We start from the raw sequence: 72,089 nt of genomic DNA, 5'->3' as shown, positions 1-72,089 counted from the left end.
GACCTTGAAAATTCTGAATGAAAATGACATCCAGTACATGCTGTTAAACTGTCAATGACAGAAGAGAATAAAGACATTTTCAGACATCCTAAGATCTCAAAACTTTTACCTCTCACACACGTGTATAGGGAATGCACGCAAGGATGCGTGCCACCAAAAGGAGGGCACAAATCAGAAAAAGGAATGCACAGGACACAGAAAACAGGAAATCTGACATACATGGCAAAGGGAATCACCAGGGTGGTGATATGCACCAGATAGAGAGGACACCTCGCCCAGGCTGGACAGGGGCCGGGGCTCCACAGCTGTACCCACCTTCCCCTCACAGTGAACCGACAGGCGCAGTGAAAGCCAATGGAACCACCGCATTTACTGATGAGAGCCACAGGGGCCTCGTGTATGGCTGAGACCATAAAGATGTTATGCTCCAAACACAAATAAATGGCTTAAACAGAAGCTTCATGACTCTCTTTGAAGTATTATCTTAGCAAGAGCATTGTTTCCTAAAATAAAAAAATCTCCCTGAATTCTAGGAAAATAAAAATCTGCCTGAATTCTAGGAATTCTGTATAGCCTTACATACTTCCATATACAGACATACCTGAAGCTGCTAACAGCAGCAGCCTTAGGGCAGGTGGGTTGTGGTTCCCTGGGAAAAAGATAAGGAGACTGACTTTTCACCACTCACCCTTTTTTTTTTTTTTTTTACTTTTGCACTGCAAATAGTAATTGTTCAAAAATGAATTAAAATATATTCCCTAATTTAAAAAAGAATGGAATTTAAAAAGATCTGAGCATCATACATAGTGAGGATAAGTTTTATGAAACCTAAAGATATAAAACTAATACACATATATTAATGTTTGCTATAAATGTATTTAAGGGGTTATGATGGAAAATATTTCTTATTGTAGGTTGCAATGAAGTTTGAAAGCGGTAAACCAAGTACTCCTGTAACTGTGAAAAACTGCTTTCCTGCAATACTCACTGAGCATCCACTGGGTCCTGGGCACTCCCAGATCTAAGATGCGTGCGCACTAGTGGGTGGCCGTATGCGCAGAATCAGAACACACTCCTGTGGTTTCAGTGCTCCAGGTGCAGTTTCCCTTCCTCTGTAACTGCATCGTCAGGGAGAGGCTCTGGCTTCGTATGAGCACGCCACTACGGGGAAACTTTGAAAAAATAAAGATGACAAAACATCACTGTTACAACATTTTTTAATTTTAATGAATATCATTCTAAGACAAAAATACTATTAGTAATACCATAGGTTTATTCCAATATCTTAAAATATCTTCTGTAACATTCCACTCAGACGGTAGAAAACCACAAAGTTCTTCCCTAAGGAAGGGTGCAAATGGAATGTAATATTGCTTTACTGTACTATATAGAATACAAATTGTGAAGACAAGGAAATTCAATGATTCTATTTTTTCCTAGATCATTTTTGCTGAAGAACTGCTCATTTCACATCCCGGGAGCAGCTTGTTGAGATGTGCCACCACCATGTACGAGCAGTGCACCTTCACCAGCTAGCACAATGAATGTGACACTGCCTACAGCCATCCTGGGGGATATCTAAAAGGACATTTGTCAGCATCACATGCCACTCACATAATTACTTTTGGCAAAATCCTCCAACTTAATTTTTAAATAGCTAAAATATCATCAAGGTACCCATATGGGCACGTACCTGGAACTATAAACATATCTGTCCACAAATGTTCAGTTTTATACCAACGGCACCCTGGGACAGTCAAGGGCACAATCACATTTTTAAAAATCAAGAGTAAGCAGTATACACAAAAGGCCATTTGCACAAGGTAGAGAATCCTGTTTCTTGGTAGGAGACAGAAAAGAACTGGCTAAAGAAATAGGTTCGTGGATGGTACAGTCTAGAATTTTATTCCAAGTATCAATCTTGAAGACATAGCTATACATATTCCAACATAGAGTCTAACAGTTGACATGAGTAGTTTTTTTATACAAGTTTTTAAAAATAACCTACCAAAAAACCAAAATCATATTTCCTTTGTTAGCCACCTTAATAATCATTTTTATCCCTGAATGACTTTACTTCAAGTTTGGTTAGTGTAATCATGAAACTGTGTAGCCTAATGGTCTAGGGAAAATTTTCTGGTTGCAAGACAATGTCTTGGTATGGAGCCATTATTAAACTCTGAGTGAACCCTGAATTAAATATAGAAATTTGTGAATGATGATATATTTCTAAAAATGTGAAAAGCAGGAGTTTTAAGGCAGATGGTAACTCCAAGAAGAGTCACTCAAGTACCAAAATGGCACCCTGGAAATAGCTCATAGCAAAACCTAATTTTCTATTAGGTTCATCAGATGAGTAAAACTACTCAGCCAGTAGAGAACAGATGTGGGCTGCATAGGTAGGCTGCACCAAGGCACTTGTCCTCTTACAGATGCACAGGAGGAAAATGACTTTTGGTGCCAGGTGGCTTGTACTTATCCCCAGCAAGACAGTCTAGTTCCTTTAACCCCATTTTGTGCCTGGGAGAAGGTAGTGAAAACATTTCCATAAGAGGTAAAGACTACAAAGAAGCTACAGGCTCACTGTGGAAAGGTGAGAAAATGTCATGGTAGAGCTGTTGACTTTAACAGCTTTTTTTACTGGAGGACTGTTTGTCGTATACACACCACAGAAAAATTGCCCCCATCTCCCTGAAAAAGGTCATGCAGAAGAATCAGATTCCCAGTAGAAGAGAAAGTATACATCCAAAGTAGGCAAAAATATGGTTTTAAAAAAGAAAACATGAAAAATATTTTCACTATGAAATGCCTTGATTTGCATGTGACTTAGTACTTATATTAACCAGATCCATTTGCTCTGATAAATCTCTATTATGTTTTAGAATATCCATTTTTAAAAAATATCTGTTTTTCAGCCAGAACATAAAACTTGTATTTGTGCATCCACATGTAAGCTATCCCGCTTGGTATTAAAACCTCGAAGACAAAATACTAAAAGATCAATGAAATAATTTTTAAAAATCTCCAGTCACAGACTAACAATATCTTTCTTCAAGTTTTCTGGGCTACATTACTGACATGTATTAATGCAATCTGGATTTTCAGATATAAATACCAGTCAATGGTTGGTTGTCAAAACTTAAAAGCCATAGGCTTGGGAGGACTTTCAGAGTACTGACTCTTAAATCATAAGTAAAATTATTCTTTGAACTGGACCATAGTAAATGGAATGCCCTAACTTTTCTTAGTTCAAACTCTGCAGGTTGACTGTAACATTCATCATCAGCCCCTTTTGTGTGCTTTAGGCAGACAGACGCACTTTGTGGTCTATACTTTATAAGAGAGCAGGTAACTCTAGCACAGAAGAAACTATATAACGCAGAACAGGGGAGGACTTCAGTGGCACTATTCCATTTTTATTGATCCGGACGGTTGCTTTCAGCCCTGCATTGAGGCCTCCTTGTATGTCACCGACCATCGCACAGTCCCCGAGCTGTACTCTGAGATCGCAGCAGTGGTGGAATATGGACGGTGCTGGCTTCTCTCTCTGCTCTCCACCTATGACAACAGGACTGACAGGCACAAGCTTCGGACTTCTCTCTCTGGGTCTGTCTGTCCCCCGTTCATCAACAAAAGTAGGGGCAGCTCCTTTCGAAGATGAGTGAGCATGGTTTTGACATCTTCTGCTAGTGTCATAGGCTGTAAATATGTGGATTTCCACAGGAAATAACATAAGTCCAACATCTTTCATTCTGGTTATGAAGACATGAAAATAAAACTTGTGTTTAGTAAAGCATTTTAAATTTCTGACAACCATTATTTATTCTTCCCAGAAAAAAATAACACTAGTTCATCTAGCCTTTTCTCATCCACTAAATCCAGTTCACATTTTGAAGACCTATATCGACCATCACATAAAATGGAACGCAATTCTGTACCTTTAAGAACCAGTTTGCCGATTTTCCCGCGGGGGCCCCAAGACCGTCGCGGGCGGCCTCGGGCGGCGGCCGCGCGTCGCGAGCTCCGGGGTTGCGGGCCGGCCGGGCCGCTGATGCCCTCAGGCCGGGGCCGGCCGCGGCGTCCGCTCGGACGGGGACGGGCGGCGCTGCGGCGCCGGGCCGGGCGCGCAGGCGGGCGCTCGCGGGGACCGTCCGGCAGCGGGAGCGGCGCCGCGCGGGCCGGGGCGGGGCGGCCGGACGCCGGGAGCCTCGCGGGGCGCTGGCCGCGCACGGAGGCCGCCGCACCCCGACCGCCCGGGCGCCTCGGATGCCCCACGCCTTTTTAGGCGGTTTTCTCCTCATTTCGTTTTTTCTTTGGGGGTGATCGTGGAGGATTCCCCACTCTAAACTGTGTGATCTTTGTGGGCAGGCCCTGTTCGTGTTGTGTTTCATAAATCCCAGCGCCTTACACGATGCTTATGCTCTTAAATAAGCAGGCTCCAGAAACATCCCGTTTATGGGGTCGTACTAATGAAAACAAGTATTGACTTGAAGCACTAACTAGCAGAATTAACATTGTCTTCTGAGTGCGGTGGAACGTGTGGCCTTAATTCCTCATACCTGTTGCCCTTACTCCACCTTGGTGGTCTTTGACTCTTACACATTTTGAGCGTTCGCATACCTTTTAGTTGGGACATACCCTTTACTGTTATTGAAAACTTCTATATGAAAGACTTAGTTTTCTTCTCCTCCTCCACCCCTTGGAATTTAAAGGCACAAAAATGTTTGTATCTTAGGTAAATATAAATGAGCATTTCCCTTCCCCACCTCCCCAATTTTACCATAACCCGTGCCTCGTTTGGGAGCAGAAATGGCCACTCTTCAGTCTTAAGTTTCCATCTGCCCCTTGGAGTAAGACTTACAAGTCTCCGGAGTCAGACTGATGATGGGATTCAAAATAATAGCTGCCTTTTATTGAATTCTGATTGTGTTAAATCAGTGGTTCCCAAAATTATCTGCACATTAGAATCACCCAGAGATCTTTAAAAAGAATTACAAAGGGGCTGGGCGCGGTGGCTCATGCCTGTAATCCTAGCACTCTGGGAGGCCAAGGCAGGAGGATTGCTCGAGGTCAGGAGTTCGAGACCAGCCTGAACAAGAGTGAGACCCCCGTCTCTACTAAAAGTAGAAAGAAATTATCTGGCCAACTAAAAAAATATATATAGAAAAAATTATCCCAGCATGGTGGCACATGCCTGTAGTCCCAGCTACTCGGGAGGCTGAGGCAGAAGGATCGCTTGAGTCCAGGAGTTTGAGGTTGCTGTGAGCCAGGCTAATGCCACGGCACTCACTCTAGCCCGGGCAACAGAGTGAGACTCTGTCTCAAAAAAAAAAAAAAAGAAAGAAAGAATTACAAAGCCCAAGCCACACCACAGACCAACTAAATCACAATATAGAGAGTAGCAGTGTTTTTTGAAGCTCTCCCAGTGGTTCTAATGTGCAGACAAGTTGGAGCGCTGTGGTAAATACGTGGCATGTGTTATTTCATTTTATCTTCCCCAAAATTCTATGAAGCAGATCCTGTTATTGCCCTTTTCACACATGAGGAAACTGAAGCTGAGAGAAACGAGGTAAACTGTGGGGTTGCACAGCATCTTAGTGGTGGGGCTGGGATTTGAACTCAGGCTTGCTGTCCCTTAACTTTTGCATTTGCTTTTCTCACTGGATCCCCCAATAAATGGTCCTTCTTAACTTTTACTGCACCCATTCTTTTAACAAAACTAGGAAGAAAGGGGGATGTTGTGCTGCTGTCATGCTAATTCCTTATATCCTAAGAGGCCCTGGCAGACCAGTGCTATTGGATTTCAGAATGCCAGAAGCACAGGAAGTCTCTTACTCAAAACATGGTTCCCTTGCAGGTTACATAAATTCAGTTCATCAGCTGTTTATTGAATGTTTATTCTTTAAAAGATAATATACTTTGAAAGTCAAATTGGGTTTGCTGCCTGACTAACCCCCATAACTAATCTTTTCACTTATCTTTCTTAGTCTGGGTTGCTGTATCTATAAAATGGGGATGGAGCTTGCCCCGCCTGCTTCTTAAAAACAGTGCTGCACATATCAGTGCTTTGAAAGCCATCTGTGTAATAGTCTATAAATGTAAGGTGCTGGTATCTCAGTGACACAAGTGGAATATTTTTCTGCACTTCAAAAATGACATCTTGATGGGGTGGGAGTGTGTACAACAGTCAGAACAAGAGGTCAGTCGTGAAGACATATTTAAACAGGGCTAGAGGAGTGAGTATCACCTGCCTGAGGGGCCAGGAGAGGAGGCTGGGAGAAGAGGCTAACAGGAAGCAGGCGAGGGAGACAGCCTTTGCCTGTTCAAGTCTTCTGTGTAGGGGGATTGACATTTGGGAAGATCATTTTTAATGTGACTGTGAAATAATCCCATTCCTCTCATTCCAGCCTTCTCAGGCCAGTCAAGTTCTGACTGTCCTTCAACCCAGAGTCCCCTGTTCAGTCCTTGCCTCTGAGCCTGAAGAGGAAGATGGAAAGAAGCTATGGGGGGAGGGGAAATGCTTCCCTCCATCTCCAGCCTTCCCTTCAGTGAGGAGCCTTGGGAAGGACCCCTCTTAAATGCCTCATGTCCTTTGAAAGACCTAAAATTGTCACAGGGCATCAAGTTTTGGTGGAACATTTTGGAGATCTTATTAGAGCCCTTTGACACTGGTGAATTTTAAGCCTTTCTGTTGGTCATGAAAGCCAAGGTTGGACCCACTTCCCTGTCTGGCTGAGCTAATTCATTTGACTAATACAGATGAAGAGAGTATTTTTGCCCAGGAGTTCTCTTTTCAGATATCAAGAAGTGGGACTCAAGATTCTTTATGAGGAGAGATAGGCTCTTTTAACAGGAATAATCACTAGATAAACCCTATCACAATTTTGTTCTAGAGCAATTCTAATCTCAGATTTAGGATTTGTGACAACCTCCAAATGTAGCTATTCTACTAGGTTCCCATGGTCAATTTCTTATTCTGCCTTAAGGTGTCCCTTCCCCCCATCTGGTCTTACTGGCTCCTGTGTGCCTGTTATTCCCAACTACATGTTCTTTCTAGGCCTGTTTTTTCTTTTGAATTCCTGCACTAGGTCCCCTGTCAAATATACTATGTTAAGAAAGAGACTCATTTTCCTCCCTAAGTGTTCTCTCTTCTGTGCTCAGATACATTAGTGTCTTCCATCCGGTTCCCTGAGCAAGGAACTCCAGAATAATGTTTGACCTCCTACCAGTACAAATCTGTTCACGTAACTGCCTGCATTTACAATTTCTTATTTCCTCATTGTCAATAAGAAAAAGTCTAAATTCCTCATCCTCTTGTGTGTTGGCTCCAACCTTTATTTCTAGCTACGTCCCAAACAACTCTATGCTATTTCTTCTCTCTAGACTGTCATCTTTCTTTAAGGCCCAACTCAGGTGTTACCCCTGTGGAACCATCTGTACAAATAAAGAGTCACTATCCTCTGTACCTTTTTATAGTTAACCACATTAGATTTTTGATGAGTATTAGTATGGTATATCTTTTTATTATTTACTTTTCATTTATTTATGACTTTATGTTAAAAGTAGGTTTCTTATGGGCAGCACATAGTTGAATCTTTCTTTTTCATCCAAACTGAAAATCTGTCTTCTCAGTGGGTTGTTCAGACAATTTAAATATTTTTTTTTTTTTTTTTTTTTTTTTTGAGACAGAGTCTCACTCTGTTGCCCAGGCTAGAGTGAGTGCTGTGGCGTCAGCCTAGCTCACAGCAACCTCAAACTCTTGGGCTTAAGTGATCCTACTGCCTCAGCCTCCCCAGTAGCTGGGACTACAGGCATGCGCCACCATACCCGGCTAATTTTTTCTATATATATTTTTTTTAGTTGGCCAGATAATTTCTTTCTATTTTTAGTAGAGACGGGGTCTTGCTCTTGCTCATGCTGGTCTCGAACTCCTGACCTTGAGCTATTCACCCGCCTCGGCCTCCCAGAGCGCTAGGATTACAGGCGTGAGCCACTGCACCGGCCAAACATTCTTAAGGATGCAGAACAAAGGACACACTAACGGATTTCAATATGCTGTTAGCAAATGACCATGTCAGTTCACCCCCCTCTGAGCGGCTCTGCAGATCGCATGGTATGGGGGGTAAACAGGAGTTAGAGAAAAACAGTTTTCCATCAAAGTTTGTATAAACTCCTTGATTATTTTTTTTAAATCCTAACTTTTCCTCTATAAAGTGTTCTCTAATTTGATGGTGTTACATGTTATCTGAAGTTCATGTTCGTTGGAGAAGGCTTGCCACTTTCTCATTCTGCAAAAAAAGCTATTATCCTCTAATTTTTATTGAACCTGAACTTTATATAAACACACACTCACTGCACTTTTTTAGTTGCCAGTAGAGACCAGATCAATCTGTAATACTGTAAACCGCTAATAGATGATGTGTACGTCAAACAGAAAAGGGACAGGATGGGGAAGCAGACTGCTTCCCTAACCGCCTGAGCATTTTCCTTTTAATGCACACACATTCTTGCACACGATTCACAAAACTGCTAGGCTGCTTAAAGTGTTCTGTTTAATAGATCAGTGTTAACTATCAGTATTTTTTTAAATTTTCTGCTTTTAAAATTTTCCCATTGTAACGAGGGGGTTAAATGGGTGGGTGAAGTAGGTTTTAATAATACTTTAAATAATATTTAAAAGTATTATAAATCCAGTATGAAAAACCTGGAAATCACAGCAAAGGCCTCCAAGAAAGCACTCACCATCACTCAAATCCCTCCCACTACTGACCTCCAGCACTACTTGACCTTCTCCAAGACCCCTCCAGCTTCCTGGTCTTTGCCTGGACCTCCTCCCAGGTTCCAAAGCTTGGCCTAAGTCTTGCAGGGCAGAAAGAAACGAAGCGACCCTTCTTCTCTTCCGTCCTGCAAAACACACAGCCCTACACGGAGCCCCTAACAGGATCGGTACAAGGGCACGACCTGTGAGCTTGAAACGCCCGCAGCCTCCCACGCGGGATCTGTGACTGTGCGCACTAACGACAGCAAAGGGGCGCTTCTGCAAAACTAATTCAACAGATAAAACCGGCAACAGACTTCGCCCCAGAGAGTGGTGTCCTCATTTCAGTCTTCCCAAGTGCAAACTCAATACAACAAAATACAAAAGGAAGCCGGTAAGTGCCCTGCGGCGGGACGCAGTCACATTTGCAGGAGAGAATCCTGGGGAATAATGCGTCGCGACGCGGGTAGCTGCTCAGGGAAAAGGGGCCCTCAGACGACAGGGGCAGCGTGAAGCCAGGACCTGGCAGAGGGGGGGATCCGCAGCCAGGCCCCTCGCGGGCAGCAGCGAAGGTCTCGGAGGACGGTCCGGCCTCGCCCACCGTTTGACCCCGGCGTCACGATGGGAACTGCGGCCCCCGGCCTGCCACAGGCCCGCACGCGCGGGGTTTAGGGTCCACTCAGTAAAGGGCCCGGAGAGCGGCAAGCTCTACTCCAAAGCGCACCGCGCTGCAGAAACCGTCGCCGTCGGTTAACGTCTGGTTTTTAAAGGTTTGGCCAAGCAGCTGGGCTCCCACAGCACGCTATTTTAGAGAGGCGACCCACCCTCGGCCCGCCCTCGAGGGGGACCGAAAGCAGGACGCCGCCTTAGACCTACCGAGCCTGTGCCCGGTAACCCGGGAACCCCCCTCTTGGCCGCGCTCCCGGAGGCGGGTCTGGGGAGCCAGGGCGCGGCCGAGGTGGCAGGGGCGGGCCCGGGAGCAGGCGACCCCACCCTGCCCGGCCAGAGTTGCCGGGCCCCGGACCTCGGTGCCCCCCGCCGACTTCCTGGGTCACAGCCCCGAGGCGCGCCGCCCTCCTCCGTCGCGGGCCCACCCCGGGCCGTGGGCGTCCCCTCCGCCCGCGCGCCTCGCGGGTCCGGCCGGCGGCTCTTCGTGCGGGTGGCCAGGGCGCCGCGCTCCTCCTCCCGGCGCACGGCGCGGCGGAGCGGACCCCGGCCCGGAGGGTGGGCGCGGGGGGTGGGGGCGCCTCCGCGCGCTCGGGCCGGCGCCGGCGAGTGGGAGCCGCGCGGGGAGATCCTCGCTGCTGTCGCTGATCCCTGCCGGCGAAGTGCGCTCGGCGGGGCTTGGCTGTGCGCAGCTCTTGGTCTAGCATCTTCTGAGAAGCCAGCCAGTCAGGGTTAGTACCCCAAATCCGCAACTGAGGAGACTGGGAGACGTAAAACTGATGCCCTCGTGTTTCCATCGTATATTCAATCGATAGAGGCTGAACAACCCTAATCCAAAAATCTGAAATCCGAAATGCTTCAAAAGCCAAAACTTTCTAAGCACATTAATTGAAGCCAGTGCCAGAAAAAAAAAAAATCAACAATAGAATAAAATAAAATAAGGAACCCTCGCTGCTCACCAGAATTTGCACTAGGTGTTGCGGGGGATATAAGAACGTAAAATTCACCGTCCCTGACTGTGGAAGTTTGCAATCTAGTTGGGATTCAAACAAGCAGGACGTACTAGTGGAACTTTACATGGGGACACAGGACTTAACAGATCAGGACACCAGAATGAATGGCTCAGAGCAGAACAGGACTGCTTACCCAGCAAACGGGGCAGCCTGTAGGCGCTGTGTGGTCTTCCCAGAAGAGGGCAGACTTGAGCACGACCGTCATGAATGGATAGACCCGAGTGGACAGAAAGAAGGCTCGAAGGCAGGTGTGCCAGGCGCTCTCCAGAGTCGGCAAGTACGTGGTTTTACCGCAGCCGAGGATTCACCGGGCCAGAGACAGGAGGAGTTGGAAAGGTGGGCGGGGATGTCCACGAAGGATGCTGAACAAGGGTTGGTGAATCTGGATTCCTCCATCCAGTAAATGTGGAGTCATCAAAGGCCTTGGGGAAAGGAGTAGTGATCAAAGCAGGTTCTATGGAAGAAGAAGCTCATTTGGTCTCAGCAGATGGATGGGAGGAGACGTGTTTGGGAGGCAGCCGTGGCTCTAACTTGGGAAGGCACGCCTTACCTTGTGCTTGGTCTTCAGAAATCTGGGGCCTGGCCTCTCTGTCCACCTCAAGGGTCTGCCGACCCCCAGTGGCCTGCATATATGATGTTTTTCCTTTCTGACTGCGTAGTCTCTCCTGACATCAAGCTGCTCTAGAGACAGAGTGAACAGATGTGACCAGAGATTGATAAGAGTTTCCCAGGGAATAAGACTTACAAACTACTCCATAGGATTTCCCCAGCTTTGGCTCCTGACCTATTGCTGTCAGTTTTTCTTCTAAATCCAGGCTTGAGGGTAAGATGTTATGTTTCTAGATGAGAGCTCAGGGGCCTACCTCTGAGCCCCGTCTCTGGGTTATAAAGCCACTTGTCCTCACCATGAATTGCTAATGGAATATCGAGTTGCAATTGGACAGTTTGTTTAAAGGGAACAAATATTTCTTATCTACTCTGAAAAATGGAAGAACCACAGAACATTTCAACTTCTATCATCTGTCCCATTGCATATTTAAACAAAATTTTTATTTTGAAATATTCATAGACTCACGGAGAATGTAAAGATAGCACAGAGATGTCCTGTGTATCCTTCATCTGGTTTCCCCCAAAGGTTACATCTTACATAACTATACTATAATATCAAAACCAGAACACTGACATTGTTTTACAGAGTGTGTGTAGTCCTCTATCATTTTATCACATATATAGATTCATGCAGCCACCACCACAATCCAGATACAGAGCTGTTCCATCACTACAAAGATCTTCATGCCCTTCCTCTATAGTTACACCCTTTACCCTCTCCTCCACCATCTCTAACCCCTGGTGACCACTAATCCATTTTCCATCCCTATAATTTTGTCATTTTGAAAAATTTATATATAGTCTGTGACCTTTGGAGATTGGTATTTTTCACTCATCATAACACCCTTGAGGTCTATCTAAGTCACTGTGCACATCAATAGTTTGTCCTTTTATGTTGCTGAATACTATTCCCTGGTAGGGATGTACCAGTTTGTCTAACCATTCTTCAACTGCAGGACATTTTGCTTGTTTCTAGTTTTTGGCTATTATGAATAAAATTGCTGTAAATAACTCCATGCAGATTTTTATATGGACATAAATTTTCTTTCCTCGAGGATAAATGCCTAAGAGTACAATTGCTAGGTAATATGTGTGTTAGATTTTTAAGAAACTGCCAAACTTTTTCAAAGTGGCTGTACTATTGGACATTCCTACCAGCAGTATATGGGAGATTCACTTTGCCTGCATCCTCACCAGCATTTGGCATTGTCACTATTTTTTATTTTAAATGTTCTGGTAGGTATGTAGTGATACCTCATTGTAGTTTTAATTTCCATTTCCTTGATAGCTTAGTGGTGTTGATCACCTTTTCATGTGCTTATTTTCCATCCCCAGATAGCCTCCTCAGTGAAATATCTCTTCATGTCTTTTGCCTGTTTTTGAATTGGATTGTTTTTCACTGTTGGGTTTTGAGAGTTCTTTAGATATTCCAGATATTACTCATTTGTCAGGATACGTAGTTTGTAAATATTTTCTCCTAGTCTTAGCTTGTCTTTTTGTTGTTTTAACAGGATCTTTGAAACAGCAAAAGTTTCTAATTTTTTTTTTCTTGTAGGAGTATCCTTTTTGCTGTCATATTTGAGAACACTTCTTCGTTGTCTTAACAGGATCTTTGAAACAGCAAAAGTTTCTAATTTTTTTTTCTTGTAGGAGTATCCATTTTGCTGTCATATTTGAGAACACTTCAAGCCCTACGTCCTGAAGATTTTTCTGTTTTCTAACCTAAGTTTTGGAGTTTTACATGTAGATCTATGATCTATTTAGAGTTAAATTCTATATAAGGTGTAAGATTTAGATGTAGGGTTTTTTTTTTTTTTTTGCCTGTCTATATCCAGTTTCTCCAGCACAATTTGTTGAAAAACCATCCTTCCTCTGTTAAATTGTTTTTGTAACTTTGTCAAACATCAGTTGGCTGCACCTGTGTGAGGGTATTTCTGTGTTATTTTGTTGCATTCATCTAAGTGTCTTTCTCTCTGCTAATATCACATAGTTTTGATTACTGTCACAATTTAATAAGTCTTGAAATCTGGTAGAGAGACTCCTCCCACTTTTTAAAAGAAGAGAGATACTTTTTCGACATTGTTTAAGCTACTCTAGTTCCTTTGCCTTTCCATATAAACTTTAGAATCATCTTGTGTATAACTCCAGCAATGTTGCTGGGATTCTGACAGGAATTACACTAAACTTTTACATCAGTGTGGGGAAAGTTAACATCTTTACTATGTTGTGTCTTCCAATCCATGTACGTGGTGTATATATCCACTTATTTAGATCTTCTTTGACGTCTTTCATCGGCATTTTGTAATTCTGCCTCCAAATCTTGTACAAGATTTTTTAGATTTACACTAAAGTATTTCTATTTTTTTAGCAACTGTAAATGGTATTTATTGCATTTTAAATTTTGATGTCCATGTGCTTACTGCTAGTATATAAAATACGATTGGTTTTTGCATGTACTTTATTTTTATCCAGTATTTTAGCCCCCAAATTAGTATTATTAGTTTTATGTAATCATCAGTGCTTAGTTACCCAAATGTTTATCACTGTCTTTGTTCCCCATTCTTTGAGTCAACTCCCTATTCTCTTTTCTTCTGAAAAAAAATCTTTTAAAAATTCTATCAGTAGTCCTTTTCTTATAAACTTTCTATTTATTTAAAAAAGATTTTCTTTTGCCTTTAGCCTTGAGTTTACCTGTGTAGAAAATCCCAAATTGCATTTCTCTCCAACTTTGATATTATTCCATCATCTTTTGACCTCTGGTGGTGTTTTTCTTAAGTCTGTTGTGTGACAGTTTAAGTAGGTTCTTTTTCTCTGGTTGCCATTAAGATCTGTTTCTATGGCGTGCTTTTTTGTTTTCACCATGATGTGTCTCAGCGGAGATTTCATTCATTTATTTATTCTATTAGTAACTCATTTCTGCTTCCTGAACCTGAGGTTTCTTACCTTTCCTCGAGTCTAGATACGTCAGCCATTTTATCATCAGATATTTCTTCTCTCCCATTCTGTTCTCTTCTTCTGCAACTTCCATTAAACTTTACATTGGACCTCTTCGTTTTATTGTTCTAGTCTCTTACCCTCCCTTCTGCTTACTAGGCCTCCTTCTGAGTAAATTCCTCAGAGCTATCCTTCAATTATGTTGTGTCTAATACACAGTTTAACTCATCCATTTGAATCTTTTTTATAGGTCATATATTAACATGATCCAAAATCTGAAGAATGGGTACAGGGTTTCCATTTGGGAAGATTAAAGTTCTGGAGATGGATGATGGTGATGATTGCACAATGCAAATATACTTAATGCCCCTGAACTCTACACTTAAAAATGGTTAAAAATCGTAATTTTCTTATCCCTATTCCAGCACAATAAAAAAATCTGAATAAACAATGAATGTATCCCACTCCTGTCCTCACCCACATTCCTTCCCCATCCATGCTCTGTAGATAACCACTTTTATTAGATTCTTCAGTATCCTTTTAGTGTTAATAATGCAAATTACAGCCTAGTCAAATATATGGTCTCATTTCCTCCACCTCTTTCAGTTTTTCACATTTTTTCATCTGATATTGTATCCTGAATCCTTTCCAAACTAATACAGTGCATCTTTATCTTTTTTTATAGCCAACAACATTCCATTGTGTTTGATAGTTTATTTAGTGGGTCCACTTTTATTTGTTATTTGGGTTTTATAAAATTGTGCTGGTTACTTTTTTTTTTTCCTAGTTCACCTTGTCTGTAGCCCTTAAAAGAGTTCTGGCTTTATAATGGTGAATTATTTACACTCTTTACCTCATCGAAGCCCCAAAGGGAAGTGTGCTATGTGGGTTTTTAATTTCCTTTTAGTTCCCTCTGGTCACTGGAGATTGCAATTTCTTTACCATGAGCTGATTTTTATTAATATCATAGCTTTACTCAGCCATTTCTAGGTGTTCTGTATTATGTGAAATACACATTTGTGTGTGTGCCCACTGGGGCACAGAGCAAGGCCCGGAAGACCACGGAGTTAGTCATACCTTTCTAATCAGAGGCAAATATTTCTTCACCTCTCTGGACATCAGTTTCCTCTTCTGTAAAATGGACATAAGGTGATGAGAGAATTATATGGATAAAGGATATAAAATGCTTAGTATAGGGTCGAATATATTAAACACTTAACAAATCACATTTTTACTTTTTAGTAATTTCTACAAAATCATACTTCCTAGGAGGGTTTAACAGTGTATCTATTTTTAAAAAGTGGCAGTAAGACTGAGTGCAGCAGTAGGCCAATTTTCAATTTATTTACATATACACTCAATTATTGTTACCTAGTGGTACATAGATAGTAACAGTACCAAGCTCTGACCACATTTAATTATGAACACAGGCCGGGCACGGTGGCTCACACCTGTAATCCTAGCACTTTGGGAGTCCAAGACGGGTGGATCGCTCGAGGTCAGGAGTTCAAGACCGGCCTGAGCAAGAGTAAGACCCCGTCTCTACTAAAAATAGAAAGAGATGATCTGGCCAACTAAAAATATATGTAGAAAAAAGTAGCAGGGCATGGTGGCGCATGCCTGTGGTCCCAGCTACTTGGGAGGCTGAGGCAGGAGGATCGCTTACGCCCAGGAGTTTGAGGTTGCTGTGAGCTAGGCTGACACCACGGCATTCACTCTAGCCAGGCAACAGAGTGAAACTCTGTCTCAAAAAAAAAAAAAAAAACCAAACTTATGAACACAATATTTTTAAAAAGATGATGAAATAAAGATTATCATATGAAATAAGGTGTTGCTGTGAAGAATAATCTAAAAAAAGAGTTTTGAAGTTAGAGACGATATTTTTGGTACAGAACTCTCTTACCATCAGGACTATCTAAACACAGAAAAAGCAGACTCAAAAGAGCTGGTCACTTTAATAAACTGAAGGACTACTTATCAGAACAGAAAGGATTCCTGTACTGGCAAAAGTCGGAAGGCAATGGTGAAATAGGAGGAAAAAGCTATCTGAGTAACTGATTTATGACACTAATTTAAAAATCCCAATGAATACTACACATTCAAGGAAAAGACAAAAGGAAAACACCCATAAAAACTTTTAAAATAGGTTAGAGACACTGAAAACCGAATTTGGGAAATCTTTTCTCAGCAGATTAAAATTGAATAACATGAGATTATGTCCCATGCCTGGTTCCATTCTAAACCAACCACACCATCATCAAAATCTCTCTCCATGTGCTTACCTTGTGATTACTCTGTTATTTTTCTCCCTTTCATTACAGACTTTCATTCCAAGGTAAACCCAAATGTTAAAATAATACTCAAAAAGTCACAGAAAAGTCAGAATTAAGTTTTATTTCACATTGATAGAAACCGTGAAAAACATTACATTTTCCCACGTTACAGCATAACATTTCAACGGAATATTTCTTGCCATAAATAAGATCTTGCCGATTTATGTAACTGAAACAAGTTTATGTACTTCAAGGTAAAGCAAAATGACTTAGTAAATGATTGTTTAAAATTTTTAAATCCAGACATAAACATATGGCTTCATTATTAACATCCTATATAGTCCATTACTAAATTATTTCCATTATCAGGTAGCACCCATTTATAAAGATGCATTCTTAACATTGTTTTGGTCAATTAGAATACAGCAGAAAAATTAACAGTTCAGAAATATGGAGCATACATTTTTGCTACATACTAAACTGCATGGTAATTACATCATACATATAAGGTTCTGACTAACCTTTATTACTCACAAATTTGTTTTCAAATAATTTTTACCAGTAACCTAGAAATTTGGACTATTTAAAATCAAATGATTGCTATTTTTATATTCACACAAAAAACTAATTTTAAAAGAAATATTACTGACTAAAGTGAAAATTTCAAATAAGTCCATTGGCAGATAAAAATAAAGCAAATTTTTTTAATGGATTGCTCATTTTCATTTTTAAATTATCATTTGTTATTTTCACTAAACATCCTACAATGCATGATTGCTCATTTTCTACAGCAGTTGATTTCAAACGTATGTACAAAATAAGTAATCTTAAACTCCGTGCTATAAGGAGATCAAATCATCTTTTTTTTTTTTTTTTGTTGAGACAGAGTCTCGCTCTGTTGCCCGGGTTGGAGTGAGTGCCGTGGCGTCAGCCTAGCTCACAGCAACCTCAAACTCCTGGGCTTAAGCAATCCTCCTGCCTCAGCTTCCCAAGTAGCTGGGACTACAGGCATGCGCCACCATGCCCAGCTAATTTTTTCTATATATATTTTTAGTTGGCCAGATCATCTCTTTCTATTTTTAGTAGAGACAGGGTCTCACTCTTGCTCAGGCTGGTCTCAAACTCCTGACCTCCAGCGATCCACCCGCCTCAGCCTCCCAAGTGCTAGAATTACAGGCATGAGCCACCGCACCCGGCAAAATCATCTTAAAAATCAGTTTTTAAGATCAGTCTTAAATACTGCAGAACACACAGAATATAATTATTCTTTCAGTTGCTTACAGAAAAAATAAAACCACAGAATTATTCCTATTACTGGGATTGAATTATCTATTAACTAAATAGGTTTAAATTTGGAATAAGGTATAGCTATTTGAAATAAGTAGTGCAGAAAGTTTTAAGTAATGTCTGGTTTCTTTATAAAGTATAGATTTTAATACCTTATATCTGTGATTCAGAATGTGAGATTACAGCATGTATCGACAGTAGATGTCTATGGCAGGGAGGCAATATTTGGTCTGCTATGAAGTACAATAAAGAAAGAAACATTTCTTTTTCTTGAGAGGAGAAAAGAATATTAAATAGAAATAATATTAAGGAAAAGAAAAGCCTGGTCCCAAAATAAAAGGGCCACTGATTGAAGAGAGCCATATTACTCTTCACTGACATTAAAAAGCATCATCCCTATTATTAGGGATAATGTAATACCACCTCATTCTTACTGTGTATTACAATCATTAAGTATATGGGAATACACATATAAAAATGCAGACACTGCATGGTGACTAAGCAATTTTGGAATTAATCCATAGACTAAGTCACAGCACACATAAATCATTTATATCTTAATTGCTTGTTTATACCTGAACAAATTTTCATTAAACATACTAGTAGTTTTCAAATGATGTAATAAAAAATCTGGCTGTAGTATTTTTTACTTTGCTGAATTACATTTGAGAAAGAAGAAGCTGGCTGCTTCACCTTAATACTAGTAATATTTTGGATCATATTATAAGAATACATGTATAGAAATTTAAAAGATCATAAATTTCCCATGAGGAGACATTATTTAGTCTGTGTCACTGGCATGTATTTGCAAAACATTTTAACACTGCAAACATTAGAAGTTTGGAGATTGGGCACGGGAAAAGGTTTATACTCTATTACAATGATGCTGGTGTACTTCTACCAAGGCCTCTTAGTGATGTCAATCGATTGGAGGTAGGAGCTGGTCAATGAATTGCTTGACATCCATCATTTCCTGTTTAGAATAAAGTGGCTTAGTAAACAGTTATATAAATCAGAAATTAGATTCCCACTAAAATGCCACTAACCAAATCCATGGTATACACAGGGAAGGTGAAACCGTATTTTTAATACTACAATTAAATAAAGACATTTAAAAAGAAATGAGTCAGAGAAATCTCAGAACACTTCCTATGATGACATTATTATTATACATTGAAATGATATCTTCCATCTACTCTCTAGTTCCATGGAAATGGTCTGCATTTTCCTATACTTAAAACACTGGGACACAGGGAGATTTAGAAGTGACAGAACCTATACCAAGAAGTCTCAGTAAATGTACAACTGACAACTAAATACCAGTGAAAAAGCCTAGCTTTTATCATTCCCTCATTCAAATGAAACACTAAATCTCTAGCATAAAGGATTGTGCGTTTTTTATAAGGAATAACATCCAAGCAACCATTTGAGAGAGCGTGTACCTAAAATGTACCTGGAAATGTATGAACATTAATATCCCAAAGATCTATCATAGAAGAAACTTTCTCCTAGAAGCCTCCTGCACTTGGCTCAGTTTTCTCACCTCCCTGAAACCCACTTTCTGTTATCAGCTCTTGTATTTCAAGGCTTTCGCCTCACAGTTCCAAAACTCAGGAATGCGGCCAGCCTTCGACCTTGTAGTTCAGTGACTCAGAAAAGAGCCACAGCACGAAAGTGTTCTATTGCACAACACTCGGAAGTCCTCAACAGTTTCCTGTGACACCACCTCCTGCCGTCCTCTCTCCTCACATTCTGTTCCTGCTCACTCAGTCCAGTGCCTCCAGTATGACTACACAAAGACTCGTGTACAGAGCCTTTAGGAAGCTCTGTTAAAAGCCTAGACTTCGCCACTATGCAATTTAGCCATGTAACAAAAAAACACTTGTACCCCTTAAAATCTATTTAAATTAAAAAAACAAATTTTTTTAAAAGAGACTTCCTACTCTTCTCCCGCTTTATCAAAATCCTTTCAAAAGGTCTATACACACTACCTCTACTTCTTCCTTTCCCTATCCACTTCACAGTCCACTACAGTTTGGCACTACCTCCCCAAACATCGAGGTTATGGGTGGCTTAACATTCAATAGTTTCTTCCTGGCCTATTTCTCCTTACTCCTTCTCCAAAACACATGACATTGCTCCTTCCCACTCTGAAATTCTCTCCTCCCATGCTCTCAACACCTAACTTCTCTCCTTCTTAGTCTAAATCTTAATGTATCCCCAAAGTTCTATCCTTCAGGTTTTTTTCTCATGATGTTCTCCCAAGGTAATGTTTTATTTCTTAGAGACATGGTCCCGCTATGTTGCCCAGGCTGGATTTGAACTCCCAGGCTTAAGTGATCCTCTCGTTTCAGCCTCCTGTGCCAACATTAGTAATTATTCCAAATCTCCACTTATACGCTTAAGCTTCAGACAAGTATTGCCAACATCCTATTTTGATATCATGGGGGTATGTCAATCTCAATACATTACTAAACTCAGTATTATCTCCTTCCTTTGCTCCAGAACCATTCCTTGTACCTAATTATGATAGCATCCTCTTACTCATCTGAGCTAGAAATCCGAGACCACTTTGATACTTCCTTCTTTCCTACCCCATAGAATTAATCTCTAAATCCTACTCAATTCTGCCTCACCTGTCTCCAGAATATAGATCAGACCACCTATTACTTGGATCAAGAAAATCAATGGCTTCCTGTTGCCTAGAGAACAAGGCCTCATCAGCACAACATAAAAGCTCTCTACGATCGATTCTCTGCTCCCTGTGTCTTCTGTACTGTGACACTCGGCTTTTTGTAAGACTCCAGGCAAACTGGACAGCTTGCTTTCCTGTCCAGCACCCTTGCTGTCCAAATTCCACCATCCTTCAAAATCTAGCTCTTTCATCATGATCTCATTGCCTCCTAAGATAAAATTAATTTCACTCTTCTCAGTTTTCCAGGGCACTTTTTGAAAACTTCTAGTATCTATCACATTCTGCTTTCCATACAGTTACTTGGATATGCATCTTTCTCCCCTATTACATTTTTTTTTTTTTTTTTTTGAGACAGAGTCTCACTTTGTTGCCTGGGCTAGAGTGAGTGCCGTGGCGACAGCCTAGCTCACAGCAACCTCAAACTCCTCGGCTGAAGCGATGCTACTGGCTCAGCCTCCCGAGTAGCTGGGACTACAGGTGTGCGTCACCATGCCCGGCTAATTTTTTCTATATATATATTTTCAGTTGTCCAGATAATTTATTTCTATTTTTAGTAGAGACGGGGTCTTGCTCAGGCTGGTCTCGAACTCCCGACCTCGAGCGATCCACCCGCCTCGGCCTCCCAGAAAGCTAGGATTACAGGCGTGAGCCACCGCGCCCAGCCTTACATTTTAATTTTAATTAATTTATCTTAAATTTTAACAAAAGGGAATGTTTATTATTTATCTTTAAATTATGTACAGTGCTTATATGTAACAGGCAATCAGATTTTTTTTTTTTTTTTTTGAGACAGAGTCTCGCTCTGTTGCCCAGGCTAGAGTGAGTGCCGTGGCGTCAGCCTAGCTCACAGCAACCTCAAACTCCTGGGCTTAAGCGATCCTCCTGCCTCAGCCTCCTGAGTAGATGGGACTACAGTACAGGCATGCACCACCATGCCCGTCTAATTTTTCTACATATATTTTTAGCTGTCCATATAATTTCTTTCTATTTTTAGTAGAGACGGGGTCTCACTCTTGCTCAGGCTGGTCTCAAACTCCTGACCTCAAACAATCCGCCCGCCTCGGCCTCTCAGAGTGCTAGGATTACAGGTGTGAGCCACTGCACCCGGCCCTAATCAGCAGATATTTAAATTAAATAGAATAAACTTTTATCTAATGACCTATTAATCTATGATTCAATATGAATTCATTAATTAACTACTCTAAATCCCCAAGCAGTCAAATGTGGTTTATCTTGAACATATCACATGAAAGAAGCTATGACTATGGCTATGATCAGTGCTTCCAGACACCCACCTGGTGAGATGAATTGTGCATCATGCCTTGATAGGTTTTAAAGGTTACATTAGCTGGATTTACCAATGTTTTTAGTTTTTCAGCAGTAAGAGAACCAAACGTCATGGGAACTAAAGGGTCGGAATCTCCATGGCACTGGAGAATAGAAATATCTCTGTTAGCGCCACTGATAGGACCCTGCAAAAAAAAACAACAACAAAATAGTATTATTTACTCAAATGTATAGAGCATAATGCCGGTCTTTCATTCATTCATTTATGAGAGAGGGTCTTGCTCTGTTGCCTGAGCTACAGTGCAGTGGCATCACCATGGCTCGCTAGAACCTCAAACTCCTAGGCTCAAACAATCCTCCAGCCTCAGCCTTTGAAGTAGGTACGAATACAGGCACCCACCCCTGTGTCTGGCTAATTTTTTATTTTTTTATTTTTTTGTAGAGACAAGGAGTCTCACTGTGTTGCGCAGGTGGGTCTCAAACTCCTAGCCTCACGCGATCCTACCCCCTTGGCCTCCCAAAGTGCTGGGATTACAAGCATGAGCCAACACACCTGGCCTAAATTATTTCTATGTGTTAAAAATAAAAATTCTAGAAGAAAATGTTGGAAAAACTCATAGACATCAGTCTAGGCAAAGAATTTATGAAGAAGACCCCAAAAGCAATCACAGCAACAACAAAAATAAATAAATGAGACCTGATCAAATTAAAAAGCTTCTGCACAGCCAAGGAAACAATCAATAGGGCAAATAGAAAACCCACAGAATGGGAGAAACCATCTGCATGCTATACATCTGACAAAGGGCTAAGAACCAGAATCTACAAAGAACTCAAGTAAATCAGCAAGAAAAAAACCAACAACCCCATTAAAAAGTGGGCAAAAGACATGAACAGAAACTTTTCAAAAGAAGACAGACTAATGGCCAACAAACATGAAAAACTGCTGAGTGTCTCTAAATCATCAGGGAAATGCAAATCAAACGACAATGAGATATCACCTAACTACAGTGAGAATGGCTTTTATCAAAAAATTCCAAAACAACAAATGCTGGTGTGGATGCAGAGGGATAGGAACACTTATACACTGTTGGTGGGACTGCAAACTAGTACAACCTCTATGGAAAGTAACATGGAGACACCTCAAAGAACTAAAAGTGACCTACCATTTGATCCAGCAATCCCACTACTGGGTATTTACCCAAAGGAAAAAAAGGACATTTCATAAAAAAGACACCTGCACCCATTCACAATTGCAAAGATGTGGAAACAACCCAAGTGCCCATCAATACATGAGTGGATTAGTAAAATATGGTATATGTATACCATGGAGTACTAGTCAGCCATAAAAAAAAAACAAAATGGTGAACTAGTACCTCTTATATTAACCTGGATGGAACTGGAGACCATTCTTCTAAGTGAAGTATCACAAGAATAGAAAAACAAACACTACTGTCCTCACCATTAAATTGGAACTAATCGAACAACACTTATGTGCACATATGGAAATAACATTCACTGGAAATCAAGTCGGGGGGGAGGAGGGGAAGGATAAATTCACACCTAACGGGTGTATAATGTACACTATCTGGGTGATGGGCACACTTATAACTTTGACTCAAACTGTACAAAAGCAATTTATGCAACCAAAACATCTGTGCCCCCATAATACTGTGAAATAAAGTAAAATAAAATAAAATAAAGGAGAAAAAAATAGTCCTAATTTTCTTATCTATCCTAAAATGTATCGAACCCTGCAAACATTAGGTTTATGACAGTAAGGCTTACTTCTTATTCCATACTATGTAATCCACAATAAAGAGAATAATGCACAGATAAAACCTAGTAACACATCACAAAAGTCTAAGGACATGCCCCTAAGCCTAGCACCTTGGGAGGCTGAGGCGGGAGGATCGCTTGAGGCCAGGATTTTGAGGTTAAAGTGAGCTACGATGACGTCACTGCACTCTAGCCCAGGCCACACAGCAAGATTCTATATCAAAAAACACCTCAGGAAATTCTTTTTAAAAAAGGATGACTGATGTAAACTATGAGCTTTGGGGGGTTATGATGTATCAGTGTAGCTTCACCAATCACAGCCAATGCGCGACGGGGCCGGGGGATGTGGAAAGTGGAGAGGCTGTCTGTCCCTGTGTGGGGACGGGGTCCATGCGAGCTCTGTATTTTCTGCTCAGTATTGTTGTGAAACTAAAGCCGCTCTAAAAAATAAAGTTTATTGATTTAAAAAAAAAAGGTGACCCTCTCCACAACATTATCTGCTGCCTCCTAGCTCAGCACGCTCATGTTACGCGCACCAGGGAGGCTACCTGGAACGAAGCCTGAAGTGGAAGCCAGCAGCTGAGTGCAGTCACGCCCGCCAGCTTCTGCTGGGTGGTCAGGGCAGTATATAAAGACAAAGCTCCTCCCTGAAAAGACAAGCAGGGAAAGTCAGTGGAACACACACAACAGCAACTCACGAGATTTCTTGTTGTTAATAATATCCATTAAAAAAAATCAAACTCGGTGGGTGATGAAAGCCAAAGCAGGCAAACAGTAGAAATACATACACGCACCACGTGTCCTAAAGGACATGGTTCTTCACACCAAAGAACACATACGCACCGATCCCCCATGGGTAGAGACATAGTTCACAGCACAGTAAACTGCTGCAGTTACAATGCGCCTTAGGAATATTCTGAATTTATAGTTATTTTCTCTTCTGCAAAGTTTTAGGCCTAAAATCCAACATCATCTTAAATTGGCATTATTTTCTAAAACAGGAATTCAAGACAATAAGGACTTTAGAGTATCTGCCTTCCCAGCTCACAACACCCCGCATTCTGGGAGCTACACTCCTGCCAGCCACCCAGATGTCCCATCACTGTGACTGTGCCATGGGTCACTGCACCACATGGGGACATGAGATTCATTCTCACCCCAGACAGTGATGCTCTTTCTCCCAGCATGCGGACTTGGGATTCAGTGACTGCTGGTCTTTTTGTGTGGCTGGAACTGTAACAGGTAAACTCAAGAGAGGGAAAACCTATGGGCTGCAATAGCCGAGAGGACCCACTGTCGATGGAGAGGCAACCAAGGCAGAGAAACAGAGACAAAAGCTGGAAAGACAGTCCTGCCGGCTTTCCAAGTCCTAGCTAGTTTCTGAGGCCTTGCTTCATTTTCATTCTCATTTTCCTTGATATGATGCTCTAGACAGCTTAATCCTTCTTGCATAAGGTAATAGGAGTTGGTTTCTGTACACTATAATAAATGAACATCAAATATACAGACTCCCATATGCACTTCCTGTTTTGAATCAATCATTAGATTTTTTGTCCCTATGTTTACATCACAGTGTGTATTACAATGTACATTACCCATAAATTTCAACAAACACCACCTCAATAACACCTTTGTTTACTGTATTGTATCAACATATCTTCCGATTGAATTCTATTTTCTACATGATCCCAGAATTCTGACATTTCCCTAATGAAGGTAGTCTGAACACAAAGTAGTTGATTTAGAAGATTTAGAGATTAGGAGCTAGAGCATTCTGGAGATGGGTCCACAGCAAACGTGATATGGTGCAGTACAGAGAGAAGGTAATTGTGAAGAAGCTGTGTCTGTGGAGAAAGTACAGAAGGAAGGAGAAAAAGTACAGACAGGCAAACAGATGCCAAAAATAAATACGACATATTTATATCTAAAACCCATTTTACATGACAAAGATGGGAACACACTCTCTTGTCTTCTACCTTTCTGTTCCTACCAGTAGTTTCCTCCTAGGACAGGGGACTTACCCTGTGTTAGTAGAATTCTGCTTAACTGAAAATATGTTAACTTAGAAACCTAATTACATATGTGTTACGATTATTTTGAGAAAATATATTCCAGACACCTGGAATATATTTACATGCAGGCTACTGCTAAAAAGACAGAAAACTACAAAGCATAAGAGTGTATGAAGTAGCAATTAATTAGTTCCAGTCCATTCAAATGTAATCCAGCATTAAAGGTAAGTGTAACAGTCAAGACCTTATAACATCTTCCATTTTCTATGGAAAACTCCTCCACAGAAAGAGGACTGAAACCACAGACTTCTAGATAAATATGCTGATGGTACTGACATACCACCCAAACTTTATCTTACCTGAGAAAATCCTCCCAAAATAATTCTGTTAGAAGGAATCCCATTCTTCACTTCTTGATCTATCAAAGCCTTTACTAAAAACAACATGAAAGTTAATCAGCAATACTTTCAAAGTTAAGCCCACTGATACAATTTATAGCAAGAAAAAATTAATAATAGAAAAGCACAGACAATATTTAAGGTAGAAATGAGCCAAACACTTGGAGTATTCCACTGCAATACAAAATTGGAATGTATTTGCATTATTGAATTTCTCAGATTTTGCAGGTGTTGCTTAAACCAAAACTTCAAATTTCTTGTCAAATACGTTGTATTGTTTCTTTCATCAAGAGATGGATTTTTAAAAATATATGGTTATTACCCACCTTTGGCTCATCTATGGTACTATAGGCATTTGCACCTAAAAGTTGTCATTTTAAAACTGTATGTAGTTAAGTGTTTAGAACTGTTCATTCTATTAAAAAAAATCACAGCATTAATTTTTCCTATAGCCAATAAATCATGGGGAAAAAATTTCAAATTAGTACTTTCGTTTCTACAAAATATTTTGACACATATCATATAAAAATTTTTCTTTATAATCAGTCCTGTGTTTTTGGAATAAATGTGCCTTTTACAAATTTATCTCCTTTAATTTTTTTACATATGTGCAGAGTTTCGTTTTTAAGATCAAAATTTACAACTTCATATTACCTTTTTTGATCGAAAAATCAAAAACCTGCTTTTATTAAAACACTACAAAAAACCAAATGCCCAAATTAAGGTTATTTTTGTTTTATGCAAAGTTTAGTTCTTAGTTATAACCAGTATGAAAAGCAAGGGGTACTCCTCTAACTAGGGCACGGGACAGCGCAGAAGCATAAGGGGTTTATTCAGGGGAGACTGCAGGGCCCTGGCAGGAGAGAAGGCTCAGGAGGAGCAGAAAGCCCAGCGCTGCCAGGGAGAGGAGGGCGGCTGCGGCGGGGCCTGAGCTGCCAGCCAGGGAGCGCTGGGGCCCATCCTCCCTCGGTTTCACACAGTTTTACTCTCCACGGTTAACCAACCTTAACCAACCGGCTAAGCTAAAGATGTTTGCACAAACTACAATGACAGCATCCAATCGTGGAGTAGGGGGTTCTAATTCCAGTCACCTTCTACCCGCGGGCTAGGGCGCCACGCACTCCTGACAACCTCCTGAGCACGCTCGCCTGTGTCCCGCAGCACATCCTCTCGGTCCTTTCTTTCCACTCTGGGTCTGACCCTGACTCTCCCCAATAATTCATCACTTCAGAGCGGAAAGAAATGAGCACTTCATAGGCCACCTCTATGCTCAGGACAGATTATTCCCTTCTGGGGCTCCCAGGCCTGCCTGTCTTCTCCACAGGGTCCGCCCTCCCTATCTTCCACCGGGTCACTCACGCCCGTACTATTATTTTTGTCATCTATTATTTTTAGACAAAATCCTAGCTGTAGGATTCTAGCTTTGATCTACGTTTTGATGATCCATTCCTAAATATCAATGTCTTTTGAATGTATTTTCCCTGTATCAAAGATTTTAATAGTTTTTTTAAAGACAGATTAAAAGGATCTCGCTGGTTTTGGGTTTTAACGTATTTTAGAAAATTTCAAACAAATGTAAAAGTAGAAAGAGCCACGTGATGACTCCCATGCACACATTAGCTCAATTCTGCAATTACCAACTCACAGCCAGGCCTGTCTCAGCAGTGCCCGCACACAGCCAGGAGTCACCACCCAGATCATCCTCAAGTCAACCCCAGCCATCACATGGTTCGATTAGTAAATATTTCAGTACATACATGCAAATGAAAAGGATGCTTCAGTGCATTTTTAGAAATCTAGATAGATATCTAGATAACTTACTAGATATCTCCCAGTAAGTCACTGTTTTTTGTTTTTTTAATTTTTTTCTGACAATTTTTTTTTTAAGAGACCAGGTCTTACTATGTTGTCCAGGCTGGACTTGAACTCCTGCGTAACCCTCCTGCCTCAGCCTCCCAAGTAGCTGGGACTACAGGCACGAGCCACTATGCCTGGCTCTAAGTTAGTGTTATGTTTTCACCCACAAAATAAATGACATTACCATGTTCACAAAGGAGAAGGAACTATTAACTACAGACCAGGCTTTGCAGATTGTGCAAAGTAGAGCTAACACTTCATGGGGGTGTTCGATGGGGTGATTTATAAGAAACACCTAGCTTGTAAGCTAAGTAAGTGCTCAATCAGTGTATTTATTATTGTTACCACACTAAAACTAACCATGCATTAATAATATTTTCATTGTTTATTATCATTGTATCATTATTTTCATTGTTATTTCAAGTCTTCTTAAAAAAGACCCTGGCCACAACTATTAAACATTCCACTTGCTTATGTAAATGAAAGCAATGTTTTGTTTTTTTTTTTTTTTTTTTTTTTTGAGACAGGATCTCACTCTGTCACCCAGGCTAGAGTGCCATGGCATCAGCCTAGCTCACAGCAACCTCAAACTCCTGGGCTCAAGCAATCCTCCCACCTCAGCCTCTCAGACTGCTAGGATTACAGGCATGAGCTGCCGCACCAGTCCAAAGCAAAATTATTATGTATCTGACGGAGGTGAGGCTCGGTCCCCGTCTACCTCACCTCCACTAACCATAGTCAAGTGAGTCTACATGGACATCGTGGCAAACAAGTTAGAGTGTGATCAGAAAGGAAGGAGACAGCAGTAGCTCCTGAGATGAGATAAATGTGTAATATTTAATCAGTATCAATATGACCGCTGAATCTACTAACAACATTTAAGAATGCTTTTGTCTTTATGGGACTTTTCTGTACTTACTACTTTCTGCTGCATGTTTAATTCCAGGTTCATCCTCCTGTGAATCTGGGGAAAGCCCAATAATATCAAACCTGGAAAATAAGGCAAAATCTTAAAAGAACCATTGGATTCTAAGAAAATTTATTCTTGGTAAGTATATTTTACTAAATTCATGGTAGTTTGGATAAAAAGGGTGGCTAGCTAGAGATACTCTCTAGAATGTGGAATTCAAATTAAAATGTCTACAGAAGCCCAACAATTGACTTAAATATGTGATCTGACATTCTGTATGTTCCTTTCACTCCAACTAATACTAATTCTAAGTTAAAAAGTCACAGTACCAAATCATTTTAGGGTAAGAACAACCTAAGAAGTTACCTAGTCTAATCTTACACTCCAGCAGGAATCTCAGCCCACAATCCTGAAAAGTTTGTAATAAATTCCAGCTATTCTTTTCTTCTATTGCATCTGAAGCCAATCCAATGGAACAGTTAACTTTTCTTTGTCATGTCACTATTACATGTACTACCTCATGCCTAATGAACACAGGCATTGAAACTGATTTTTATCCATATTCTACAAAACATTTTCATCATGCATTGTAGATACGTCAGTCCAGAAACAAAGGGAAACCTTCCTTTGGCCCTTTCTAACTCTCTATCAGGTTATATGCTTACATTATGGTCTCTGGCAGTATTAGGGAGAAACTGTGGTTCTAGGATAAAGATTTTACAGTTAGGGAAGATGAAAGAACCAAAGGCCAAGGTGGGCGGAAACTTGTAAAAATTGCCCAGGAATCTGAAGTGGGTAAAAAGGAAAGTGCATGGGTGGGTTAGGGATGGATGTGAAAAGCAGAAGGGACAAGAAGACAAAAGAATGGAAGCTTTAATGAGGTCTAAGAACAAACAGGGTGGGAACAGGGAAGCAAACTCAAAGGGTGAACAATTGTTATGCTTAGTAGGTTTGAATTCAGTGACTTCAGAAGTGGGGCAGTTCCAGATGACAAAGCGGCAGGCATGGCTGTGGATGCCTAAAGTTGAGAGAACGAAAAAGTCCCTGGTGCCTGGGGAAGACGAGGTCAAGGAAGTAACAAGCCAGTCAGGGTTGTGAAAGAGCCATTTACACTGGATCCTGCAGTCACCCAAAAGATAAAACAGTGGCAGGAGCTGGAGTGGAAAGGAAAATATCAGTCAGGTGTCAACGTCATCATTTTTTAAGAGACCGAATGGCAGGGAGCTGAAAGAGCAGTGGGAGAAGTCACAGTCTGGAAGTAGCACATAGGAACAAAAAACTGACTCTAATTCCTGCCCATAAAGTACACAGGGAATGTGAGAGTATCTCGAGGGCGGTGAGAGGGAAGGGATTTCCTTAAAAACTAGCCAGCTCTCCAAGAAAGCAAGGAATTGGCAAGGTGAAGAGGCTGCGGCTTAACAGGAGCGTATGCTGCAGGGATCACCCAAATGTCCGGTGACTGAAATCAACACGGGTTTATCAAGCAGTGGAGACACTTTCCCATATTCCTTCTATTCACTCATTCTCTATTTCTCTACCTCTGTGTACAGCTCCTTAAATTTACTCTCAGATCTAAAGTATAAAAACTTAAATAAGTAAAAGTTAAAGCTAATTATGTACCTTTGCAATTTAAAAATAACTAACAACTGCTGTAAAATAAAAGCACTTCTGATAAAAGATTAAGTAATATAAAGTTCCTACTGAACAAGCAAATTCTTACTTACCAAGAAGGCATAGCCATATTCATATTTAATGTAACAGGCTTAACTGGCCTACATGAGAAAGAGAAAACAGCAAAGTAAGAATAACAAAGCATAAAGACTGAAAAATTCCATCAATCGAAAACAGACTGAAACCACACAAAACTATATGCCGTAATCTTAACATATGAACCCTCTTCTGCATTCCCTCCAAATGTGTTCTGAAGGCAGCAGCAGCAGCAAAGGACTAAGCATGACAAAAAACGTTTCCTTTCTCAGCACCCTTGCTTAATAATACTTTCAACTTCTCAGACATGAGAAGGGAAACCAGGAACCAAGACAATTGGAAATGTATAAAATATGAAACTCTGGAAAGAGATAAGGGCAATGAACAATTTATTGCGCAGATACTGTAGCATCAACTCCCATATGCTCAGATTACATTTTTGCTTATTTTCCAGTTCTCAGCTATATACTTGCTTGGTTAAGAGACCTATAAAAAAATAAAGAAAATATAAAATTTGCCTAAGTGTCCATTATACCCAATTCAAATCCGTGATGAAAAATATGCTGGATAATCTGAATTTAGCTAGGTAAAAAGGAAAGAAAAATAAATACACGGCAGCTACACCTTACCACTATCTTTCTGATTCATGAGATAAGTCTACCTTAGAGGTTACAAAACAGTTTCAGAATTTCTTTGGGAATACAAACTTCCCCAGATGAGAAATCGCTTTAAAGCAATTCAATCTTGGGACAAATAACAATATAGTGGAAATTCCAACATAATCAAGAATTCTGTCTCTTGCTTGAGCAGAATAGAATTAATAGATGATGACACAGCAACCCTAGCCACAGTACTGAGTTGTAGCCTACAGATATGAGACAGACCCTCTGTTTCAGGACAAAAAGGAGGAGGAATCTAATCTTCTGAAATGTTTTCCTCTTACCATTCCCTCTTTCATGTTCATGTATCTATCTCAACTCTAACGCTACTACCACTTCTGAGGATGAATTACTAACCTACTAAGCATGTATTCAATCCCTCTGTCTTCTCCATGACTACTGCTTCTCAGCAACCATTTGACCTAAAACTTGCTAATTTTAATGATTTTCTGAGTTTGCTCAGAAATACTAAATACTATTAATACTAAATAGTATTAAATACTATTTAGTAATATTTACTATTAAATAATATTTAGTAATAAATCTAAATACTATTAATATTTTCCTCTCTCTTTTTTTTTTTTTGAGAGAGAATCTCACTGTGGTGTCATCATAGCTCACTGCAACCTCGAACTCCTGGGCTCAAACAATGCTCCTGTCTCAGCCTCCTGAGTAGGTGGGACTATAGTGCGCCACCATGCCTGGCTAAGTTTTTTCTATTTTTTGTAGAGACAGGGTCTTGCTCTAGCTCAGGCTGGGCTCAAACTCCTGGCCTCAAGCAATCCTCCTGCCTCAGCCTCCCAGAATGCTAGTATTACAGGCATGAGCCACTAACACCCAGCCACTAATTTCTTTTTGACTCCACAAACATTTCAAACAATTCAAAATCAAATATATCACACTCCAAAACCTGTAATTTTTCCACAGTACATCACATTGCCTCCAGTTGATAAAATCCAAGAGTGTTCTTCAACATAATGAAGATTTCTCATAGATTTGACTAGTAAGTTCCCTTCAGAGATACCCCACAGATATCTTTTGAACTTTATAGATATTTGTATATCCAAAATAATTTTTCTGGCTGTAAGTTCAATTAACCTCCAAGAGAGCAATATTTTAAATTTCTCAACAAAAAAGATAACAAATATTTCAATTTAACCAAGAGATCATTTTGGTTTTTAGGAAACCTACTAATCTTTATTCTTAAACTGAATATTTAAAAGATAAACATTAATTATATTCAAGTACTTTTATGGAAGCATAAAGCTATCACAATCATTTCTCTCCAGACTCTGAATCACAAGCCTGAAGATCAGAAATACTCACGCATGCGGGCAGATATATTTGATATGTGAACTTCTGATACCTGCAAAGGCTTCTGCCCATCCATGCCTGGTGGAAAAATTATTTGAATAATGCTATTAGACACTGTTTTTAAATCCAAATAAATTAGTAGAACAGTACTTTAAAAATTTGTGAACATAAATATTAAATCCTTAAAATATCTTAAAAGTGTAGACCATCAATGATATTAAACCACCATGAACCTAGAAATTGCCTGATAACTATTATTGAAGCTTTAGCTAGGGATAAAGATGATCTCTCACGATTTCTGAACAGCAATGTGTGCTCCTTTGTACATTTCCACAGGGCTTTACAATTTCCAAAAGACAGATTTTTTTAAAACTCTCTATAACTTTACTACAATGTGCTTATAAAGTGGCAAGACAGATAATATGATTCACATTTTATATGAAGAAAAAAGGCTCAGAGGAATAAAGTAAATCAGTTGTCTAATATTTCTGCATACTTACGACACTATTAAAAACAGTAACTCTAATTAATAGTCTTTTCTCATGTATGTTATGTATACACGTTCAAAACAGAATACAGGAAAAATTGAAAAAAAAAATGTAAATCATCATAATCCTTCTAGCCAGAAATAAACAGTTAATCTTTTGATGCATTTCCTTCTGATTTTTCCCTTGCATATAAATTAAGAAATAGATACACATTTGACAAAAACAGGATTACATTATACATGTAGTTTCCTGCTTATTTACACTTTACAATCTCCTAGGTATTTTTTACATGTTATCTCTATTAAAGGATAAAGTGGAAGCGTTAAGCTTTCCTGTATAAAAAAGGCTGCAAATAAATGTTAAATACTTTTGTTAACTATTTTCCTGTTTTAATCTACCTCCACCCAAAGTGTTAAGGACTTATAAAAGGTTAATAGCAATAGTGTTAACAGTAACACTTATATAACACTTACCTCTGAGCTAGGCTATTCAAGGAGTTCTACATGTATGCATGAATATATGTATGTGTGTGTATATGAGCTCATGTGTGTATTGTGTGCATATATATGTGTACCTATGTTAAAAACTTTACTTTGAAAACTACAAAACATATTGAAAGAAATTAAAGAGGATCTGTATAAATGGAAAGAAATCCCAGGTTCACATACGGGGATACTTAATATTTTTAAGGTGGCAGTGCTCCCCCAAAATGATCTACAGTTGTCTACACAATATCAGAATCCCAGCTGACTTTGCAGAAACTGACAACCCCATCACCAAAACAACCTTGAAAAAGAATAAAGTTAGAGGATTCACACTTTCCAATTTCAAAAGTTTTTAATACTACAAAATAATAGTAAGAAAAACTAGTACTGGAGTAAGGGTAGACATATACATCAACTGAGAATCAGAAATAGACCTTCCCATTTACTGTCGACTTATTTCTGAAAAGGATACCAAAACAAATCAATGAGGAAAGAACCGTCTTTTCAATAAATGTAGCTGGAACAAGTGGATATTCACATGCAGTAGAAGGAAGCTGGACTGCTACCTCACACCATATATGAAAATTGGACCAAAGACCTAAATGTAAGAGAGAAAACTATAAAACTACTAGAAGAAAACATACATAAACCTTTGTGACCTTGGACTTGGCGATGGTTTCTTAGATAAGACAACAAAAGTACAGTCAACAAAGAAAATACAGGTAAATTAGAAATCATCAAAACTAAAAACTGTTGTGTTTCAAAGGACACTATGAAGAAAGTGAAAAGACACACAATGGGAGAAGTATATGCAAAACACGGATCTAATAGGAGTCTAGTATCCATAATATATAAAGGACTCTTAGAACTCACATACAAAAAGACAACCCAATTTAAAAATGAGCAAAAAACCTGAAGAGACATTTCTCCAAAGAAGATACACAAATGGCCAAGCAGCACAGGAAATGATGCTCAACATCACTCACCATTAAGGAAATACAAATCAAAACCACAATGAGATTACCACTTCACATTCACTAGGATGGCTATAAAAGTAATGATGGGAGGAATAAGTTCTAGCGTTCTGTAGCACTATTTGGGTGAATACAGTTGACAATAATTTAGTGTATATTTTCAAAAAGCTAGAAGAGAGGATTTTGAATGTTCACAATGCAAATAAAATTATAAATGTTTGAAGTGGTGGATATGCTAATTGCCCTCATTTGATCATTACATATTGTATACGTGTACTGAAATATCACTATCTCATTATTTATTATTTTTTTATTTTTTGAGACAGAATCTTGCTAGCTCACAGCAACCTCAAGCTCCTGGGCTCAAGCGATCCTCCTGCCTCAGCCTCCCACATAGCCAGCTATAGGCACGCGCCACCATGCTCGGCTAATTTTTCTATTTTTTGTAGATACACGGTCTCGCTCTGCTCAGGCTGGTCTCAGACTCCTGGCCTCAAGTGATGCTCCCACCCCGGCCTCTCAGAGTGCTAGGATTACAGGTGTGAGCCACTGTACCTGGGCATCAGTATCCCATTAACATGTACAATTATTATATATCAACTAAAAAGGAAAAATAATTTTTTTAAAACTTGAAATTACAAGAATTGGCAAGGATGTGGAGAAAGTGAAACCACTGTACATACTGGTGGGAATGTAAAATGGTCAGTCACTACAGCCAACAGTTTGACAGTTCCTCAAAAAATTAAATATATGGGTGGTGATGGTGGTGGCGGCATGACTGAGACTTGCAAGTGGCGCAGGTGGTGGCCTGGGGAAGCAGAGTCAAGAACTACTTGTGCCATCAACAGAATGTGCAGAACTCCAGCACCTCTTTCTACCTCCACGCTGCCACCCTGGCCTGAGCCACCACCAGCTCTCTCCTGCATTACTGGAGTAACCTCACCATGCTCTCCCTGCTTCCACTCTCCCCTCCCCACTGTCTGCTTTCCACACAGCAGCCAGAGAGAGCCTTTTAAACTCCCAGGACAATGTCTGGACAACTGCCACCAAACACTAGCACCAAGGAAGCTTGATGCGATCAAAGTACTTTCGTTAGATGAATCAATCATTTCTTCACTGTAACTGACCCCAGGAATATTCTGTTAACAAATTAACAACTAGAGAATGCAAGAAAAGTAAATGATTACAGGCAAGGAATTGTTCCTACAGGTCTTACAGGATTCAGCTTTTCATCCTGACACTGGTGAAAAGAAGATTTTGATGGGAAGAATGTCAGCTCGGGTTCCAATGAACATGACCATCACAGGTTGTACGATGACATTTTATAGGACTATGCCAGCTGTGTTTTCTGGCAACGGATTAACCAGTCCTTCAATGCTGCTGTCAATTACAACAACAGACATGGAGATGTTCCCCTCACTGTAAATGAACTGGGAACAGCTTACATGTCTACACAACAACTGGTGCTGTAGCAACAGCTCTAGGACCTAATGCATTAACCAAGCATGTCTCACCACTGATAGGATGTTCTGTTCCCTCTGCTGCCGTAGCTGCTGCTAATTGCATTAATATTCCATTAATGAGGCAAAGGGAACTTAAAGTTGGCATTCCTGTCACAGATGAAAACGGGAAATGCTTGGGAGAATCAGCAAATGCTACAAACCAAGGTGTTACACAAGTTGTCACCTCCAGGATTCTTGTGGCAGCCCCTGGCATGGCCATCCCCTCCATTGATTACGAACACTTTAGAAAAGGCCTTTTTGAAGAGGGTCCCATGGATGAGTGTGCCTATTTGAGTTGTATTAGTTGGCTTCTGTTTGGTGTTTGCTACATCCCTATGTTGTACTGTTTCCTCAGAAAAGTTCCATGTCTGTGACTAGCTTGGAAGCTAACATCTGAGAGACCCATTCTGGACTGCGATGCATATACTTCAATAAGGGATTGTAAAGGAGGGGAGGAAACCTCTGTGGCTAACCCTGCCTACTGCAAACCTGGTGCAGCCACCTGGGTGAAGAAAAAGCCTGTTGGACCTGGGTTCTCCCAGTTACAAATACTCTTTAAAGATATACATTAGCCTTTAAGCATAGAGCTGCAGCTTTTTTAGTAACTGTTTTTCAAAGACAACATCCCAGTCCACACCTAGGGTTTTAAAAAAGCACTGCTAGACACAGAATAGGTGCTTAGTATATGCTCAGTAAATATTTACTGATTATCAAACAGTGAAAGGGAATCTGTTTAAAATACTGAATTCTCATCCCACTCCTGTCTCAAATCAAGGAGCTCTCAGCAGTGAATTAGGAAAAAAATAAAGCTCTGAGGCTAACCCGTAAAACTTACCCTTACATATTAAGAACAATTTGCTTCCAGTTTGGGCAGTGGGCAGGCCCAAAGTAGATGGTGAAGTTTTTGGATTTGTAGGGTTAAAGCTCCTTCATACACCTTCCAAAAGCCACGGTCATGGACCAGTGCAACACACCTGCCCTGCTGTCAACAATGATACGCATTCATATTGTGGGTGGATTTCCTTGGTTGATTTTTTAATTTAATGTTTTACATTATTATAAAGATGTTAATCTTACCTTGCAGTTATTGACTTTATATGCAATTATTTACATCAAATAAATAACTGAAATGTAAAAATGTCAAATTTTGGAAATACGTTCATACCAATGCTGTATGACTGGACTGAATCTGGTTTGTCAGATTTTTTAAGAAGTGAGACCACACAGTTCTAGCGACCTGTCTTTTCATGTCATTCTTAAAGACCTCTTTGACTTTCAGAAAGATGCAGAGATAATATGTGTATAAATCACAGTGAATTTTACTTGAATATTGTATACTGCATTTTGCTCTGTTTGAAAATAATGAAACTATGTACCACCATTTACATCATCTGAAGTAATTTCATAGATAACGTATTTAATTTAACAAAGATTATGTTTCAAGTCTGTAGATGTTTAATGTCATATACAGTCAGCCCTCTGTATCTGTAGGTTCTGCACTCATGCATTCAATTAATTGCAGATTGAAAATATTTTTAAAAAACAATAAAAAATACAACAATGAAAAGCAATACAAATAAAAAAAACAATACAGACTGGGTGCAGTGGCTCATACCTATGATCCTAGCACTCTGGGGGGCCAAGGAGGGAGGATCATTTGAGCTCAGGAGTTTGAGACCAGCTTGAGCAAGTGCAAGAGCCCATCTCTATCAAAAATAAAAAAAAATTAGCCAGGCATGGTGGCGCCAGTCTGTAGTCCCAGCTATTCTGGAGGCTGAGGCAGGAGGATGCTTGAGCCGAGCAGTTTGAGGTTGCAGTGAGCTATGATGTGCTCCACCTGGGGTGACACAGTGAGACTGTCTCAAAACAAAAACAATACAGTATAATAACCATTTACATAGCATTTACATTGTATTAGGTATTATAAGTAATTCAGAGATGATTTAAAGTATATATGAGGTCTTCTACAATTTGGCTAATTGCAAATAAAAAAACCCAACAAATAACTACACAGGAGGATGTGCCAAGTCATATGCAAAAATTACATCATTTTATATCAGAAACTTCAGCATCCTGAGATACCAGTATCTGAGGGGGGTCCTAGAACCAGTCCCCTACAGGTACCAAGGGGCAACTGTATAAGGTGGTTGTTTCATTGAGTGTAGATCACTGTAATTCAGAAATCTGTAAGTGAAAAAAATACAGAAGCTATTTAGTTTTGACAGATTTTTTTCCTGACAAAGTGATCAGACTACATTTCGTCATAAAGAAACAAATGGTGTGCCTTGTGTCTGTGTTTCTCTTTTCTCTGAAAAGATTAGTGGATCGGAAGCTTTGGGCCACCTGGAGCCTTCCCTGATGCCACCAGAATCTTCTGATTTAGATTTTCTGTCTTAAACAGGTTGAAGCAAAATGGCTTCACCAGGACATTCCGGCCCGTATGGCTTCTGTTGCCCTCAAGGCTTTTCTTTTTTTTTTTTTTTTTTGAGACAGAGTCGAGCTCTGTTGCCCAGGCTAGAGTGCTGTGGCATCAGCCTAGCTCACACCAACCTCAAACTCCTGGGCTTAAGCGATCCTCCTGCCTCAGCCTCATGAGTAGCTGGGACTATAGTCATGCGCCACCATGCCCGGCTAATTTTTTCTATATATATATTTTTAGTTGGCCAGATAATTTCTTTCTATTTTTTAGTAGAGACGGGGGTCTCACTCTTGCTCAGGCTGGTCTCGAACTCCTGACCTTGAGTGATTCACCCGCCTCGGCCTCCCAGAGTGCTAGGATTACAGGCGTGAGCCACCGCGCCCGGCCAAGGCTTCTCTTTAAAGAGTGGTAAAGCCTGAAATTCAGGGCAGATCTCCATGAGATATTTAAAGGGAACTTTCTGTGAGAAGCTAAAGCACTTGAGGCCCACCCCGCTCGCCCCAGCTCATCTCAGAATCCTCACCCTTGGTTAATTTGTAGCTCCACCTCAGGATGTTAACCTTCAGCGAAGTTAAAGACTGGTTGGAAGGTTGATGAGCTAACCAAAATCTTACACACACCAGAATATATGACTAAAGCATAGTTATAAAAGGGATAATGAACATGAAGATTTATCTTTAAACATTGTTTTTTGATGCTTCAGACTCTTAATGCTTTTATATAGAAATATTAACTGTATAACCATGGTTTATTAAAAACCCAAGATTAGCAATCCTTGCTGATCTTACAGAAATAACTTTTCTGGAGGAAAGAAATCCACATGTAGTACAATTAGCTTGTAAAGGAAAATAGTTATTAACATTTCTATTGACATAATAAGAATTATGATGTAAGCATTTAATTCAGTTTTATTTCAGCATTAGCACAGTGTCTTGCCAATGTTGGAGTCAATGTGTTATTTTAGTTCAATTGGATGGAATGTTAATAAACTCAGAATGAAAACAAATTAAAGAATTACTACAAGACCCAGCAATTCCAATCCTAGGTGGTATATATCCAAGAGAATTGAAAACAGGTACTCAAATATTTGTAAATGAGTGTTCACATGGCACTATTCAAGACAGCTAAAACAATTCAAATGTCCATCAATGGATATCTGCCTAATATACACATACTGGAAACAATTCAAAGATCCATGAATGGATATATGGCCAATATACATACAATGGGATATTATTCCACCATGAAAAGGAATTAAAATACTGATACACGCTCCAAAGTGGATAAACCTCAAAAATACCATGCTAAGTGAAAGACACCGGATACAAAATGTCACCTATTGTATAATTTCATTTATATGAAATGTCTAGAATAGGCAAATTCATGGAGACAGAAAGGAGATTAGAGGTTTCCCATATGGGAAGAGGAGGTAATGGAACTTGACTACCTACGGGTTTAGGTGTTTTCATGGGCTGATAAAAATGTTTTGTAACTAGATAATGGTGATGGTTGCACAATACTGTGAATGTACTAAATGCCATTGAAGTGTTCACATTAAAATGGTTAGTTTTACCTATTCAGTACAATGAACACTATTCTGGTGATGAGCACACCAAAAGCCCTGACTTAAGCATTATACAAGATATCCATGTAATAAAAACACTTGTACCCCCTTAATATTTTGAAATAAAAAAGCTAGTTTTATGTTATGTTAATTTCACCTCAAATGTTTAAAAGACATCTCAATTAAAAATAAGCAAAGGACTTGAACAGAAATTTCTCCAAAGATACATAAATGGTTAGTAAGCACATGAAAAGATGCCCTACATCATTAGTAATTAGAAAATGCAAATAAAGGCCGGGCGCGGTGGCTCACGCCTGTAATCCTAGCACTCTGGGAGGCCAAGGCGGGTGGATCACTCAAGGTCAGGAGTTCGAGACCAGCCTGAGCAAGAGCGAGACCCTGTCTCTACTAAAAATAGAAAGAAATTATCTGGACAACTAAAAATATATATAGAAAAAATTAGCCGGGCATGGTGGCGCATGGCTGTAGTCCCAGCTACTTGGGAGGCTGAGGCAGGAGGATCGCTTAAGCCCAGGAGTTTGAGGTTGCTGTGAGCTAGGCTGATGCCACGGCACTCACTCTAGCTCAGGCAACAGAGTGAGACTCTGTCTCAAAAAAAAAAAAAAAAAAGAAAATGCAAATAAAAACCACTATGAGATACCATTTCATATCCACCATAATGGCTATCATCAAAAAGATAATACAAGTGTTAAAGAGGATGGCAAAAAATCAGAACCCTCATACACCATTGGTAAAGCCACTTTGGAAGACAGTCTGGCAGGTTCTCAAAAGGGCAAATATATATGATCCAGCAATTCTATTCCTAAGTCTACACGTAAGAGTACTGAAAACATATGCCTGCACAAAAACTTGTACACAAATGTTCTTAACAGCATTACTCAGCCTCAAGGTGGAAACAATCCAAACATCCATCAAATGATGAATGAACAGGGGCCAGGCGCAGTGGCTCACACCCAACCCCAGCACTCTGGGAGGCTGAGGCAGCAGTATTGCTTGAGGCTGGGAGTTCCAGAGCACCCTGCACAACAAACTGAGACTTTGTCAGTACCAAAATTTTAAAAAATAGCCAGGCATGGCGGCATGTGCTACTTGGGAGGCTGAGGCAGGAGGATTGCTTGAGCGAGGAGTTCGAGGCTGCAGTGAACTATGATCCTACACTCCAGCCTGGGGCAACAGAGTGAGATCCTGTCTCTAAAAATAATAAATAAGTAAATAAAATTTTGAAAAAGTAAAAAGCACACATTTATAAAAAAATTTTGAGTTTAGCATGATAAAAAATTATGTTCAAATGGATAAACCTTACAAATATAATGGACAAAAGGAGCTAGACCCAGAGGAGGATATACCATATGATGCCATTTATATGAAGGTCAAGAACAGACAAAACTACAGTAATGGAAGTGAGAATAATGGTTACCTTTGGGGATGGGAGGGTATGGACTGGAAGGGGAACTGGAAATGTTCTATAGCTTCATCAGATTGATGGTTACATGGGTCTGTGTATATAAAAATTTATCCAGCTGAACATTTAAGATTTGAACATTTGACTATATCATAACCCAATACAACTTTCAAGATAATTTTTTAAAATAGCACATCCAAGTCAAAAAGGTTCCTAGGCTGAACCGATCTGAGTTTAGAGCTGCATAACAGTTGCAAACCAACTGATAAATCATCCTCTACCTACCAGATTCAACCACTAGCGAAGCACAGATGGTCCCTGATTTAACGCCGGTCCGACTTAAGATTTTCTGACTTTACGATGGTGTGAAAGCAAAACACATTCAGTACACTCCTCAACTTTTCCAGTGTTGATGGGTTTATCGGGACATAACCTCGCTGTAAGTTAAGGAGCATCTGTATTCAGCTAAGAGTCACTGGAGTTGGCTGAATGTGGCCTTTTCTGGGCTACCTGCTGCTCAGTGCTGATCTGGACTCTGCTGACTTTGGAGTAGGCAGTAAAAGAGAGATAACGTTGAAGGAAACGAGCTGGCAGCCCTAAGTCTGAAAAGATTTAGGAAATCATTTTAAGACAGGATTACAGATTCTGCAGATAGAATCAGCTTCTGCCATCTGCTAAGAGAAATGTAAAAGCATGTGCAGTATTAACTGACTCAAGCATATTATTACAGGTCTATGTTAAACAACCCCTTTAATTGGTTTTTCATTGCTGTTTATGTTTTACACTTCAATTTATTACAGGCTATTCACTTGACTGTGATATATTTTTTCAACGTATTTATTTTTCACTGTTAATTATCACTAAGTTTTCTGTCTAATATTTTCAGTAGAATTAGGAATATTTCACAATACATGTATAGTTAGCTTTGCAAATAGTACACTTACATTTTAATGTGTACAATAAGCAATACTATACACCAATGATAAATACGTGGCATATGGGCTACCACTCCCAGATTGTGGGCTCACGGCAGACATCACCAAGCAGTCAAGACACTCTGCCACAGATCCTTGACATTTAGAGACCTTTTCAACAAAGTGACCAAAGCAGCATTTAAAATATAAAACCAGCCAGGTACAGTGGCTCACACTTGTTATCCCAGCACTTTGGAAGGAAGAGGCAGGAGAATTGCTTGAGGCCAACAGTTCAAGACTAGCCTGGCAACACAGGGAGACCTCGTCTCTACAAAACGTAAAAAGTTAGATGGCCATGGTGGCAGACACCTGTAGTCCCAGCTACTGGAGGGACTAAAGCAGGAGGATTGCCTGAGCCCAAGCATTTGAGGTTGCCATGAGCTATGACTGCACACTGCACTCCAGCCTAGTTGATAGAGCAAGGCCTGGTCTTTAAAAAAAATTTTTTTAAATAGTAAAATAAAATATAAAACTTATTTGCTGCCCCTACAAAAGATAACAGTATAGCCACATTATAAAATGTTATTTCCATGGTCACTGCCAATGCTGATTTTACGTAAGTGGTTTCCATTTCTATCTTTTTCAATTTCTAAGTATATCATTACTGCATTTTCTACTTCAGGATTTGTGCTAATGACCTCAGGTATAACTAAATAAGCCCCAAACATCATGGTATTATTTCAGCTAATTATAGCTTTGGGAATGCATAGCCACTAAGAAACTACACTTACAAAATAATCTTCCACCTATTAAAGTCCAAAATGAAATATAGGTTCAGTTATTTTCCTTAAAACATTACTACATATAACAAAGCTTTACTTACCGTGGCTGGCTAAGGTAGATGACAGCCTTATTCCCCTATAGTTTACAAAGTAAAGCCATTTTATAAAGTATATTGAGAAGACTTGAATCAATGGTGATTAGACAAACAGAATAAACTTTAAATTTACTATTAATTTTAGAATTGTTGTTTTCTAAACTTTTTTATTATTATAGATTTTTTAGTGACAGGGTCCCGCTCTGTCACTCAGGCTGGAGTGCAGTGGTGTGATCATAGCTCATTGTAGCTAGGACTACAGACAGGCATGTGCCACCAAGTCTGGCTAATTTTTAATTTTTTTTGAATGGGGGGTGAGGGGTTTGGGGTGCTCTCAAACTCCTGGCCTCAAGCAATCTTCCCACCTGGGATTAGAGGCTGTGCCCAGGCTTCAGCCACCAGACCTGGCCTAGAATTGTTCTTAATAAAACTTTGGCTATTTTCTCCATACAAAAGAATTCTATACCACTGGCTTTTTGAATTCTTATCACTTTCCATATGCATATATACATTTGGCTAAGAATAAAAAAGCTAGAATTCACTGTGAGAAAGTACAAGAGCTTTAGGGTATAGACTGCTGTGCAAAGGCCTTCGCGTATACTCACTAATTCTTGGCCCTGTTTAGGGTAAGAGAGGCTGCTGAAGAGTTGCCTTGCAATTATTCAACTCAAACATATAGACAATGCAACTATATTTCACATTCAACTTTGACTATTCATGATTCTGCTCAAAACTGCAATCTCACAATTATTAATAATTCATTTCTATTTTGTGCTTTCTCCTAAGATAGGCTGCTACTCTTAACTATTTTTGTTTATGTTTTAACCACATACAGCACTGTTTTCCCCACCAGTACATACAGTCGTTAGCCAACAGCTCTAACCCAGTGAACAGCACAAGAAAATGCCCTTTCTATTACAGAAGATACATTAAAAAAAGAAATGAGAGGCCGGGTGCGGTGGCTCATGCCTGTAATCCTAGCACTCTAGGAGGCTGAGGTGGGTGGATTGTTTGAGCTCAGGAGTTCGAGACCAGCCTGAGCAAGAGTGAGACCCCGTCTCTACCAAAAATAGAAAGAAATTATATGGACAGCTAAACAATATATATATAGAAAAAATTAGCCGGGCATGGTGGCACATGTCTGTAGTCCCAGCTACTTGGGAGGCTGAGGCAGAAGGATTGCTTGAGCCCAGGAGTTTGAGGTTGCTGCGAGCTAGGCTGACGCCACGGCACTCTAGCCAGGGTGACAGAGTGAGACTCTGTCTCAAAAAAAAGAAATGAGAGAAAAATTTTTAAAATTCTATATGCATGAAAGATACAAAGATTAGATATGGACTGTGTCCTCAGTCAGCCTACAATCTAGTAGGAGAAACAAGATGTAAATATACCATCATACAAATCAAAATTTAAGCACTACAAACAAGTTATGAAGAATGTCAAAATACAGAACAGTAGGAAAAGATTCATTTCAGCTATGGGAATCTATAGAGGAAGAGCCATAAGATATAAACCATGTTTTCCCTGTAACACACACACACATACACACTGTAGTGGGTTTTATTCTGTATTACAATTTCCGGAAAAAGACAAACAAAAGAAGAAAATCAAAAGCCCATGGAGTGGTAGAATCAAGAAACGATTGCTAAAAAAAAAAAAAAAAAAAAAAAAAGGAACAGTAATTACATCTTAGCTTCTATTTTTTACAGGACTATATCAACAGTTTTATTTTATGTTTTTTGAGACAGGGTCTCACACTGTGTTGCCCAGGCTGGAGTGCAGTGGCTTCATCACAGCTCAAACTCCAGGGCTCAAGCAATCCTCCTGTCGGTCCTCCTGCCTCAGCCTCCAGAGCAAGCAGCTGGGACTACAGGCGTCACCACACCTGGCTAAATTTTCTATTATTGTAGAAACAAAGTCTCACTATGTTGCTCAGGCTTACATCTACAGTTTTAGAATATACTTTTTCCACTTAAATTGCTGGAATTCTGATTTATCAAATATTCTATTTCTGAAAATTTTGGTGTTTCAAATTTTTCACACAAATTTTTCATTGTACACACTCATAAACAAATTTTTGCAGATATCATTTTTTCTTTGGGAAAAATTCCTAAAAATGGTAATGTCACAAAAACATAAAAACTTTGGGCCTTTGGATATTGCTAAATTAGGCTAAAAGAATATTTAAAAATCAGAGATGAAGAGAAGTTGAAGACATCTCAGATAAGGCAGGTCAAGACCACACCAAAATTTCCAGAAATAGAATATTTGATAAATCAGAATTCCAGCAATTTAAGTGGAAAAAGTATATTCTAAAACTGTAGATGTAAGCCTGAGCAACATAGTGAGACTTTGTTTCTACAATAATAGAAAATTTAGCCAGGTGTGGTGACGCCTGTAGTCCCAGCTGCTCTGGAGGCTGAGGCAGGAGGACCGACAGGAGGATTGCTTGAGCCCTGGAGTTTGAGCTGTGATGAAGCCACTGCACTACAGCCTGAGATGCGATTGCTGTGCTCTTCTGTGGCTATGACCATGTAGCCCATAGGAAACTACTGGAAAATCAAATGATAAATATTATCATTTTAGGAACATTATTCCAAGCATATACAGCTCTCTCATGTAAGCTAAAAATTATAATGAAAAGCTCAATTTTTCACAGTATGAATATACTGACAGCCCCTGACTTATAATGGTTCAACTTAATGATTTTTCAACTTTACAATGGATTTACCAGGACATAACCATAAGTCGAGGAGCATTTGTATATCAAAAAATATTCTACAACAGGGGTTATTAATTGTTTTGGGTACAGGACCAAAACAGACAATATTTTAGGCTTGGTGAGCCAGAAGGTGTGTGCTGCAACTACGAAAGCCAGCCACTCTAGGATAAAAGTAACCACAGACATTGTGTAAACAAATAGATGTGGCTGTGTTCCACAACAACACTATACTTACGGACACTAAAATTTGAGTTTCATATACTTTCCATGTGTCACTAAATATTATTCTTAACTTTTTCTAACCATTTTAAAAAAGTAAACACAAGTGGCAGCCAAAACGCATGGGATGCAGCAAAGGCAATGCTCAGATGGAAATTTACAGCTGTAAGCACCTGTACTTAAAAAGAAGAAAGATCTCAAACCCATAACCTAACCTTCCACTTTAAAATACTAAAACTCAACCCAAAGCAAGCAGAGGGAAGGAAATAATAAAAATTAGAACGGCAATAAATGCAATAGAGAATAGAAAAGCCACAGAGAAAATCAACTAAACCAAAAGTTGATTCTTTGAAAAGATCAACAAAAATGACAAACCTTTAGATAGACTGACTAAGAAAAAAAGAGAATAATCAAATTACTAAAATAAGGAATCAAAGAAAGGACATTACTACTAACCTGACACATACAAAGGATTAAAAGAGAACAATATGAACAATTACAGGGTAATAAATTAGATAATTTAGATCAAATAAATAAATTCTAGAAAGATACAAACTACCAAAAATGGATTCAAGAAGAAACAAAATCTGAATGGACCTGTACTAAGTAAAGAGACTGAATCAGTAACCAAAAACTTCAAATGGCTTCATGGAGACTTCTAGCAATATTTAAAGAAGAATTGACACCAATCCTCTCATCCAAAAAAAAAAAAAATAGGAGAGAACACTCACTAACTCATTCTATAAGGCTGCTATTACTCTGATACCAAAACCAGACGAAGACATTACAAGAAAAGAAACGACAGAATATCCCATAGAAATATAGATATAAAATCCTCAAAAAAAATTTACTAGCAAACCAAATCTAGCAACATGTAATTGGGATTATATACCATAACCAAGTGGGATTTACCCCTAGAATGCAAAGGTGATTCAACACAAGAAAATCAATCAGTGTAACAGACCACTTTACTGGAGATTGTAGCCAGGGAAATTGGCAAGAAAAAGACAAAAAAAGCATCCAGACTGGAAAACTGTCTCTCATGAGTATCTTGTAATCTTATACACAGAAAATCCTATGAAATAAAAAATAAAAAAAAAAACCTAAGAGCTAATAAGTGAGGTCAGCAAGATTGCAGGATATAAGATCAATACACAAAAAAGGTGTATTTCTATACATCAGCAATGAACAATATAAAAATAAAATACAAAAATACCATTTCATATAGCATCCAAAAGAATAACATACTTAGAGGAATAAATTCAACAAAATAAGTGAAAGACTTGTAAATTAAAACTTCAAAACATCAATGAATGAAATTAAAGACCTAAATAAATATATATCCCATGTCCACGAATTGGAAGACAATATTGTTAAGATGGCAGTAGTCCCCAAATAGATCTATAGATTCACTGCAATTTTTGTCAAAATCCCACCTAACTTTTTTGCAAAAATTGGCACATTAAAATTCATATGGAAATGTAAGGAACCCAGAAAAGCCAAAGAAATTTCAACAAAGAAAAACAAAGTGAGAGGACTCACACTTTCAAAACTTAGGACAAAGCTATATTATAAAGACCTATGGTACTGGCATAAAGATAGACATACAGATCACTGGATTAGACTGAAAGTACATTACATTTATGGTCAACTGATTTTTGACAAAGGTGCTAAGACCATTAATTCAATTGGAAAACAATAGTTTTTCTAACAAATGTAGTTGGAATAACTGCATATTCACATGCAAAATAATGCAGTTGGACCCTTACCTCACACCATACATAAAACGTAACTCAAAATAGATCAAAGACCTAAATTTAAGAGCGAAAATTACAAAACATTTAGAAGAAAAAAGGTGTAAAATTTCATTACATTGGATGAGGGAATGATTTACTAGCTATAACACTAAAAGCACAAGTAACCAAAGGAAAAAAGATAAACTGGAATTCATCAGGATTAAAAACTGTTGTGCTTCAAAACATACTATGAAGAGGCTGAAAACACACCCCACAAAATGGAAGGCAATATTTACAAATCATATATCTGATAAGAGTCTAGTGTCCAGAATATATAAGGAATTCTTACAAATCCAGCAAGACAACTCAGTTTATAAAATGGAAAAGGATTTGAATAGATATTTCTCCAAAAAAATTTACAAATGGCCAATAGGCACATGAAAAGGTGCCCAACATCATTAGCCATTAGGGAATGCAACTGAAAACCACAATGAGATACCACTCCACACCCAACTGTATGACTACAATCAAAAAGATAATAACAAGCATTAATGATGGGGAGAAATCAAACCCTCATATACTGCTGGTAGAAATATACAATGGTGCAGCCACCATAAAAACCATCTGGGAGATCTTCAAAGGGTTAAACATAGAGTTTACCATTGACCCAGCAATTCCATACATAGGTATATTCCCTAGGGAACTAAAAAAAAAAACATGTCCATGCAAAATCTTGTACATGAATGTACAGAGTAGCATTATTCATCATAGCCAAAACACGTTAACAACCTAAATGTTCATCAACTGATGCATGAATTTTTTATATGTGAATTTTTTTAAAGGAATGGGGTCTCCTTATGTTGCCCAGGCTAGACTCAAACTCCTGGGCTCAAGGGATCCTCCCACCTCAGCCACCCAAGTAGCTGAGACCACAAGCGCAAGCCTGGCTAAAAATGTGGATTACTATTTGGCAATAAAAGGAAAGCAGTAACGATAAATGTTACAATATAAATGAGCCTGAAAAACATTATGTTAAGTAAAAGCCAGAAGCAAAATACTAAATATTGTCCAATTCCATTTATATGAAATATCCAGAATAAGCAAATCCATAGAAACAGAGATTAGTAGTTGCCAGGGAAGGGAATGAGTAGTCTGCTAATGCATGTGAGATTTCTTTTCAGGATGTTGAAAATATTCTGGAATTAAGGTGGTGGTGATGGTTGCACAACTTTATGAATATACTAAAAACTACCGAATTACATATTTTAAAAGGGTGAATTTTTTCGTATGTGAATTATATCTTAATAAATACAATAGTTCCCTGCCCATCCCCAGTTTTGCTTTCCAAGGTTTTAGTTACCTGCATTCAACCACCACCCAAAAATAGATGAGTACAGTACAATATGCTGGGAGAGATCACATTCACATAACTTCTGTTACAGTACATTGTTATAATTGTTCTATTTCATTATTGTTGTTGTTAGTCTCTTACTGTGCCTAATTTATAAATTAAACTTATCATAGCTATGTATGTACAAGATCACTTGAGGCCAGGAGTTTGAAATCAGCCTGAGCAATACAGTGAGACCCTCTAACAAAGTTTTCAAAATTAGCCAGTCGTGGTGGCATGCACCTGTAGTTCCAGCTACTCTAATAATCTAGCCCAATGCCTCATTTTAAAGAAGACTTAGGGTTTTTCCACCACTTTTTCAAAATTTATTTATCTTCAGCTTTCCTACAATTCTTACATTTTTAAACAACATTCATATTTTGCCTAAGTTTCAAACAGATAATCCCCAATTTAAGTGAAATATTATAAAAAAACAAACATCTCTCAATGTGTAAAAAGCCTGAGTGAAAGATAAATCATATATCTATCGTACAACAAAATGTGTTTGATAAGCCTCCAAATAAATCTTTTGAGTTGCCTCCCTGCCTTTCAACTGATTTCTCTTTTGAGGGAACACCTAAACCCTCATTCAGAATGCTGCAGGTATGCCTTATGTTGCTGCTATTTCTCTTACCAAAATCAACTAGTTCTCCTCAAACCTGGTCTGAAATTTTAACTCCCCTGGAAAGCTCTCAATTGCACACACTCTCTAGTAACATTCAACCAAACTCTGGTATCCAATACTCAAAGCAACTTAATGAGGAATTTGCAATTTTAACATGTTCCAGAAATAGGAGTTGAAAATGATAAATTCAAGATAATAAGGGGAAAATTCAGGAGATTTAAAAAAAATTGTATCTTACTCCACTGTAAGAAAGAGTACTAGCAATCATTTTAAATACATTTTTAATGTCCTTAAACATTAAACCTTTGACCTAGTAAGCAGAGTTGCATGACCCCGTTTCATTACTCTGTTAATAATAATGGTACCTACCCGGTATCCCCCAATCCATGAAGGAAAATCACCTAGAACAGAAGAGGAAAAATTAATAAACAATGCCTAAATAAGCCCACACAGAATTGTTACACACTAGCTTTGCTTAAGGTAGAAAACGGAATGAAGGTTCTTAAAACCTACCAGAGAATTACACATTACTATCTTTGGCAAGTTAATCTCTACAGATCTTTTTCAAATGGCAAAAAACCGAATCCGCTTCTCTCCCTTTAGTTCCTAAGGTAATTAACGTGGGGTCTTAGCCCTTAGAGGTCCCAGTTAGGCAGTCTCAAGTGCAAATTATCATATTCTAGGAAAAATAGTTTCTCTCTTCCAAGTCAAACCATGAAGTCTCACCTATCCTGCAGAATATTTCCATCACGAAAACGAGCTTCCGGGGGCAAAACCAAGTTTGAGTTCTCATACACAATTTTCCTAAAAAACCACCTCTGATCTTACAAGACACTAAATCTTCAAACTTCTTTCATTTAGAGCCAGAGTGCAGGGCAAGACAATACAGCGATTTTCTCGCGGACTGAGATTCGGCTCGCTCACGACCCAGGCAGAAACGCGCTACAGCGCGGCGGCGACCGTCGCTCCCGGCCGGGCCGGGGTCCCGGGGCGCGCTCCCTCCGCAATGCAGACGGCCCGGAGTGCCGACCCTGCCGCGGTCCCCACGCTGCGCAGGCCGCCCGCGCCGCCCCGCGCCCAGCCCCCGCGCCGCCGGCCTGCAGCGCCCACCCCACGCGAGGGGCAGTCGCCCGCGGGCCCGGGGGCCCCTCTGAGCCCCAGCCGCCGCCACTCACCGCAGCAGTCGCCTTCCGGGCGGCAGGCACGATGGCAGGCAGAGGAGCAGACATGATGTTGCCGCACATACGACGGCTCCGCCGACTGAGCGAGCGGAAGGGAGAGCGGTCGCCCCGCCGCGGCCCAAGGGCGTGTGGGCGGCGAGTCCCGGGCCCGCCCCACCGGGCGCGCGCTCAGGCGCGTGCGCGCCAACGCGGCTCCGCGATGCCCTTCGCCGGTCGCGCGCCCCCGCGCGCCCAGGCCCTGCCTCTCCCCCGCCGCCCCTCCGCGCGCGTCACAATGTCTGGGCTTCTCCCTGCGCCCGCGCCGGCTGCGGCGCGAGAGCTGTGCGGCGACCTCCTCCCCCGCCACCAAGCCCTGGCTCGCGCTTGCTCGGGACCGCGGCCGCGCGGCGCTCTCCCGCCCCGCCGTCGGGGCGCATCCTGGGGAGGGCGCTCTCGGCGTCCGGCTGGCGGCGGGGCCCTGGGTCCTGGCTTAGTCCTCCACTTTGCCCGCACTGTAGTGAAAAGACCCCAAACCATCGGTACCCAACCGCAGATGCTCCTTTGTTCCTCTGGCCAGGGTGTCCTCATTTGTAAAAGTCAGAAGGGCTGGACTGGGAGAGGCCAGTCGAGCTTTTGCTATATTTCCATTTGGGACTAAACCAGCGTGTGGATTTGTAGTCAACCCCCTTCTCCTTTAAACTCTAGTTGGGAAGGAAAATACTCGGTTGTCACCAAGAATCCACTAGTTCCCTAAACTGACAGACAATACTTGATGGTCGCATGTTGCCATAGTACAGATTTAAGCAGGAGACTAGATGGCCCCCGGGTGGATCTATGGTTTAAAATATAGTTTACTTCAGGAATTTATTGCATATCCAGTACATGGTAGGATCTGGGAGGGGACAAGAGATAAAAACACTTAAAACCAAAATGCCCTGACCTTCAGAAGTTTACAATTCAGTGAAGAAACTCAAAGGCTATACCGCACAATACTTAGGGTGAGATTGGGAGGAAAGCTAGTGAACAAAAGGCTTAAAAAGAAACAAACTACACTCTCATTGACAAAATAACCAAAGTGCCCAGGGATTTGGGGTCTTATTTGCACTATTTTTAGCATTCTTGTCCTGGATTTGGATGGTGAGAATATTGTGGGCTTTTAAAAATGTTAAATTGTTGATTTATTGAAAATGATAATAACGGGGCTCACATTTCATGTACTAGTGTACATTTATGCCAGGCTTTTAAAAGTTATTTTGTTGCAATCTCAATAGAGAAAACTATCTTTAGCTCTTACTATGAACATAACATATTCCAAAATCACTATCTTGTGAAATTTTCTATGATGTAACGTAGAATTTCAGGGGCCACCAATCACTTTATTAGTGAGGAGTAGGGACAGCTCAAGTTGAGGCATCTGTACTATTAATACTATTCCTGCAAGATTCACCCAGCCCTACATCCTCCAAGGAGCCTTTCTTCACTGTTCTAATTAAATTATCTCTCTCTTTCCCAGGTAAGAGAATGGAATAAATATAACAATTGAAAAAAGACAAAATCATTATTTCAGATAGTATGATTGTACAGAGGGAAAACTCAATAAACACTATTTAAAAATTGCTAACAAGAAAATGTAGCAATATAGCCAACTGCTAAATCAATATCCAAAAGGAATGATTTTTCTAGATGTAAACAATAGCTGGTTAGAATATGTAATATAAAAAAAATTCACAGTAGAAATTTTAAAATGTATACATAGGCAAAACTTTTTTCTAAACCACTTTATTGAGTTATGATTGACATATAAATAGCTGTGCATATTTAATGTCTACATCTCCATGAGTTTAGGGACAAGTATATACCCTTGAACCTGTCACCACCATTAAAACTATAAACATACTCATCACCTCCCAAAGTTTCTTCCCATCCCCTTTGTTATTATTATTATTATTATTGTGGGGGGATTGTTTTTGTTTATTTTCGTAAGGACACAACATTGAAGAACAGGAATTGATAGTAGGAAAATGTGTGTGTGTGTGATGAATTGTTTTAAAAAAAAAGTGTGCTCTCTTTGATTCTAACTGATGCTATTTGCTTCTGTGACTGTGCTTGCTTTTAGTTGTTTGATAAATATAGTTAATCAGAATGAAAAACAGGTATAAGAGCAAGGGCAACTCCATGATAGGCTAGGCTTCCTGGATGTGAGAAGCTAACAGCCTAGTTCTGCTTCTGTATATATTGCTTGTCTTCTTAAGCTTAGGTAAAGCCATGACAGGCTTGGGGAGATAAAGAAAGGTAAGACTCCAGAGAGTAAAACTGCAAGTCACTTCCTGATGTCCCAGGGCCCCCTGACTGTATGAGGCATCATGGGTTAAAATAAAATGCAGGGAAAAAGTACTGAGGAAAAGCGCTGAGTCCAGGACCCGGAAAAAGGGGGAATCAATCAGGGGCAGGGTGAAATATAATGCTGGAAAAAAAAAAGAACAGGGCACGCTGCCAGAGTATAAAAGACATGCACCCCCGCTGCGTGGGGTCCCTGCCCATGGAAAGAGACCACTGCGTTGGTGCTTGGGGCTTGGACCCTAGCTCAAGCTAGTCAATAAAACTCCTTTGCCTTTTTGCAGCCTCAGTGACTCTGTCTCTCTGTTCCTGGGGCCCAGGGGAACCGGCTCTAACAACATAAGACAGACCCTCTTGTTGCCAAGCACATGGTTCTGCTGCCTGCCACCCAAAATCCAAACATGAGAGGTGAGGAAAGGTAGTTTATTCAAGTGCTGGCAGCCTGAGATGGTGGATTATTGTCTCAAAGACCATCTCATCTTTCTCTGCTTACTGAGCAACTCATAAAGGGAAAGGATGAAGGGGGTTCATGGCAGAAAGCAAACTTTGTTCAAGTCAGCATGGTTATTAGCAAACAATAGGTCGTCTGGTGAATCTTGTCAACAGCAGTCTGCTGTTGGCCTATTCAGAGTCTTAATCTGTTTTTCTTCAAGGTCGTTTTCTAATCTTGTGCCTGACACTTGTATAAGCAAGAAGCAGGTTAATGCTAAACTTTTAAGACAGAACAAGCCCAAAGCATACTGGAGGCAAAAAGGCGTCCCTTTAGCTAGCCTGGAGAGCCTGGCGATGTAGTCTGAGTGGCCTTTGGGGTGTGCTGACACTCTTCGCAATTTTAAGTATACAGTACAGTACTGTTAGCTTATAGGCACTATGCCATGTAGTAGATCTCCAGAACTTATTTGCCTTGCATAACTGTAGGGGGAAATAACCTTGGCTTGATCTTTTCTGCCAAAGTATCAGGAAGTAACACACTTCTGCATGCCTTACTGTGCCTGACTAGACTCTAAGAGCCCCCTACCTCCTCTTCCTTTGTGTCTTAGCAACACACCTTAACCAATCGGGTAAGAACAAGATTGTGGGGTGGCAATCCTGGTCAATGGGATGAGACACAGCCATAGGTCTGCCTTAGGGATAAAAATGGGAGGAACCCCCCTGTAGCGCGCTGGCTGGCTGCTCTTGCTGCCGCTAGGTGCCCTTGTGATCAGAAGTTGAGACAATTTGCGGTGTCTGACTATTTTCTTAATGGCATTGTGGGTCATTTCTAACATAACCAAAACTTTGTACCCTTTAATCATCACCTCCCCATTTCCCACTTCCCTCAGCCCCTGGCACCCACCATCCACCATTCTACTCTCTGCTTCTATGAGCTTGACTATCTTAGATTCCATATGTAAGTGGAATCATACTGTATTTGTCTTTCTGTGTCTGGTTTATTTCACTTAACATAATGCCCTCCAGGCCCTTCTCCTAAATGGCAGGATTTCCTTCTTTTTTGTGTTAAATAATATTACATTATATGTATATTGACAACCCAAAATAAATGACCTAGACAAAAGTCTCAATCGTGGAGGTTTATTAAGCCAAAGTTGAGGACGTACCATGAAAAACAAAAACCACAGACAAATCAGTGGTTGTTTTTCCAAAGCAGGATTTGGGAACTCAGGTTTTAAAGGGTATAGGGTATACAGAAAGAAACAAACAAGAAGGGGGTGGACAGTGAAACAACATGGTTGGATTCTTATGAGACTATATTTTACTTAAGATAAGGGGAATGTTAGAAGAGAAAAAGGGAATGAAGGAAGCATCAATTATGCAGATGTGCCTGGGTGAGTGGAAGAATGTTTGATCTTGTCTCTGTTCTGCATGTGGTAAGATAAACCTATAATCAACACGATTAGTGTGGAATCAAGCAGATTTTAGTTTTAGGAGCTAGACCCAAAGTTTCAATTTGCTTATGGGAGGCCAGCAGGAAATTTCCATATGAATGATCTGTGGGTGCAGTCCACGGCAGATGCCTGAAGCCTCTTACTTGACTAACTCATTATTATTATTATTATTATTATTAGTTTCCAAGAACTCTTTGTCCTAAAACTGTCAGCTCTGTGAGGGCAGGCCTTCTGCTCTGGGCCAGTCTCCATGGCACCCCGAGCACCTAGGCCCACCCAGCATTGCAGAGCAGGCCCTAGTACTCGGGTCATTAACAAGGAAGGGAAGGCTCAGGAAGCTGAGTAAACCCATAACCATGGGATTTGACTAATGCATAATGTTAATAACAGCTATTCATTTGGAAGGAGATGTTGCATGATTCAGCCTCCAGGCTTGACCTTTTTTTTTGCATAAGGAGTTGAAGGGGGGATGGTCCTGAAATTTTTATTTTCCTTTACAATATATCACAATTTCTTTATCCATTCATCTGTTAATGTTTAAGTTGTTTCCATATGTTGGCTATTGTGAATAATGCTGCAATAAATATGGGAGTGCGGATACCTCTTTGAGATCCTGATTTCAATTCCTTTAAATGTATACCCAGAAGTAAGATTGTGAGATAATATAATAGCACTACTTTTAATTTTTTTGTGGAACCAACATACTGTATTCCATAATGGCTGCACCAATTTACATTCCTATCAGCAGTGTACAAAGGTTCCCTTTTCTCCACATCCTCAACATCACTTGTTATCTTTTGCTTTTTTGATAATGGCCATCCTAACAGGTATGAAATTGTATCTCACTGTGGTATTGATTTGCATTTACCTGACAATTAGTGATGTTGAGCATCTTTTCATATACCTTCTTGGCCATTTGCATGTCTTCTTTTGAGAAATGTCTATTCAGGTCCCATACCCATTTTATAGTCAGGTTATTTGATTTTATGCTATCCAGTTGTATGAGTTCCTTGCATACTTTGAATATTAGCCCTTTATCAGATATATGGTTTGCAAATATATTCTCCCATTCTATAGATTACGTTTTCACTTTGTTGATGGTTTCCTTTGCTGTGCAGAAACTTTTTTGTTTGACGTAATTTTACTTGTTTATTTTTGTTTTTGCTGTCTATGCTTTTCGTGTCATATCCAAAATGTCTTTGCCAAGACCAATGTCAAGGAGCTTTTTTCCTATGTTTTCTTCTAGGAGTTTTAGGGTTTCAGGCCTTATGTTTAAGACTTTAATCCATTTTGAGTTTATTTTTGTGTATTGTGTAAGAAATGGATCCAATTTCATTCTTCTGTTCATGGATACCCAGTTTTTCAACACCGTTTATTAAAAAGACTATCTTTTTTCCATTGTATATTCTTTGTGGCCTTGTCAATTTCTAGGCTTTCTATTCTGTTATACTGAGGTTATGTGTCTTTTTATGCCAGTGCTATACTGTTTGGATTACTATAGTTTTGTAGTATAATTTGATATCAGGAAATGTGATGTCTCCAGATAATCCTCACCATACATGTGCTGTTCATCAGGCATCTGAGTTACATACAAATCTGACCTAAAGATGTTTTCAGGAATATATATTATCTGTAACTTGGGGACTGCCTGTATATACATGTACATACATATATATACACACACACACACACATAAAATGTAGTATTTTCCACTTAACTTTGTTGTTTTTTTTTTTTTTTTTTTTTTTGGAGACAGAGTCTCGCTCTGTTGCCCTGACTAGAGTGAGGTGGCTTCATTGTAGCTGCAATGTTAAACTCCTGGGCTCATGTGATCCTCCTGTCTCAGCCTCTCAAGTAGCTGGGAGAAAAAGCATGTATGACCTCGCCCAGCTACTCTTTGTATTATTTGTAGAGATGGGGTCTCATTTTTGCTCAGCCTGGTCTCAAACTCCCGAACTGAAGTGATCTTCCTGCCTCGGCTTCCCAGAGCACTAGGATTACAAGCGTGAGCCACCATGCCTGGCCTCATTTAACCATTTTTAAGTGTAGAATTAATTAAGTTCAAAATGTTGTGTAGCCTTCACCACTCATTTCTAAAAATTTCTTACAACCCTAAACAGAAATTCTGTAACCATTAACAATATGTACTCAGTCCCCTCTCCACTGAGCCCCTAGTGCCGTCTAATCCATGAAATATTTGTCCTTTTGTATCTGGCTGATATTACCTAGCACAACGTTTTCAAGGTTCATCCATGTTATAATCAGAATGTCATTCCTTTTTGTGACTTAATATTGATTCTATGTGTATACTACATTTTGTTTATTCATTCATCTGTTTATAAGCAGTTGTAGACAAGTATCTGCTTGAATTCCTACCCTCAGTTCCTCTGGATGTATACCTTCAGCTTTCACTATTTGACTATTGTCTGGGTATAGTTCTCCTTTCATTTATCCTTCTTAAAATTCATTGAGTTCTTGAATGTATAGATTAATGTTTTTCATCAAATTGGGATGTTTTCAGTCACTACATAGTCAATATTTTTCTGCTCCTCTCTCACTCCTCTCCTTCTGGAATCTTCATTCCACGTATGTTAGGGTGTTAACGGTGCCCCACAGTCCTCTAAATCTGTTCATTGTTCTTCATTTCTTTTGCTCTCTCTTTCTCATACTGCATAATCTCTATTAATTTATCTATAAGTTCTCTGATTCTTCTATCTGCCAGCTCAAACTTACTGCTGAGCACCTTCTAGAGAATGATTATTCAGCCACACATTTAATATTCTCTCTAGTATATGCTTCTTTATTTTTTTCAATATGAATAGGCTTAGAATTTTTCAAATCTTCAAGTTCTGCTTATCTTTCAATTATGCACCTCAAAACTCTTCTAGCTTCTACCCAGTTCCAAAGCCTCTTTCACATTTTATGGTTTGTATAGCAACATCCCACTTCCTGATATCAAAATTTGTATTAGTCTGCTAGGGCTGCAATAACAAAGTACCACAGACCAGATGGCTTAAACAACAGAAATTTATTTTCTCTTAATTCTGTAGGTGAAAGATCTGAGATCAAGGTGTTGGCATGGTTGGTTTCTTCTGAAGTCTTCCTTCTGGCTTGTAGATGGTCATTTCCTTGTTTTTTCACATGGTCTTTCATATACACAGATCTGTGCCTAAATTTTCTCTTCTTATAAGAACACCAGTTATCTTGGATTAGACCCTCCCTAATGATCTAATTTTAATGCAATTACCATATTAAACACCCTGTCTCCAAATACAGTCACATTGTGAGGTACTAGGGGATAAGACTTCAACATATGAATTTTGAGGGAGGAATAATGCAGTCCATAACACTCCTGGCTTGGAACCTGCATCCTATGAGCAAGTTGGGGTGAGGGCTACCATAGCCCAATATTCTCAGCCTGCCACAAACTGGAGTAGACCGTCTGCCCTGCGAGTAGGGATTAATGTGGGGTAAGGAAGCCCAGTCCTCCCAGGGAGAAACTGTCACCTTAGACTAGAAGCTAAGAGATGAGAGAGACCCTGGTTTTCACATGCATGGCTGTGTAAAGGAAAGGGGACATCACTCTGAGTTGGGGAGGGGTGGTAATGAGAGTGGGTCATAGTTCAAAGGCCATAGACTCTTCCTGTTCTTACAAAGATTGATTAGATTTTCTTGAATAAATATTTCTTTGTTCTGTGCCCATTAAACAATTTCCAGAGACTTTAAATTAAAAAAATAATAATTTTCACTCCTTCTATGTTTGTTTCACTGGGAAGATATTCTGCTACAGCTTGAGGTTTATCAATTTTATTGATCTTCTTATTTGATTTTGTTTTTCTCTTCTTTTTTAGCTTCTTTTCTAGCTTCTTAAGTTTAGGTTGTTGATTGGGGATTTTTCTTTTTTTCTAATATAAGAATTTGATGCTATAAATTTCTCTCTAAGAATTGTTTGACTACATTCCACTTTCTTCCTCTTTTTTTTCCTTTTCCTTTTTTGTTTTTAAAGTTAGGATCTCGGCAGGGTGCAGTGGCTCACCCCTGTAATCCTAGCACTCTGGGAGGTCGAGGCCAGAGGATCGCTTGAGCTTAGGAGTTCAAGACTAAGTCTAAGCAAGAGTAACACCACATTTCCACTAAAAGTAGAAAAATTAGCCAGGCGTGGTTGCTCATGCCTATAGTCCTAGCTACTTGGGAGGCTGAGGCAGATCACTCGAGCCCAGGAGTTTGAGGTTGCTGTGAGCTACAATGACACCACTGTGCTCTAGCCTGGGCAACAGAATGAGACCCTGTCTCAAAAAACAAAATAAATAAAAACAGGATCTTACTCTGTCGTCCAGGCTGGAGTGCAGTGGTATGATCATAGCTCTCTGGAGCGTGCAACTCCAGGGCTCAAGCAATCCTCCTGTTATGTTCACCTGTGTGGATGTTCCCTGGTCCCTGGTTCCCAGTAAAGAATGAGTACTGATACCGAGTTGAGCTGGTGATGGAGTGATCACAGACACAGAACAATTTTATACAAACAGTTTATCACATAAAAGAAAGAATGAAAGTAAGGAAGGAAGCTACACAAAGTGAAAATACGTTCCACACAGAGCGGAACCAGTCAGTCTCCACCAGTGGAGGAAGACCCTGAGGCAGACTTTTATATGCCCGCTAGTTTATCCCCTTTCCCCTGGCAGGATTGGTTGTCGTTTCCCACCTTGGAGGTGATTGACAGGTTCGTGTTACATAACAGGTTGGTTATGTAACAGTTTCCTTTTCTGCACGTGTGTCTTCCCCAGAATCCTTTACGAAGCTCCACCCGTGTTATGCTAATCAGATGGTAATGAGCTCTAGGTCAGTTAAAGGTTACTAGGAAATTTTTACTATGTATGTTCCCACCAGAGAACAGTTCCTAGCAATTTGGTTCCTAGCTACAATTCAGTTTCCACACTCCATCCTCAGCTACCTGTCTGCCACCTGTTTACCCTCCACCAGACCTAACACTCCAGCCCCAGCCTCCTGAATACCTGGCACTACAGGTATGTGCCACCATGCTGGCTAATTTTTATTATTTTTTGTAGAGATGGGATCTTGCTGTGTTGTCCAGACTTGTATCGTACTCCTGGCCTCAAGCAATCCTCCTACCTTGGCCTCCTAAAGTGCTGGGATTACAGGTGTGAGCCACAGTGCCTGGCCTTTTTCTTTGTTTTTAGAGATGGGACCTTTCTCTGTTGCCCAGGCTGGAGTATAATGTTGTGATCATAGCTCACTGCATTCTCAAACTCCTGGGTCAAGCAATCCTCCTGCCTCAGCCTCCCAACTAGCTGTGGCTACAGGTGTGTGCCACCACACCCAGATAATTTTTAAAATTTTTTGTAGAGACAGCATCCTGCCATGTTGCCCAGGCTGGTCTTGAACTCCTGGCCCTAAGTGATCCTCCTGCCTTGGCCTCCCAAATTGCTGGGATTACAGGTGTGAACCACCACCCTCGGCCATGCTTTCATTTTTATTCCATTCAAAATATTTAAAAAATCTTTCTATTTGACCCATAGATTATTTGGAAATATGTTGTCTAGTTTCCACATATATGCCTTGTTTTTCCATACTATGTGACAATCTCTACCTTTTAATTGGTGTGTTTAAATCATTTATATTTAACATGATTATTGGTGTGGTCAGATTTAAATCTATCATTTTCTTATTTATTCACCTCCCCTCTTCTTTGTGCTCTCTTTGCTCTTTTTCTGCCTTCTTTTGGACTAATTATGGATATTTTATAATTCTATTTCATTTCCTAATTCACTTATTATCTAAATCTCTTTGTTTTGTTTATTTTAGAAGTTGCTTTTGGATTTATAGTAGACATCTTTAACTTATTACAATCACCCTTTGATAATATTATTATCCTCCACATATAGTATATGATCATTATAGTAGTTTACTTCTATTTTCCCTTTCCTGGATTTTGTGGCTGTTTTTGTCATACATTTTATGACTACATGTATTAGGAACCCCACATGCGTTGTTGGTACTTTGTTTTAAACAGTCAATTATATTTTAATGATATTTTAAAATTAGCAAAAATAGTATTTTATATTTAGTCACAAGCTTTTCATTTCCAGTGCCATTTCTTTGTATATATCTGGATTGACAGGTAGTATCCTTGTCCTTCTGTCAACATTTCTTACAATGACGGTCTGCTGGTGAAGAATTTTCCTAATCTTGGTATGTCTGAAATATTCTTTATTTCATTTCATTTAAAAAATATATAGTCACTATATATAGAATCCTAGGAGATTTTTTTTTTCAGTATTTTAAAGATGTCACTGCACTATCTTCTGGTTTTCATTAATTTCAAAGAGAAGTCTGCTGTCATTCTTATCTTTGTTCCTCTTTACATGTGTCTTGTTTTTCTGGCTGCATTAAAATTGTTTCTTTATCACTGATTTTAAGCAATATAATAATGATGTGCTATTATGGACTAAAGTACTGTATCCCCCCCAGATTCATATGTTAAAAGCCTAACTCCCAACATGATGGTATTAGGAGGTGGGGCTTTATGGTGGTAACTAGATTGTGAAGGTGGAAATCTCAAGAATCAGATTAGTGCCCTTATAAAAAAGACTGCAGAGAGCTCTCCAGCCCTATTTCTGCCAACATAAACTTAGCTGTCTGCAACCTGGAAAAGGGCCCTCACCAGAACCTGCCCATGCTGGGATCCCGATCACTCTTGTCCTCAAGTGATCCTCCTGCCTCAGTCTCCCAAAGTGCTAGGATTACAGGTGTGAGCTACCAAGCTCAGCCCCCAAAATATACATATTTTTTCAATACAGAAACTTTATCAATAAACAAAGTAAAATTTACAATATCTGGCATTCAGTAAAAAATTGCCACTTATGAAAAGAGGCAAGAAAAGAAGACCTATAATGAAAAGAAAAACAACCACTCAGCTTAAACAGACCCAGAAATTGTAGAGGTGATAGAAATAGTGGTCAAGAACGTTAAAACCGTTAGTATATAGTTTATATGTTCAAGAAGGTAGAAGGATGAGCATTTTAAGGGGAGAGATAAATGTAAAAAAATCTATTTCACAACAATGTGAATATACTTGACACTATTGAACTGTATACTTAAAAACGCTTAAGATGGCAAATTTTGTTATGTGTTTTTACCACAATTAAAAAAAAAAAAAAACACTGGCTGGACATAGTGGTCCACGCCTGTAATCCTAGCACTTTGGGAGGCTGAGGCAGGAGGATCATTTGAGGCCAAGAGTTCAAGACCAGCCTGGGCAACATAGCAAGACCTCATCTGTACAAAAAATAAAAAATAAAAATAGCTGGGCATGGTGGCACACCTATAATCCCAGCTACTCAGGAGGCAGGAGGATTGCTTGACACTGGGAGTTTGAGGTTGCAGTGAGCTATTATGACACCACTGCACTCTAGCCCAGGCAACAGAGTGAGACCCTGTCTCATATATATCCTCCCGTGTGTGTGTGTGTGTGTGTGTGTGTGTGTGCGCGTGTAGTTGGGGATACAGTTAAGTCACTTGTAATCAATTTTATCCTTTTGAGGTTTGCTTTCTTGCTTTGCTCGGTGGGTCCCCACAGCCTTTAGTGTAGTCCTAATTGGTCCTAATACTGGCACAATACCCTTTTGAGAATGACCCTTATGTTAGGAGATCTTTTTATTTGGCTGGTGGGAACATAAAGTTTTCCTAACCCTGTGCGAGCTCTGAAACTGCTTCTGCCTGAATCTTTCTGGTGGTCTTTTACTGGCCTTGAATAGTTCCCTCACACGCCTGTGCTGATCAATTCTCATTTGGAACTCTCCCTGCACAACTCTCTTTCGTACTTGCCCCATGGCTTCTAGTAGGCTTTCCCCACACAAACTCTGTCTCCTCAGCTCAGGGAGACCGCCGAGCTCTGTTTGGGTACTGCCTCCCTGCACGCAGCCGGAAACTTCTCTCCGTGCAGTAAGCTGGGGCTTACTCGTACCTTTTGTTTTATTTCTCTAAGAGATCACTGTCTTTCACTGCCTATTAACTAATGTCTGGAAACCATTATGCCATATATTTTTTCTAGTGTCTTAGCTGTATGATGGGAAGATAAATCTCATTTTAAAAGAAAATCTGGTTGTTTTCACTCCATCATCTAGAAGCAAAAATCTCAAAAATACTATATGTTGTTAATGGATATATATACACAGATAATGAAAGAATAAAGAAAGGCATGGGAAAGACAAATTCCATATTCGGAATAGTGGTTATTTCTGGGGAAGCTGGGAGAAAGAAGAACGTGATTATGTGTAAAAGAGGGCCTATAACTATATATGTAATATTTTATTCCATAAACTATGTAGTGAGCACACAGGTATTATTATAGTTAACATCAGACCCAAAATATTTCACAATAAAAAGATCCCCAAAAGAAAGGATTAAGCTTTTTAAAAAGAAAAAGAAACATAAAAATACCCAGGAAAAAAGTACATCCTAGTGGCATCTACAAACAACCTTGACTGAATCTTTTACCCGCTACTTCAAGAGTGTGTGTAATATATAAGAAATAATCTTTAAAATTACAATCATCAACCATTCATAAAATCATTGAATCCTTCCTGTGCCCATTATTTTTTATTTTTTGCTCTTAGGTGTTGATATGGAGACTATGCCTACCACCAGATTGTTCTTTATTTTTAGAAAAGTTTAAGACAGTTTGACTGATGCGTAGCAAACTGGACTCCTGAGTAGGGAGAATGAGGTAATGTTCTAAGGGTTCATTCTTCCAGCTTTTTAAAATAGTAGGAAACCATTTGCTCAAGCTTAGAGGGATGAGATAGCAGGAAGACTCGGAAAAGCTCGCCAAGCCACCTTCTGTTTCTGTTGTGTGCCCACTGGAGGGACCAGAGCCAGCAATGGCAACGATGCCCTTGCACAACAGTAGAACCCTCGCCTCTGCCGACCACGGATCTATCTATCTTTTCCCTCTTCTTTATTTTCCCTTTAGGATGTGAAGGATTGTAGTATTCATTAATAATGTTTTCCAAGTGTTCCTGATTCTCTGTCTTCCTGGACGTGGCAGGACTGCATTTCGTATACGTGGTTTGGGTGAGGCCATGTGGGTAGGGTTCTGGTCAATAAGTTGTACGTGGAAGAGACAAGTGTCATTTCCAGACCAGAGCTTTTCGTTGTTGGTGTGAGGCCTTCCAAGATCGTCTTCTCATTTGTCACAGCAACCTGCAAGTTTCAAGATGGCCTGGCTCCTAGAATTACACAGACAAGGAACAAAGGCCCTTCTACTCCTTGCTGGGGTTACTGCGTAATTTAGAAATAAACCTTTGCTTAGAAAGTGCTGAAAGTTCCTTTGTATCATTCAGCTCACATGTTCCTTTGGGGACCCGATCCTTGACTACACAGTCTAAAAGTCCTCCCAAAGATCAGTTACTTTCAAACACACTCCCTTGTTTAATTGTCTTCACGGTACTCCTTACTCTCTGAAGTGGTTTTTAATTTATTTGTACTTGTTTTTTGTATGCTTCCCCGCTCTAAAACAGAAAACTTGCTCACTTCATTCATTGCAGTCTCCCCAACACTTTGAGGGGAGAGACACAAGCAGGGATCAGATCAGCCAGATACTTACAGGCCACGGTAAGAAGTTTGCATTTTATTCTAAGTGTGATGTGCAGCCTCTGAAGAGGGGTAATGAGGGCAACATGGAAAGTGAAAATAGATCAGCCAGTAGACTGTTGCATTACTGTAGGCACGATGATGGTGGGTTGAACTAGGTGGTGCTTGTGAATGGAAGAGGTGGGTCTTGCTGATGTGGGAAATAGAGAAGAGAGCAATCAAGAATGACTCTCAGGCTTTACTAACTAGGCAAATGGAGATGCCATTTATTAAGACAGGGAATATAGGCAAGGTGTGGTGGCTCACGCCTGTAATCCTAGCACTCTGGGAGGCTGAGGCAGGTGGATCGCTCAAGGTCAGGAGTTCGAGACCAGCCTAAGCAAGAGGGAGACTCTGTCTATACTAAAAATAGAAAGAAAGTATCTGGCCAACTAAAATATATATAGAAAAAATTAGCTGGGCATGGTGGCGCATGCCTGTAGTCCCAGCTACTCGAGAGGCTGAGGCAGTAGGATTGCTTAAGCCCAGGAGTTTGAGGTTGCTGTGAGCTAGGCTGATGCCACGGCACTCACTCTAGCCAGGGCAACAAAGCGACACTCTGTCTCAAAAAAAAAAAAAAAAAAAAAGACAGGGAATATAAAGGAAGAACAGTGGGGGAGGTATCGTGGAAAGAAGTTGGAAATCTAGAATTCCCTTTTGACTATGTTAAGAAGATATCCTAGCCAAGATATCAATTAATCATCTGGAGATATATCTATATATCAGATTTGGGTTGCATATATAAATTTGAGAATTTTTAAGCCATTTATGATCACTTTTGAAGAATGTCAGCATAGAAAAAAATAAATTTTAACATTTAGAGGTCAGACAGTTGTAGGAGGAGCCAGCAAAAGTTAACTGAGAAAGATCAACCAGGGATGGAAGATGAAAACTTGAAATGTGGGCTGTGCCAGAAACCAAACAAGGGAAGTATTTCACGGACAGAGTGGTCCGCTGCTTTGAGTGCTGCTAAGAATTTGATTAAGAGAACAAAGAATTTCCTGCCAGATTTGGCAATATGGAGATTATACGTAGGAAAACATGTGAATCAAAGAAGTGGATGTAGGAGATAGCCTATGTAGAACTCTTCTGAGGAGTTTTGCTATGAAAGTAAGGAGAGAAATGGGCACAGCTAGAGGGTTATGGAGGGATTATGGGTAAAGAAATGTTTTTGTTATGTTAAGATGAGTGATATTAGAGCAAAGTCCTATTACAGAATTTTTATTTGCTGATGAGACTGTCCTGCATGAGGAAAGATTGCTGATGTAGGAAAGAGAAGGGATGATAAAAACAGCAGGATCTTTATGCAGGTAAGAAGTTTGGAGTGCAGATCACAGGTAGGAAACTGACCTTTAATAGAAAAAAAGCTACTTCCTTCACTTTAATACTTCATTCACTTTAATGGGATGGTAGAGGATGAATGCAGTTATAAGAAGGATTGTAGATATAGTGGTAGGATTTCCAGGAAGTTCTCAATCTCATGACTTACTTTTTTTTTCTTTTAAGAATAAGGGGAAATTATTAGCTGAGGGAGAGAGAAGATACTAAATAGTCATCTTGAAGAGTCAAAAAGTAAGTTTTTTAGAATACTGAAGCGGCCAGGCACAATGGCTCACACCTCTCATCCCAGCACTTTGGAAAGCAGAGGCAGGAGGATTGCTTGAGGCCAGAGTTCAAGATCAACCTGGGCAGCACAGCGAGAACCCCATCTCTAAAAAAAAAAAAATTAGCAGGTGTGGTGGCACCCACCTGTAATCCTAGCTACTTGGGAGGCTGAGATGGGAGGACCACTGCAGGTGAGGAGTTCAAGGCTGCAGTGAGCTATGATTGCACCACTGCACTCCAGCCAGGGTAACAGAGGGAGACCCTGTCTCTCTAAAAAAAAAAAAAAAAAAAAAAATACTGGAATAGGAGAGCCAATCTGAGATTTCTGACCATAAATTTAAAGGAAGCCTGACAGCCTGAATACCAGTTCTTTATAGCCAGTAAAGAGGGAAATACTAAAAACTGCTCAAGAGAGAGCAAATACAGGAATTGTTGTAGAGTATAATATTTACACCTAACAATCATTTAAAGTATACAGGTATAATATAGTCCATGGCAATGTTAAAGGAAAGATACAGCTAACAAAAGTTTTTGAAGGTTGAAAATCCAATAAGTAGATGCTTAAAGTACTTAAATTACATTATTTAAGTTACAAAGTTTACCATGAGAGAACTAAAATTTTAGGAAGATTTTAAGTTAGCTAAACCTTCATCTGTCATAAGAGAAGTGAATATACATTAAAAGTTGATAAAATAATTAGTGATGGAGATGTTTTATTAATTTGTAAATAAGGAGGCAATCACTAGAAGAAACAAAAACAGAAAGTCAAACATGATTGCTTATGAAGAGTGAAACTGAACATGGGATAGGAAACTATTGCTTCTCATTATAAGCCCTTGGTACTATTTGATTTTTTAAATAACATATGTGGGCATTACTATACTTTCATAAAATTAAACCAAAAATCTATTTGGATATGAATAAAGACCTTTAAGTTGGGACCAACCCTGGATAAGGCTAGGTAGATTTTATCAAGATGACATTTATTTGTAGCCCCTTCCCATGGCCTCTTCACAGCCTTCTCTTGCTATTAGTTTTCTCCTTATATTGAAGGGATTCCCTGCTCTTCTGCTCCTCAACTTCAGTCATCACAGAATTAGCCTATTCTTGGTCCCATTGTAAAAACGCCTTGTTCTCGGTACATGGTAAAATTCAGTAATAATCTCATAACTGAAATTCCTTTTCTCTTCCTGTTCACATTCCTGCCAAGATATTAAGATACTATTTAAATGTGTTATCTGATTTAGGAAGATGAGATGGTGAGGTTATATATGTTTTTGTTTTGTTTCTTAAGCTCAAACAACAGAGGATTAAGTTGACCAGACTCTTCATTTTGTAGTATATCATTATTAAGGATTGTTATGGTTCATGCAAAGCACTTTATCTGATGACTTTTTATTTTATTTTTTTTAAAGACAGGGTCTCTCTGTCACCTAAGCTGGAGTGCAATGGCACCATCATAACTCATTGTAACCCCGAACTTCTAAGCTCAAGCAATTTCCCTGCCGCAGCTGGGACTACAGGTGCATGCCACCACACCCAGCTAACTTTTAAAGTTTTTAGTACAGACAGGGTCTTGCTATGTTGCCCAGACTGGTCTCAAACTCCTGGCCTCAAGTGACCCTCCTGGCTTCCCAAAAGGCTGAGATTACAGGTGTGAGCCACTGTACCCAGCATTATCTGTTGAATTTATTACCTTTTATTTTCATTCCCCACTCTCATTATCTGCTCACCCAGAGAATGTTGTTGGTTTTTTTTCTTTTTTAAAAAAATAATGAGGCCGGGCGCGGTGGCTCACGCCTGTAATCCTAGCTCTGGGAGGCCGAGGCGGGTGGATCGCTCGAGGTCAGGAGTTCGAGACCAGCCTGAGCAAGAGTGAGACCCCGTCTCTACTAAAAATAGAAAGAAATTATCTGGCCAACTAAAAATATATATACAAAAAAATTAGCCGGGCATGGTGGCACGTGCCTGTAGTCCCAGCTACTTGGGAGGCTGAGGCAGTAGGATCGCTTAAGCCCAGGAGTTTGAGGTTGCTGTGAGCTAGGCTGATGCCACGGCACTCACTCTAGCCTGGGCAACAAAGTGAGACTCTGTCTCAAAAAAAAAAAAAAAAAAAAATAATGAGCTCAGAGGAATTAATCTATGCTAACAGACTATCAGGCACTGATATGGATGGGGGAAGATTACTTGGGAGTGTCTGAGTTCTTCCTAAGGCACTTCAAATTGTATCATCTTTGTGGGGTTCATTTCATTTTTTATGTAATGATTCAGTATTCACTATTAACTGAGGCTGGAATTAGGATGGACCTTAAATAGTTGTTGAGATAAACGTTTTCTTATTATAAGTTTTCCAAGCATGTAGGTGTGTCATAAACGTTACTTGTACAATTATGAGGATGATGATGTAAAACTTGCATAGACTTAAGGTAGGATTATTGATTTATGGACCACACACCCTTAACTTACAATCTTACAACACAGACGAAACTCATCAAATTATTTTGACAGTTTTATATGCCTAATCAATATGTTGGAAATGGGATAAACAAACATCTCCTACAATTAATTGTAAACTATTATTCCCACTATTATTAACTGATGCCCATAAATAACATTACATAACTCACACAACTTCTACTTCCAAGAACTGTAGCTCATTATTTTGTATTTCCTGTATCTCATTTATTCAATAAAAATTTTTCCCATGATAAAAAACATTATTGGTATTAACACTCAATCAGAAGTTCATCACTTAATGCAAACAATAATATTCTAGAGAAAAAATTGTACATCTTTCTGTAGATTAGGGTAGGTCTGCAATTATATTTTGCAATTTTCTTCCCAAAGGTATGAAAGTTCTAATAAAAATCAAGCAGGAATGTAAGAGAGCAAAAAAAAAAAAAGAAAGAAAGAAAAGAAAGTTCTAATAAAAAGATGAAAACTAAAAATCATTAAGAGCAGGAACTAGCTTCTATTTTTTTTCTATCTATTTGTATTTCTAAATAGAGTCTGGATCTTACTTTCATATCATTTTATAGAACTCATATATTTGTATTTTTCTTGTATTTTTTCCATATAAGAGGCCTTTTTTTTTTTTTTTTAAAGACCTGGTCCTGCTCTGTCATCCATGCGGGAGTGCAGTGGCCTAATCATAGCTCAGTATAACCTGGAACTCCTGGGCTCAAGCAATCTTCCTGGCTTAGCCTTCCCAGTAGCTAGGGCCATAGGTGCCCCCACCCCAGCCCCGGTTAATTTTTAAAATTTTTTTTGTAGAGGAGCGGTCTCACTATGTTGCCTAGGCTGGTCTAAAACTCTTCGTCTCAAGCAATCCTCCCGCCCCACCTTCTCATATTGATGGGATTACAGGCGTGAGCCACTTTGCCAGGTCTTTTTTATAACTTTTAAAACACATTTAATTTTGGAAACTCTCCCCTTCTAGATTTCAAACAACATAGAAGCAAGATCCTGTTTGATTTGCTCCATACATGTTTCTAACAAGTTCAGTGTCTTGCTTATAAATACTGCTTAAAGAATGCCACTTTTTCTTTATATAGTTATCTTACACTTGATTTAAAGTAACTTCAAAAAGGTTTAGTTAAACATAAAAACAGCTGCACTTCAAAACTTGTCTCACCTTCACTATCTGTAATTACTAGTAAGAGCTAGCAGGAACAACTCCCCAGCAAAGCAGTGAAATATCAAAAGCTTATTAAAAGAAAGTCTTTTCTACGTTGAACTGAAGACGAAAATAGAGAAGCTGGTATTTTGGGAGTAAAAACAGTTCTGTATTTTGTGATGTAGATATCCAATTTATAATATAAAAAATACTTTTGTGGCTGGGCGCGGTGGCTCACGCCTGTAATCCTAGCACTCTGGGAGGCCGAGGACGGAGGATCGCTCGAGGTCAGGAGTTCGAGACCAGCCTGAGCAAGAGCAAGACCCCGTCTCTACTAAATAACAGAAAGAAATGATCTGGACAGCTAAAAATATATATAGGAAAACATTAGCCGGGCATGGTGATGCATGCCCATAGTCCCAACTACTTGGGAGGCTGAGGCAGAAGGATTGCTTAAGCCCAGGAGTTTGAGGTTGCTGTGAGCTCGACGCCACGGCAGTGTAGTCCGGGCAACGGAGCGAGACTCTGTCTCAAAAAAAAAAAAAAAAAAAAAGAAAAGAAAACTTTTGTAATGGGAGGTAGTGTAAGCTTGAATCCTGGCCCTGCCGCTTGTCTCAAGACCTTGGTCAAGTTACCCAAGCTCGCCAAGCCTTACTTACCTCCTCTGTCTGTAAAACGTAATAACATCTACCTCTAGGATGGCTGTAAATAGAAGAGGGCTAACTTACAGCGGCCGGCGCTCTGCATGGCGCCTCCCGTTAATGGTAAGCGAAGTTAGTAACGAATTGATTCTTTTACTCAAAACAATACACATGCACCCGGATGAAAATTCGTACTTTGAATCTTATTCAAAGTTTCGTTTTAGCCAGGCATTTTAATAGCTGAACTGTGGGTATTATTTTCGTATCCCAGGTATATAATTGCACAAGCCCCAAAACTAAAAATGGACCATTCACTTTATTTCATTCTGGGTTCCGAGAAGACATTGCCTCACGAGACGTTGTCTATAACACAATTATGCAAGGCCAAACACTGACTCAAAGATTTTTTTAATGCACAGTGTTTTCAGTGCGAGCTCTTGTTTGGCGAAAGCGAACGTTTTATGTTCAGGATACTAAAAGGAAGCTCCAGGAAAAAACACAATCTCGGAAACTGCAATCACATCCCCCAAAGAACGAAAAGAGAACAGGGAGACACCAAGACCAGCGCGCAAACTCCGAAGCCGCTGCCAGAGTCCGAGGCTCCCGCGCGCGCGGCTGCAGCGCGACAGGGGCGGGACCGCAGCCGTAAAGCAGTGCCCTGAGACCACGTGGTCTCCGAGTACGCTCCGGTCGCCCTTGGACGCTCTTGTCTTCGCGGGTCATGGCCGGTCCCGCGCAGGGCGGTGGGGCCAGGGCCCTGGACCTGCTCCGGGCTCTGCCGCGTGTAAGCCTGGCCAACTTGAAGCCGAATCCCGGCTCCAAGAAACCGGTAAATGGCTGGTGGCGGTGCGGGGAAGCTCTGGGGACCCGGGCGGTGGAAGCGGCCCTACACTCCCCGTGGTTCTGGAGAACTGCCCCTTGCAGAAGGGTGTTGGGATAAACGTAGGGTTGCCAAGCCTGTTCTCCTTTACTGCAACAGAGGAAAATCTTCCCACGTGCTCCCAATTCTTAACAAGGTGTATATTTAAAAGCATAAAAATGTTAATTAGGGCGGAGGAGCAGACTCGCAGAAACTACAAAATGATTGTGTCATTCATTCAAAAGTGGATTTTAAATTTAAGTGCTTTCCCAGTGTATCTTTATATTCGTCGGAAAGATCAGAATTGAAAGATCTGTCTCCTGCAACTCACTGAATACACTGACGGCGCACTGTCAATTCGTTGCTTTCGTGCAGTGATAGGAAGTAAAGTAAGGAAAAGATTTTCTCTGTCGATTAGTTTTCAAATAGAATTACAGGTGTAGGGGTAACAATTACCTATTTACAATTAATTCCAAAATTTAAAAAATTTCTTGAATATCATTGCGACTTTGTTGTGGGTGTTTAACTGTAGGATTTTTTTTTCAGTTAAGCTGGTCATAGAAACCTTATGCCCATCCCATCCTTGGATGTTTTTGCCTTTGAAGCACAGCTTAGACTTCGGTTTCAAGAATTAGCTGGGTCTTCAGAGGCAAAGATGCTAAGTGGATGTTTGAGCAACTAGAGACTGCTTGGCACACAGTAGTGTTAGCTAGTTGGATGGATGAATGAATGGCATAACAAAAAGATACACAGTGAAGAGGGGAAATGCACTGTTTTAAAATGCATTTGAATATCATCAAACTCTCTTCTTTCTTGCAGGAGAGACGACCAAGAGGTCGGAGAAGAG

General features: G+C 39.9%; 2 protein-coding genes and 1 pseudogene across 2 annotated transcripts in view; 2 read left to right on the top strand and 1 right to left on the bottom strand.

The window, feature by feature from the left end:
• Positions 1–17,817: 17,817 nt before the first annotated feature.
• Positions 17,818–50,914, bottom strand: LYPLA1 (lysophospholipase 1). The gene is made up of 9 exons (XM_045560997.1): positions 50,666–50,914; positions 49,860–49,891; positions 32,168–32,233; positions 30,200–30,247; positions 28,485–28,555; positions 25,670–25,743; positions 23,847–23,945; positions 21,531–21,707; positions 17,818–18,513 (listed from the first exon to the last, which is right to left on the bottom strand). The coding sequence occupies exons 1-9, from the start codon at positions 50,732–50,734 to the stop codon at positions 18,460–18,462; spliced, it is 690 nt and encodes a 229-aa protein (XP_045416953.1). The 5' UTR covers positions 50,735–50,914; the 3' UTR covers positions 17,818–18,459.
• LOC123644733 lies at positions 35,282–36,049 on the top strand (annotated as a pseudogene).
• A 20,122-nt stretch (positions 50,915–71,036) lies between the features above and the next one.
• Positions 71,037–72,089, top strand: part of MRPL15 (mitochondrial ribosomal protein L15) — a 10,648-nt gene continuing 9,595 nt past the window's right edge. Inside the window, exons 1-2 of the mRNA XM_045560996.1 lie at positions 71,037–71,212; positions 72,062–72,089. The exon at positions 72,062–72,089 is cut by the window's right edge and continues 127 nt beyond it. Coding sequence (XP_045416952.1) covers positions 71,105–71,212; positions 72,062–72,089 — 136 coding nt within the window. The 5' untranslated portion in view covers positions 71,037–71,104. The remainder of the gene's footprint in view (positions 71,213–72,061) is intronic.

This window comes from Lemur catta, chromosome 9 (assembly GCF_020740605.2).
Source record: "Lemur catta isolate mLemCat1 chromosome 9, mLemCat1.pri, whole genome shotgun sequence".
In the NCBI taxonomy this organism is placed as follows: domain Eukaryota; kingdom Metazoa; phylum Chordata; class Mammalia; order Primates; family Lemuridae; genus Lemur; species Lemur catta.
The sequence above is the reverse complement of the archived record's forward strand: the minus strand, read 5'-3'. Positions and strand labels throughout refer to the sequence as shown.

Bases quoted from the DNA above. Each gene is read 5' to 3' on its own strand.
- LYPLA1 (XM_045560997.1), bottom strand. From the start codon at position 50,734: ATGTGCGGCAACATCATGTCTGCTCCTCTGCCTGCCATCGTGCCTGCC. The intron at 21,708-23,846 runs GTAGCCTCCCTG...TTTTTTTTGCAG, and splicing joins CACTTCAGGCTTCGTTCCAG to GGTCCTATCAGTGGCGCTAA. The intron at 18,514-21,530 runs GTGGGTGTCTGG...TATTCTAAACAG, and splicing joins TGCACAATTCATCTCACCAG to GAAATGATGGATGTCAAGCA.